The 72,089-nt window shown below is 46.0% G+C and overlaps 1 protein-coding gene across 6 annotated transcripts; it reads right to left on the bottom strand.

Moving 5' to 3' along the window:
• Positions 1 to 12,252: 12,252 nt before the first annotated feature.
• Positions 12,253 to 71,617, bottom strand: KLHL13 (kelch like family member 13). Of its 6 annotated transcripts, XM_080624864.1 has the most exons (10): positions 71,485 to 71,605; positions 62,543 to 62,645; positions 61,077 to 61,141; positions 55,017 to 55,075; positions 27,460 to 27,601; positions 26,584 to 26,716; positions 26,156 to 26,352; positions 19,573 to 20,368; positions 14,503 to 14,616; positions 12,253 to 13,793 (listed from the first exon to the last, which is right to left on the bottom strand). In XM_080624864.1, the coding sequence occupies exons 4-10, from the start codon at positions 55,034 to 55,036 to the stop codon at positions 13,306 to 13,308; spliced, it is 1,890 nt and encodes a 629-aa protein (XP_080480990.1). In that variant the 5' UTR covers positions 55,037 to 55,075; positions 61,077 to 61,141; positions 62,543 to 62,645; positions 71,485 to 71,605; the 3' UTR covers positions 12,253 to 13,305. The 6 variants fall into 6 exon arrangements, with proteins under 6 accessions (XP_080480990.1, XP_080480988.1, XP_080480989.1 ...); XM_080624862.1 differs by lacking the exon at positions 55,017 to 55,075 and having other exon boundaries at positions 71,485 to 71,599; XM_080624863.1 differs by lacking the exon at positions 62,543 to 62,645 and having other exon boundaries at positions 71,485 to 71,553.
• Positions 71,618 to 72,089: the final 472 nt, after the last annotated feature.

Below are 72,089 nucleotides of genomic sequence, written 5' to 3'. Positions count from 1 at the left end.
AGAAAACCCGCACTCCCAGAAGCTCTCCCCATGGATCGGGGTTGGACCCATTTTCATTACATCCTTTCCCACTATTGTTCTCCCCCAGATTCCCAGGCTCGTGCAGGACCAGCAGGACACGCTGCAGGGCAGGCTCATGATCCATGCGTTTACAAGGAGCTCTATTTGTAAGCCATAAGCATAAGGTCAGACCTGCACCCTCCAGGCCTCCTTCCTAAAGCATCCAATCCTCAGCAGCAGCATGGAAAGCTGAGGAATGAGTAGCACCTTGCCAAGCTTTTCAGCAGGGGCTGAGACCGGCCGGCCTGGCTCAGAAGGGACACAGAAGCACTCAAAGAAGTGGCTGGGCTTTGGCTGCAGCGCCCACAGGTTCCTGCATCCCTGTTTTTTGCACCCAAATCCAACCCACACATTGCACAGCAGGAGAGAGGGTGGGAAGCCAGCCCCAGGGAAGGGGCATCGTATGGAAGGTAACAGGGTACAGGCAGCATCCACCTAGGAGCCATTCTAGAAACATCCCACAGAGCAGATGAATGCCAAGGGAGAGCATTTCCCTTTAATGGCCCCTTCATTTCTCCTTTATTGCCTCTGAAGTATGCAATAAAAGGAGAAACATTTGAAGCCATAAACAGCCACAGAGAAGCAGCTTGGGATCCCCTGAAACACTTCAGAGCTGGACCCATGCAACTGCAGGAGGGGAGAGGCTGCTGGTACAAAAGAATGGTATCAATGGGCCTGTGCCAGGGGAAACCTCATCATCCTCCGGGATCTCCATTTGAATGAAAACCCCACCCTGGCTGCTCCTCATCACTTGTTCTGCTCCAGAACACTTGCCTGCAGGGTCCATGGTCATCAGCAGGGACCACAGTGCTACCTGGGGAAGTGGCGGTGGTGGAGAGACACTGCAGTGGGACAGGTCCCATGGGTGTACCAGGAGGAGATGATCCATGAGGAATCGAACCAGTGAAATTCCACCTCCATGAACAGATACAATGCAATAACGTCAGAGCATCCCTAACTGAGCTGCACCTCACTGGCAGAATCTGTGTCTGAAATAGCAAGGAACCCAACACCGTGTGTGGGATGCTACAGAGCCCATCAAGGATGTTAGGATACCTGCCCCAAGCAGTGCCTGGAGCAGAGCTGCAGGATGGGAGCACTCTGCTGCGGATACCACAGCACTGCTAAAGCTCAGTGGGACCAGAAAACTCCATAAGGGAAAGGTTTCAGATGAGGGTCTCAGTTTCAGGAAGGGTCAGTGCTGAGCTCAGTGGCTAATTGAAGAACCTCATTTATAGCAAAGACATGATAAGCAATCTCTCTGCCTGTACACATGGGGCACAGCTGTCTGTAGGACAAACCTGCTCTCCCCAGCTCAAGCAGATCCGCCTTCTGCATGGATCATACACACTGCAGAGCTATAAAAGGCTTTTGATGTGGGGGAAAAAACCCAGCCTGGCTGTGCCGAGCTAATGAGCAGTCACTATGTGAAGATGCTGGCATCAAAGTCAAGGGAGAGAGATCCTGGAAAGGGATGTCAGGGAGAAGCACGATTGACTTCCCTTTGGAAGGAGGGTGTCTCACTGTATGGCCTGAAAAGCAGCTGAAATGAAACAAGTTACCAGGTAGGGTAATGAGGAAGTGGCCGAGCTGGAGATAAAGCAGCTCCAACCCAGCAGTTCTGATCCCTTGGCCCAGCTCTGCCTCCAGCATGGAAGATGTTCACCGGCTGCCTCCAGCTTCACTGAGGACAGGGCTTGGGTCGGGGTGGCCCCGGTGCGCTCAGGTTGGATCTTCTGCCTGCTTTCAGCTGCTCATCTGGTCTGTGCAGGCTCTTGCTGCCACATCTTCCTCTTCCAGCAACAGGGAGATATCTGTCACCCAAAGCTCCTCCTCCCTCCTACCCTTACACCAGCAGCCAGGGAAACCGGCAGCAAGCCCAAATGGAGCTGCAGTCCCTGAGCTGCTGCTCAGGTGCTTGGGATAGGCTCCAGCTCCTACCCAAGCAAAGCAGACAAGGAGGGAAAGCAAGAGCAGGAGAGCCCTGCCTGGGTCATGGAGGCAGCAGAAGCAGTGGGAAGGGGCTGAGGAGGAGGTGGGCACCTCCGGCAGGGATGCAGGTTACAAACAGGGCTTTCTGGGAGAACCCATCCATCCGGGTTAATCCTACCAGGTTTTGCTGTTAAAAGAGCTTCAGAGATCCAAGAAGGGAGCAAACAACATAATTAGCAAGAAAATTACCCATTGCAACAAGAAGAGTGAATAGGGGAGAGGTAACTCACTGAGATGCATCTGCAGGGAAGCCTCCCGTTGTAGCAGGCAACATGAACGGCTTCTCAGCAACTCATTACATCTGCATGAGTTAGAATGGGCTTGAAAGCAGGGAAAAAAGGTAAAAGTTCACCCAATCCTAATGGACAACAAGCATCTGAGCAGCCTCAGGGCCAGTGCCATGACTACAGTGACATAAACAACGCTGGTTACCTATAAGGTGTATAGGAAGATGTTAAATAGCATCTACTGCTGGTTTTATTTAGCTGTATGCTGTGGAATAACGCCAAAGTAGGAAAAAAAGAAACAAAACAAAACTGAAAACAACCCAAAAGACCCATTTCCAGTCTCCAAGTGTCAGTAACCAAGGACACGATGGAGTTTAACAATGCTATTTAGTGTAGACATGCACTGTCCTATTGGTTGTCCAGGCAGCAACACCTCATTGAACCAAACTCATTCACTCTACATATCTAATTAGGAGGCACAGTCTCAAGGCTGTGATATAATCACTCACTCGATGTCAGGCTTTTATATGACACGGTGCTGGTGACACTCACTTGTGCATGGCAAGAAGGAATGCCAGGGCTGGAACTGCAGCTTCCCTTCCGAGCAGATATTAGTGCTTGTGACAGCCTTGATTTTCTGTCAGAAATGCACTGATCCTACTGCTGCACACAGATACCCCACACCAAATCCATCCGAAAGCAGTACCCAGTATAGCTCTTGGCAGCACCAACTCGGCGATGCCAACCAGCCAAAACAGAACAACTTGGATCATCTCTTTTGCTAATTATGCCCCAGAAGAAGATGCAAACAGGCTCCATTAGGATTATTACACATGAGTTCACGTTTGTGCACAATTCACTGATTACCTGTAATGCTCTTCTCAGGTAAATAACATTGGAACTGGAAAGCTGGCATTTTGGGCTGAAGACTATGACTTCATTTTGGCTTTCAGAGAAATTACCCTTAGATCTATGGTGTTATTGACCCATGACCCCAAAAAATGGCTGATGAGACTTGATTATCGTCCTGGTCTGATGGCTGGAAGCAGTGCTTGATCCAGATGACTCAGTGCAGAAGCGATATGGCTCTGAACTGAATCCTTAACAAAGTGGTCTGGAAAACCACCCCCAAAGGTGTACAGCCACAAGTGTCCCTGTTTTGCCCAGGAGAAAGGCTGTTTCTGGAGGATGAACATGTAGGTTATCTTCCTTTTCTGATTCAAATCCATCTCAGGCACAATGGGAATGCTAAAAGGGACAGAACTTCTGAAGGTGTTTATCCAGCAGCATTCCCAGCTCGCCCCAAGCTCACGATGCTCCTGCAGAGCCACGCAGGGAGGACAAAGAGACAGGGCTCCTGCAAGCAGCATCTCCACATCCTGGATAAACACGGCTCTGGATGCATAAAGCTGTGCCCTCTCCCTGGGGCCTTGCTCATGATGTGCATGCTGCTTTGCAATGTCATTCCCTTTCCAAAGCCCTCCATCCCCAGCATCTCTGGCTCCCTTCATGCTTGTTCGGCCTTTTCTGTTGCAAAGCGTCAGGCAGCGACTGCACTCAAATTCCCAGTGCCTTTGCACTTCTTTTACAGTGCATAATCCGATCAGGACAGACTTCTTTGTTATTAACCACATTAGTGTTTGGCTACTCTTTTCTTCTGGATTGCTAGCTAACAGGAACGCCTTTTAACCCCATGGCATGCTGCAAATTGCTTTAATTTGTACCTACCAAGCACCGGCCCACTGTTTGACTCTAGAAAGACTAAACCTGCTCTGAAGAGATTGCTGGTTTTCTGCTGTCTCTTCTGGCAGAGCTAGAAGGAAGCAAGATGAGAGCAACACAGGACAAGTACATCACCAGCTTGTACTGCCGACGGCTTCGTTGGAGCAGAGCAGTGGTCACCAGGCTCCTCCCCTTGACTGGCTTTGTACACGTGCAGGAAGCCTCAACTAACAGCCATTAGATTTGTAAATCCCCAAATAAGCTCCATGTCTCTTTAGAACAGTTCTGAAGCACTGTCGGGTTCACCAACCTTGTGGCATTCCCAGAATGATCCTGACAGTCTTTGCTTAGGAAGTGGGGTAAGAGCACCTTGTCCCAGCTTGTCTCCTGCTCTGCATGAAACTGCATCCAGACCCTAAACATGATGCTTGCCAATGGCAATGGCATCCATGTTCTCCTTGACTATGACATTCACAGCCTCTAACTACAGGTAGTTTAGAGGGATATTAATGTCTCCTGTATTATGCAAGGCAGATTAGGGTTCGTTTAATCTTGCTCATCCATCATTTATTTCACTTTGCACGCTGTCATTCAAAGCAAGTATTTGAAAATCAAAGCTCCATTAAACCTGTCCAATTACCTGTTGTTCTGGATAACCGCTATTACTGGGTGCAATAGCTTTTAATAACTGAAATAGAAGACTGTGAAAATAAAAGTATGATTGTTAACCTTGGAGCATCCCCAGGTCCTCATTTTTAAGCAGCTCAGGCCTTAATCCTACAACTTATAAATAAATGATTATTAAAAAGACTAGGAAAACCCGTATAAACAGGCAGCTCAGCAATGTCTCCCATCACTGCTTCTGCCTTTATAAGCAGGTAGGTCTTTCTTCCATGCGGCACAGAGAAAGGCTTTGATGTTTCATGTGATGCTGTCACTCAGTGAAAGGCAACTTGGAGTTCAGCGCATTCAGCCCGCATGGAGGGTCCAACCTCACAGGGAATGTTTTATAGTGAAGAGTATTAATGCAGCTTGAAAACTATGCTCAGAAGAGACACAACTGGGGTGACTCAGTCTTAATCACTTTGTAATTAGATGTGGGTTTAGTAACTTCAAAGTAAGGGGAAATATTGATCTATTTCCGTACCATTCTTACCCTATGTCATGCTTGTAAAAACTTCAAAGCATTTAAAAACCCAGTCTGATTTCATACATCATTAGTTATGGAACTGATGCTTCCAAACAGGAGCTGGAGACAATAGAACCCACTGCCTAGCATTTGGCAAGGAACAAAACAAGGCAGCAAGAATCAGCTGATAACCAGAAATCACCTCCCTGCTTTCCAGAGTGGGAAAAAAACCTTGGGATGAGACAAACCACCCGGGCTGCACATCTTTAGGCTTCTTGTTTGTGCCAGGAAGTTAGAAAGGAAATCGGATGGACTGAAACCTAGGAGATGGTCAGACATAGGGGGTGGGATTCGGAAACACATCTGAAACTTGGAGGTGTTTCCCTTCTAAGAGAAGATGCTCTCAGCCCAGCTCTCTGGAGTCCAAGGGTGCCTGGTACAGCATCACACAAACTAACGACAAGGCAAAATTGTAAGACTATGAAATTTCATGATGCTTAAACACAGCCATCAGCTTAATCCAGGCAAAGTGTTAACCCAGGCCTGCTCCTTCACATGGAACCCCAGACTGGTTTGGGTCGAAGGGACCTTAAAACTCATCCAGCTCCAATCCCCTGTCACAGGCAGGGACAGTTTCCGCTAGAGCAGCTTGTTCCAAGCCCCATCCAACCTGGTTAGTTATGAGTTATCCTTCCCTTTCCTACCACTGGCCAACACCACATCAGCCAAATAGCCCCAAGCCACTCTCCCATGGACAGCAGTGCCCGCACAGCACAGCCGACCACCACCTCAGCAGTCTCCAGTGCAAAATGGATGCAAACTCCTGTGAAGGTCTATGTTTCTCTATTGTTCCTCCATCACAATGCAGTGACAAAATCAGACCTTGAAAAGATGCACGGATGAGATCAGATGAGTTACAGGCAATATGAACAAGAAATAGGTGGGTATTGACTAACCTTCTTGCTTAAAGTAATCACTGCAGGCTGCAGCAAGGAGCTGCAGTGTCCCAAATTCCTCCAGTCATATCTCATTGGCCTCCAGCCTGCAAGAACCTTTTCAATCACACAATGCTATAAAGGCCTATTTGGTTTCATAATGGTGCTGAATCTGTCTTCTGACAAACGCTATTTGCTTGCTATGAGAAGGCCCAGCTCAGACAATGTCAGCTTTATCCATACATTTTTGAGTGGTGTGTTAATCACTCTATTGCTTTATCAATGTTCCCATATTGGGCAATTACCTCCATCTGAAGAACACTTGCTAATTGTCCCTGCTTGGGAGGCTGGGCATCTGTGATACATCTCATTAGAACAGCGTTGCAGTGGTTCTGTCAGAAGGCAATAATCAGGGGAAGGCAACAGGAGAAAACCAGGATAAAATGCTGTGTTCTCAGGTGTGGGAAATCACGCCAGACCATGGCACATCATTCCTTAGGAGAAAACCGCTGTTGGGTGGGAGAAATGCACTTGTCCTCAATTACCCAGAGCGCAGCAGTCAGTGAAATCTGCCTGCTCAGAGGTGGAGCCATGGGGAATTAGCCGCAGGAAGCAGCTCCCTGGGGATTGCCTGCAGGCCGTGCTGAAATGGGACTTCCCAGAGCAAGGATGTCCGTTATGACGATGCTGCTCACGGTGGCCATTAAGGATCCTGGTCCACAAAGCAGCTCCGACGTTCGCAGAACACACCAGGCTCAGGATCAAGGCAATCGCTGTCTGACAGAGGGAGACGTTAACATCAAACCTGTGTAAAACTGCACGCAGGACCAGGCTTTTCTTCTGTTTATTTTCCTTTACTTTCCTTCCCCTTCCTTCTTTCCTTCCCTTCCCTTTCTTCTCCTTTCCCCTCCCTTTCCTCTCCTCTCTTTTCCTTCTCTCCTTCCCTCTTGTCTTCACTTCCTTCCCTTCCTTCTCCTCCCCATCTTAACCTCCCCACACTCAGCCCAGCAGTCAGAGAGGGGTGGTGGTACCCGAGGTCCTCACCCAGCTGAGGAGCAGAGAGCTCTGGAAGGGTCTGGCTGCTCTGCTCTGCCCCAGGCCCCCGGGGAGGGCAGCCAGGAGGAAGGTGCTTCATCTCCTGAAGAATCAAGGCCTGGGGAAAGGAATGCAATCAGCGGCGCAATTTGCTTCTAATTCAGAAACTTTGGAGCTCTGCTGCTGTGAAATTGGTGATAATGAAGCAATTCCTACCCTGCGCTGAAGAGGACGGACGTGTGGGCCAGGAGCAAATCGAAAGCCACTCCAACAGAATCATCCCTCTTGAAGAGCCATCAGCACTGCTGCTCAAGTGCCTTCAGGGCATGTGAGGTACCATCCATCCATCCACCCCTGCTGCGCTGAGCCAGGAGACCCAGATGGCGTTTGAGCTCCTCTCATGCAGGACTCGGAGCGTAAGACGCTCCCATTTGCCTCCCAGGAAAGAACTCACATCTCAGTAATGAAGCAGTGGAGGGAAATGGGGTTTAGAAACCTTTAACAGGCTGAAGCTCTGTCTGCGAGGCCTCTGCCCCACAGGGAGCACCAGCAAAGGCTCAGCTGGTGCAGGGGGCGACAGCAACTCCTGCACTGAGCTCATCGCTCACCCTAATGAGTTACATCAACGAACTGCATTCATGTTAATGCTCTCCCACTTATGCCACAGTCATTGTGCTTTCACACTCCACTTACCTGATGGCGGCCACCAAGACAAACAGTGGCTTGCTATTAAAGCAGTAGCATCTCTGTACCCCCATGAACCCCAGACTGGAGGAGTAAAGCTCAGGCTGGAGCTCACTGAAGCCCAGATGCTGCACGAGGGATGCAGGGAGGGTGGACCAGTGCTTGGCTGAGCGGAGGTGATGGGTTTGCATCAAAAACATAGACTCACAGAATGATTTGGGTTGAAGGGACCTTAAAGCTCATCCAGCACTGAGGCGCTGGCACAGGGTGCCCAGAGAAGCTGTGGCTGCCCCATCCCTGGCAGTGTTCAAGGCCAGGTTGGACACAGGGGCTTGGAGCAAGCTGCTCCAGTGGAAGGGGTCCCTGCCCGTGGCAGGGGTTGGAGCTGGAGGAGCTTTGAGGTCCCTTCAACACAAATCAATCTGGGGTTCTGACGCTCAGTCCAGGACATGCCTTGAACTCACCTGCTTCTGCCAGCAGCTTCAGCTGCTCCCAGCCCGAACAGTCCTGGGAACATCAAGGAGGAGGCAGAGCAAATGTTCAAGTTTATAATAATACCAATTACACTATATGATACTAATTATAATAATACAAATACTATGATAATAATAATAATAAAGACATCATAAGGACCAGCACACTTCTGTCCCGCTGAGTGGGGGCAGTGCCTCAGCATTTGCCAGACACTTGATACCATTTTGCTTTATTACTGCAGAGAATTACCCAGGAGGTGGGCTGCAGCGCTCCGAAAGCCTTTCTACGGGTTGATATTTAAGAATCTAATCTAATTCCTTAGTAGCCTTTCCCTTCTGTTAAATTAACACTTAATTCCTTCCTTGCTGTTTGAATGAATCCGTATCTGTGGTCAGCCAGAGAAGATGAAATTGGAAGTTACCATTCTGGGGGTGTTTGCTGCACACAAGTAATGAGCAGTGTGGGGTTTCACATGCATTTTGAACGTATTAATTCCCTTTAAAACCACTTCTTGTTGTGTGTGACAACCTCATTGCAACCTGGGGTTGAGGTTCACAACCACGGCACATGCAGAGATCAGGGGCAACCAGCAGGCTCAGCTCTGCTCCCAGTTGCAGCCTGCCTGCTGTGAGCCCTCCTGAGCATCACCAGCACATGGAGCGATATCTCAGGCCATCCACACCTTCCAAAACATGACCTGGGAGCTGGTGCCGTGGCAGAGGGGCAGCAGCCAAGGCCAGATGTGTCTTTGGAGTGATGCAAAGGAGCCTTTTCTCCTGCACACCTTCCCCTCCTGCTGAGCGCTCCCTCACTCCCATCCCCGGATTCCTTGTTCCTTCCCTTCTTCAGGGCTCTCACACATCCTGCATTGTGCAGCCAGGCTCGACCTTCCCCACCGCTGCTGAGCCGGGTCCTCTCCCAGCACAGGCAGCCCTGCCCCTGCTCGCACCATCCCTCACCAGCTCCAGTCTTCTCACTTTCTGAGCCAGACCCTGTGAGGTGATGGATGAGTGACCACTGCACTGCTCCCCTGCAGACCCCACAGCCATTGCCTGCGCTGGCAGCTTGCTGGGATGGGCTTGTTTAATGTGTACCCATTCCAACCCAAACCCATTCCATGAACTCTCCTGCTCACTCACAGGTGTTATGCACTGAGATGAGTGATGGCAGCTGGAACCCCCCCCGGCATTCATTGCAGCATCTTCCCCCAGGACAGGGGCCTCAGAGGGTAAAGCTTTTCCTCCCCAGCTGTGATCCTGAGCTCCCACCCTCTGGGCAATGTGCTCCAGGGCTCCGGTGGTCCCTTTGCTGCAGGTGGGTGGCACTTGCCATTGCTCCACACTTGCACCCAGCCCTCGGGGACCATCCTGATGAAGGAGGCTGAGATGTGCTCACTTTGCTCACCAAGGCACTGAGTTCCACGCTCCCTAAATGAACAAGGCAGCCTTAATTTGGGGAAGGCAGCTTTAATCCTGCTGGAGGAGAAAACCCATCAGGAGTTCATTTAGCGCAGGTGGGCAGAGCCCTGTTAAGTCAGCTCACACGCCATCAGTGAGAGGCAGCTCCAGTTGGGAATTAACCCACTCTGCAGTTACTGCTAAGCCTCTGGGTATCAGTATTTTAAAGAAAGTATTTGAATCCTCATTCCTGGTCTTCCCGAGAGATCTCAGCCTCAAAGCAGGTTCCTTTCTACGACGGCAACTTCAGACCTTCTCTAAGGTAGGAGGGATGCAGAGCTCCAGGGGCCTCAGGCCATCCAGCTCATCAGGTATCCCAGGACCATCGGCCTCAAGGGGTTTTCTACACACAGAAACACACCTTCTGTTCTATCTCCCTCCCTCCACTAGCGCAGCTAAAGCTCATTTTCCTTTATGCCAAGCCTTTATTCCTGAACAACACTGGCCTGAGAGAGAATGGAGGAGGACTGTGGAGAGGTTTGTGTATCCTAAGGTCACAGCAGGCTTTCGCAAACAGGACTGCGGCCAGAGACAGTAAACGACATAAGAGTCTGCAGTGGTCCATTAAATATCATTTCAAAGTGATACTCACCCAGCTTGGGACGAGGACTGGATTTACAAGGGCTAATCCTTTGCAAAATCCTGTACATTAGAAAGCAATATTCAATGCAACCACACATCCTCTGGGTGACCTCATTAATCTATCCCCTTGGCTTGTCTCTGGGAATACAGTAATTCTCATCAGCAAGTCATGGTTATTCTTATCTAACACAACAGCACAGACTCATAGACATGCAAAATACATCAAAGACACTAAATGGTGGCTTTGTGCCTGAGCAGTAAAAACAGTCAAAGCAATGAGGTATTTTATGGTGAGAATGTAACAGGAAAAACCCAAAACCACCACATGCAAGAGCTACCAATGGGCCAGGGCTCGGAGCAAGCTGCTCTAGTGGAAGGTGTCCCTGCCCGTGGCAGGGGTTGGAGCTGGAGGAGCTTTAAGGTCCCTTCCAACCCAAACCAGGCTGGGATTCTATGGTTCTGAACAGCTTTCTAAGGGAAGGGGAACCACGGAACAGACCCCTGCAGCTGATCAGCTCTTCAGTGGGAATGAGGAACTTCACATAACTGGGGTTTTCCAAGGTTTTCTTCCCAACATGCTTCTCCTGTTTCAAAACACAGCAAAAGGGAAATGTTGTCCCAGGTGTCTCGAGTCACTCAGTGCTGGTTTCTTTGCATGGATACCAGCCTGGCCTATGCGGGTGGTTTATGGAAACAAGCACTGTTGGCAAGTGCTGTTTTTTATCCAGATGTTTTTCTTCTTTAGGTACCATCACTGCAGAATTCACTCAACCAGGATCTACGGAAAAAAAGGCAGCTGCTTTTCATCCTGACGCTGCTGGCTCCAGGTACTACGATGGGTTTACTCTTCAGAGAACAGCCTGAAAATGGAGGTGGAATATCTGCTATAGCACATCTACAGCTGTGGATGCAGAGATGGAAAGGGTTTCTTACGCTATGGTTGAAGATGTTAATGAGCATCAAGTCACTTCACACTGCATCACAGCAGAAGAGAGTTTGCAGGTTTGGGCCAATCTCTGATGTTTGCTTTTCACTCCTGTTGGGGAGGTGTTAACTAACGACACTGTGAACACTTTAATCCAGGGGAGGATTTAAGACAAAACCTCAAAGATGAATTTGATTGAAGCACTACATTTAATGCACTCTGCTGTGCCCAACACAACAAAAAGACATCCCAAAATCATTCTTCCACTTTAAGTATAATAGATAATGACGCACTGAACGAAATCTGCATTGTGGCCAAATGCCACCTCCTGGGCTCTTCTCAAGGCTCAGACACAGAACTTTCACATAGATTCATAGAATGGCTTTGGTTGGAAGGGACCTCAAAACTCACCCAGTTCCAACCTTCCACTAGAGCAGGTTGCTCCAAGCCCCGTCCAACACTGCCACAGATGGGGCATTCATAACTTCCTTGGGCAACATTCTGCCTTCTAACCATCTCGTAACAGTTAGAACCCACCCCAAGCTTCTGCTGAATGGGAAACACCAGTGAAGACACCCACTATTCCTTAGGGAACAGCGGAGCTCCTCTTCCCCAGCATACAAACAGTAGGTTATATTATCCAACAGGAGTTGCAACTACTTCAACTGCTTTTTGGTTTAATCAATACACCAGGAATGGATTTCAGGGGATTTACACTCAAGCAGGCTCCAAAACCTTACCTCTGAGCTGGAAAAAAATGTATTAGTAACACAGGAGACCTCAATGACTGAGACATGGTGAAACGACAGAGCAACATTTCCCATCTGGGGCTTGGCACAGCATCAGAAGAGCATCCTTAAGGAGACAATTCATATTGCCTGGGCTGCTTTAGGAGTATCCCTGTGATCACGTCTGCAGTGGTTTCCCAGCAAACCAGCCTCCCCACCCAGACATACAATGCACATCCTGGGGCCAGTGAGGCAGAGGAATCAAACCCAATGCACTAATGATGTAGCTCAGACTGAGTAGCTGCAGTTAAAAGTTTTATTGAACAAAAGAAGGTAAAACGTGGTAGTCCAAGTCCACTGAGCAAAAGCAGCTCCCGCTGAAGCTGCACCTTGTGCTAAATAACCTTATTAATGGAGACTATACAGAGGACACGTTACGCAAGTTATCTCAACAGCAAAGGAGAAAAGGTAGATTCAATTCAATCAGATGGAACGATTTGGTCAAATTCAGTGGCTTAAGTTAATGTTTCTAGCCCTTATCTACCTATATTCAGTACAGGCATACAGCAGAATATACAACTGCACTGAATTCCCATTAGTTAACAGTGTGCTCCCATGCAAGCGGAAGCCAAGTCCTGGAAAAAAATCCAAATTAAAAACCCCAAACATTTTAAATATCTTCTGTTTGAAGCATCATTCAACTGGCTCCGGAAAAACACTTGATGTATGCTATAAAAACCCCCCACCCCCTGCAAGGTCTGCCCCCTCCGTAGTGCTGATAACTTAACATCACTTTCTCTCTCCCTCTGCCTAAGAAACTTCATGGGCTGAAAGCACCCACAGCTCAGGTGGGCAAACAGATATGTCAGGATGACTCTGTGAAGAGAGGGAGGTAGCTCAGGCCCCTTGGCAACCCCCTGTCATAGTTCACATTGACGTGGGTCTACCTCCCCTTGTCACTGGCGGTCAAAACGGGAAGGAAAAAGGAGTCAACTCTGAAATTTGGTGAAAGAACGTGGTCAATACAAATTTAACTCATTGGGCTTCCAAATGTCAGCTAGAAGGTACCTCACACCCAATACACAACATTAATAACGTACCTAGTGCATACATTTTATAGACAATATCTTCTCATTTGTTAAACATTTGGCTCGGGTGAGTACATGGGGGTTTGGAACCACTGGACAAACATTCTAGGCCAAACAAACAGCACAAATAATGTCAAAGTCTTTTTGTTTTCCAGTAATCGTACGAAACGCTGTAGGCTAAGCCTAACAGAAACTACTGAAGGAAAGGAACAGACTCCAGGATGCGGTGCAGAGGTGTTACTACAACATCGTAAGTCAAGGGATGTTCTAAGGTGCTGACAGAGGAGACTCTCTGGATGGTGACCCTGTATTGTCCTCCGGGGGGAACACGGTGAGAGTGCAGGCTCGGATGCCACCGAGGGATTCCGGAAGGTCAAACACTTTATGCCACTCATCCTTCTCCGGATCGTATTTCTGAACTATTTCCACCATGCACCGATTATTCCAAGAATATCCTCCAACAACATAGATTTTATTTTCAAAGACAGCAACCCCAACATCACTTTGCCCACGCAACATGGCAGCAATTGGAGTCCACTGGTCTAGAGTCGGTGAGTAATATTCACAGCTTAGAACATCATCATAATCACTGGTGCCTCGAAAGTGATTCCCACCAATAACGTACAGCTTGTCTCCTACAGTACACATGCAGTGCAGACCTCTGACTGTGGTCATGGGAGCTTTCTGAGTCCATTTGTCTGTGTCAGGGTCAAAACACATAAGTTCCTTTTGGAAAGTATCATGGGTAATTCCACCTGGAGAAAACAAAACACATGTTAGAGCAGAGCTCATCCTCATAAACTCAGTTCTTAGAGGCCATCCCTTAACATGGGATGAACATACATAGCTCTGGATGTCTGCAGAAATCCCTGGCAGGCAGGTTGAACCTCCTTTCAAAATTGAGCAGACAGCAGGTTTTCAGAACACCTATTGCTCCAGTTTGGGAAAGGCTGGAATGAAACTATAACCTCAGTGACATTGGGACTGAGCATATTACAAATGCAAGACCAGAGCAAGTACAGACATCATTCACATATTGAGATTGAGATGAGAACTCCCCCTTTTCCATTAGCTCAATGAAAGCAGATTTTCTTCTTTAAAGTATTAATATTACCAATGCTTCCCAAAATGTTTCAAAGCGGATGTGTTCAATGGTTATCACTACATGAATGTCCATGTGTGGGGTTGCCACAGAAAAATGTGTTCTGACAGTTAAAGGGAATAATTGTTTTGGAATTCAGAGCTATCATTTACTATGTAAATGCATAATATTATCTAAAATAACTTCCTCTGACTCTGCAGTCTATCTGCTGCTTGACTGCCTTCATATGAAATTGCAGCACTGCTTAAAGCACAGCAAACCTACTGCAACCAGAGCCTAATTTCCACTGTCTCCCACTGAAATAGGAGAAGTCAGGTAAGTGCTTGTTCCAGAGAGATAATGTGATCATAGGAATTACTTACCTGAAATATACATTAATCCCCCATACACGGTTCCAGCATGTCCATAGTGGGGTTCGTTCATCTTCGCGACGTAGCTCCATTCATTCATTCTGGGATTATAACATTCCACAGTGGCTGTTTAAAACAGATGAGAATATAACGCTGTTGAAGCTGGCCTGGCAGTTTGGATTCAAGTGCAGCGGCAGTAATATATTCACAGACACAGGATGCATCAATGAGAAACACTGTTCAGCTGAGAGAGCACCAAGGGAATTATTGAGCATTATGTCGAGACATGATACAGGGAAAGCTCAAGCTTTGTCCCAGAGGAGCAAAAAGGAAGACAAAACCCTCTTGCATCTTTGCCTTCCACTTGTCTCATTCCCATTCCCAGTTGGCACAGGACTTGCCCTGTGGGACAGCAGCGGGAATGGCAGCGGAGCCAGGGGAGTTCAGCTTTTGAACCCTTGCCTTGGGTACAAGCAGTGTCTGCTGCAGAGGGAACAAACGTCAAACCTGTCACCAAGGGGATCAATTCATCTGGTAACCAGAAGAAACCCAGGTCCTCAGCAACATCCCACCCAGGCCAGGTTTCCTCCTTGGTATCACGCACGGAAATGCCCTCAAAGAGGGAAGCCACCACTGACCTCCCACTGTCCTGCACTCCCACAGCAACATACAGCTCAATATATGCAAGTCACCAATTCAAGTTCCCACATTTACACAAGGAGATCAGTCCTTCACCAAACACTTCTCCTACAATCCAGTCTCCTTGTCACCACGTTTCCCATCTCAGCCATTTGAAATGAGCTGGGAGCTGCCCTCCATCTTACACACACCTACAGGGAGAGCCAAGTCGACACAAGGAAAGGTATGAAAAGGCATTCAAGCACTCTTTTAGAATGCTACGCTTGACTTGGAATATTTCAATGTTTTTCCCACTTGACAACCTGCAGACTTTGTATGTCCACCAAGGACCTGCACAGCCACAAAGGCAGTGAATGCTGGGGACAACCTCTTGCCCAAATAAAGGTATAGGCACAAAGAATTGACTCCATAAATGACACCTAAAATTAAATCCATGAGTTGTATTTGTGTGCTGCCATCTCAACACCACAGGCAGAATCTGCCCAAAATAGTATTTCTTGTGCAAATTATTCACCCATTGCAATATTCTTTTCAGAAAAGGAAAGCTCCTTTCTACTATTCTATGATTCTACTCTGCTCTATTCAACAGGCAGAAGAAAACAAAGATGGGCAGAAATTCCAAGGACAGAGAAAACCAGATTTGATGTGCAAGTAATTATAGGTGTCCCAGCTCTCCCCTGGGAGCAGACCCTGCCAACCTGCTGCTTGCTGCACCCGAATCATCATTCTGCCTGCTTGCACCAGAACAACGGCATCCTCTGGCCCACAGTGCTTCCACTCGGTGCTGAAGTGACGAGCTTCCATGTCTAATACACTGTGAGTTCAGGAAGAGCAGAGTTATGTGCAAAGCAATGGCAAACCCAGCCACAACCAGATCAACAGGACGTTAATACTGGACAACCACTCATCTCTGCACTACAGATTGCATTTAAGAGAGAACTCCAGCCAAAGATCACTTTAGCAAGAGAAGATTAACACATGCAGACATTGGTACACACTGCTGCCATCACTATCACCACATCATGAAGACTTCAGTCGTCTGAGAGAGGATGATGTTGAGTCCAAGATCCCTCACCTTCTGACATGGCTTCAAAACTCCCTTGAACACTGCCAGTACACCTGAAGCACAGTCTGACAAAACAGGGTTGGCCAAATCCTGTTTGACAGTATTTCAGACAAACCACCTCAACTCCAATCTGAAATCTGCCCCACAGCACAGCACTGGTCACTCAAGCTGATAAAAGCCTCCTGTTCTCTTTGGTTGTTCTTGGAGCCATCTCCCTGTTCCCTTGGAAGGTCATTTCCATTGCTGCTTTGACATCTCCCTCCACACTGAAAAGGAAACAAACATTTAAATTCCAGCTGTTAAAGGTGCCCATCAATTGAAGAGAGCCATGAGGAAGGTCTATACATAACCTGCAGACAGAGCACAGCTCACAGGCACAAAAGAACTGCCACTAGACTGAACCTAAGTGTATATCCTGTATAGAATCATAGAATAGATAGAATAGTTAGGGTTGGAGTATAGTATGGCAGGAGACTGCTGGATTCATCCTCCCAACAAGCATGAATGACTCAAATCAGCTTTATTTATGTTTGACAGTGAAACACCTGATCTGTTCATTACCGTAACCCAGGGAGGACAGCCCTCATCTTAACAGAATGAAGTAACCTCAAAAAGACACAACGCTTTGGCAGTCCCAAGGGATGCTCAGCCTGCACTCGTTTTATAGTACCAGCTGTGATGCTATTCGAGGAGAACAAAGATATTTAGCACTTCTCTGTCAGTAGCTTCTAATGTGTCTTGAGGTTTCTTACAGCAGCACTTAGCAACTATGTGTGATGTCCCAAAGCCAGGTCTTCATTTTGGTCTGTTCTTTCTATAATACAGCTTGCTCCTGTAGAACTCAAAGCTGATTAGGTTAAATTAAACAGAGTCCTGAGTAGTTGTGTTCTTAACATAGCAAGGAGCCACTTCAAAATAAGGGATAATCCAGTTCCAATCCCTGGCCATGGGCAGGGACACCTTCCAATAGAGCAGGTTGCTCGAAGCCTCACCACAACTCAGTTCATCTCCAAGATCCATTCACCACACGTGTGCACGCTCACTCCTCTTTACCAATGAGCCCGAAGTTCCGCAGTGGCATGTGCTGTTCAAACAGCAGCCGTTATTGCCACCAAGACACGTCCTGCTGAGGTGGGTATTTACAAGGTTCTCAGAAGTTTAAAGATATGAACACTCTTTTGGGAAGGCTGGAGAGAGGGTCTCAAAAAAGTGTAATTGTCATTGCAGAAAATGGCAGGAGAAAAGAAAAGAAAGAAATTCATTTTAGTAACTTTAACCCTTTGTCCCTTTTCCATAGGAGCTGATCTTCCGGAAAGCTGAATTCAGGCTTGGGGAATTTTTCTTCTCTAAGAAGAGATTGAAATTAGTTTGAACCCAAGGGCAACTTCTTTAATACCTGTCCCACACATATCTGACCTTCTCTTCTCTGCAAAGCTTGAGAGTTTCTCTCATCTGAAGAGAAAGGGAAGTTGAAGCTGGTTTTCATCCTTCAGCTGTCAAGGTTTATGAAAGAAACATGAAAATGCAAAGTGACTTGCTTCACAATTAACAGGAAAACAGAAGCAGCCCCAAATCAAAGCATCAGACAGCTACAACATGTAGCATTTATAGAGTGCTCTTCCTGCAGAATGATCCAGTGACGTTTCTCAGGGTTGTGGAAAGCACTGCAGCATTTTAATGGGATCTTTATAGCAGAGTTTTAGACAGGTGATAGATTTTGTATCTTAATTAAAGCTGCAGAAGAGCTGAGGTCAGCAGAATGACACTGCTTCATCTCATTGCAGAAGAGCACTGCATTTGGAGCCTGCTGCACACACAGCACTGCCTCAGGGACACTCTTCTTTCATATTGATTTGGTCAGACTTGAAACTTTTTCACAGACACTCTAATAACCCTGCTCTGTTTCACTGGTACAGGACACAGGGGCAGCAATCTGGTTATCTGCTATCAATTCATAGCATTAGCAAATAGCTTGATGAAGGACAGGTTTTCTGATACGCAAGATAAAGATCAAGACGCATCAGTTTGTACATTTGGTATCCTGTTTGCTGTGAGGACACAGATAAAGTGACATGTAAGAAAACCTCAGGATCTGTATCACAATATGGCTGTGCAGAGAAAACAAGTTGCTGCAACACAGTTTCCCTTGGTTTTTGGAAACAGAAGGCATTTTTAAACATCCCATTTCATCAAACATTAGAATGGATTTTCAACTCCTAGCAAACCCAGCCCGGTTTGTGTAGTGGAAGCAATGCACTATGTTTCCTAAGACAGACTGCAATATGATCATGAAACAAAGTGCATGTGTGAATGACTGAGATGGATTAATTAAAATAGTCACAGATGCTGCAGCATAGATTAGGTTCTGTGTTGTTTCCATTAAACATGCACTCGAAGATCTCCATGTGTTTCTAACAAGTACAGCTCAGCAGCAAGAGCTGCTTGCCACAAAGACTTGACAAGACACAGTTAAGTACTGGGCTGAAAGCAGCAAACAAAGTTAACGTTACATCTGCTTTAGATATAATATTATGCTAAAATCCAAAGCAAGATGACTGCAACATTTCCATTTTAAAATTTACAACTGATTGTACACTCCCAGAGCTGACTGCAAATGTAACCCACTATGGCTCTGGAAAACGCAGTGCATTAATATAGACTGCAGACTTCTGTTACATTACAAGTTACCATCTATTTATTCTTTGTTTCCAACCACCTTATTTCCCCGAAATCAACATTTTGGGGGGATTTCTGGTCGAGTAAAACAAATCACCATTTGCAAGGGGGAAAGGAGGCAGCAGGACAGAGCCACAGCAACAACTCCGTAGTCTCAAAATCACAGGGAAGATATTTTCAGTAATTAAGAAGCGCAGAATGTCAGGAGCACTGAACCTCAAGGATGTGTGACTGAAACGAACCACCCAGTCACCAGCATTCCAAAATGACTACTCCAGAAAAGCTGCAGCTTTCCAAACGCACCCATCACCCAACAGTGAGTTTCAGTCAGGATTTGCTCAAGACTGAAACAAGTGGGTTTGGTTTCTTAGCTGAAGTCATGATGGGTTTTGTATGCATTTGCTAGACACACACACAGGCAGACACAATCTTACTGCACGTTTGATGCTAAACATGAAGATATTGGATATTATGCATCAATACACAAGGTACATGTATTTGGAACTTTTGTTGTGGAAGCCCTTCTGAAATTAACACTAACAGTATCCAGACACATTTCTCTCTGCATTTGCAGTATTTCCAGAAAGAAGCCGCTCAGCAACACCTTCCACTTGTGTCCTCTCCATCCATTCTCAGGGCAGCATGGTATTTCCATGCCAAAGAAGCAAGGCCAGAAGCCATGCTTCAGCAGCAGCACTCACCTAGCTCACCCGCTGCGTTTCGACCACCAACTGCGTACAAATGTCCTTTGAGGGCACTTAGGTGGAAGAAGGTGCGCTTCTCATTTAAAGATGCAACTTGCATCCACTTGTTGTAGCGAGGATCAAATCTGAAGACCGTGTCAACCGCCGTCTTCCCTTTTGTGTCGTAATTGCTCTGTCCCCCGACCACGTAAAGGAAGTTTCCAATCACGGCGATGCCATGCTGGTACCTTGGTGCATCCATGGGAGCCAAGGACTTCCATTCGTGGGCCTTCTCATCATACATTCGGAGCTCCTTGCTGACAACCAGCTGCTGCCTTAGCACCCCCCCCAAGGTCACCAGGTGAGTGCTGTCTGACCGAATGGCAGTTCTCTCCGACTGCATCACCGGCTGCATGTACGGCATCATTTGGTAATTGCTGGCTTCCAAAAGCAAGTTTACACAGGTATTGTCAGTCCTCATGAAGTCCACTGTCTGAACATAGTTAATAAGATCCTGGGGAGTCATCAGTGGAAACCTGATGTTCTTCATCAGCTTCGCAGCATACTCCATCCGGGGCTCCTCATACCGCAGCCAGCGACAAGCTGCCTTGAAGAGCTCGAGTTCAGTGCAGTGCTTAAGGCTATTACTTGAAAGCACAAAGGCAAGACGTTCAAAGGGGAGTTTCACAAATTCACCAGTACTTAATAACGCCGGGAAGTTCTTCAGGATGAAGTTATTAACATATTTATCCACTTCCGTGAGGTTGTATGTGTTGGCAATGCGTCCAACCTCCACACAGTTTTCCAAGGAAACCTATCAAGTAAACAGACAGAGGAATCAAAACACTTCCTAAATTTGGCGTCTCAATGACAATGTAGAATGTAATGAATACTATAGAATCAGCAGTATTTCAATGCTTCCAGTGATCAAGGTGACTTACACATGAGCAAATAAATATTCAGTGTGATGTGGCAATATTCATGGCTGCAAGGGGAGACCCAACCTACTCCTTCTTTTGAAGGAAGAAACAAGGCAAGTAAAAAGTAGCTGATATATATTGTGTAAAATGCATTATACAGTGCTGGTACAAAGCAATTATACAGCACTTCATCTCTGAAAAGCTCTGCAAACATCTTTGAGACAGACACATGGAAGATACAGTTAAGGGAGAGGTGATCAGCCCAAGGTTACACAGAATAAGGGAAAAACAGGTCTTGCCATGGGACGTTTTCTAACATTATTAAAAATGTATTGGCATAATGCAGCCAAAGACGTACTTCAGACAATCTATTTACAGACTTTAATCCCATGAATACATTCCTTAGAAATGACCAAAATCAGATCTTCAGTAAATCAAGATGGTGCTCTTACAGAATATGTTCAAAATTGAATACCTGCCAAAGTTAAGACAAACGCAGTGATTTTATAGAGCAGTTTTAAATAGCATTATTATTTTTAAACACTCAGCCTAGCAGGATTTCCCCTAGAAATGCCCAGCACATGAACCACTTCAGCTGTATGGCTCAACCCCTAATTCAATTCAGTAGTTGGGTGACCGTATCTTGGTGACCATCTCTCTCACACTATTGCTGCATCTACCTTTCTTACATCTTCGGCTCCTAAACTTCTAGGGTTACTTGGGCCCCAATGCAGAGGGAGGAAATCGACGGCAGGAATGGGACATAACTTTAAGCAAGTCTCCAGTGAACCCAGCCAAGTGGTTTCAGCCAGCCTGATGGTACATATGCAGGGCAAGTCCACTTTCAAATGCTTCTTGCTGATTATTACAGCCTTTTGGCATTCAATCCTTATTCTAACCCAAGCCCCATTTACAGATGTGCTTTCTAGCCTCTGTGCACATCAATCTTCCTCAAGGTCAATGACTTCCACAAGTTTGTGATTCTCATTATATCTGCAATGCCCAAAGAATTTAAGCTTCCAAATCTCATGGTTATTTTTAAAAAGATTATAATGATTGAGGACTATGACCTGATTGCAGCCTAAGAATGCAGAAACCTTCAAATGACCTTCTGGGCATGACAGAGATTACAAGATTTAAATACTGTATAACTCAATCTGATCATTGCCCTTTAATACTACACAACTTTGAGGTCTAATGAGTATGGCAACAGGAGATTTTCTTTAATTCACTAGAAACTGATCTGCATTAGGCCATCCAAAGTCTTCATTCACAGATCCTGAAATGCCTTTAGAAAGTCAAAGGTTCAAATCTTATTCTTCATCTCCAGGAACAGCAATCCTGTAATCAGGTCCTATCTATAACGAACGTGTGGCAGACTGTCAGGAGTTTTTATTACAAAAATATCTGTGCAAGATACAGATGGAAATAAGTTTTGTATTGCAAGACAGACCATATTGTTTAGATCCAAATATGATGACATCAGCCAGCAATGACCTATAAAACATTCGCTGATGCTGAAGAAGCTTTTTCACTTTAACTGTTTGAGTCTTTGTCAACCTCATTTCTGTACATTTCAGTTTAAGGTTTTTAATTTAGAGGCACAGAATGGTTTGGGTTGGAAGGGACCTTAAAGCTCATTCAGTTCCAACCCCTGCCACAGGCAGGGACACCTTCCACTAGAGCAGCTTGCTCCAAGCCTGCTGGCCTTGGTCCACGGTATTCAGGTTGCAGTGGGGTATTTAGACCTACTGCAGGACACATGGCTGTTATGAAGTGCCCAAGCACACACCTAGTTGCTGTATTATCCTAATTATGTTATACTGTAAATGTATGCCATGGAATGTAATCCTGGAATGCTTACATTTGAGAAATGTATTGACATTTTATACACCGTCAATGACTGAAGAACACGGTATCAGCAGTTTGCAGTCACCCCTAATTCTTAGAAAATTCACTTTAGATTGCCTTAATTAAGCCACTGGAATTGTACCACACTCAGGGTTGTTATTTCCACACTATGACTGCAAGTACTCCCCAAGATGCTTATGAGATTGTGCACTTTGGCTCACTAACAAACGCCAGCACTCACCTCCAATCAAGGTACCATATTAAGTATCTTCTTAAATGTTACTTTCCTTGGCAAAAGTACTCTTACTAATTTCACTGTGCTCTAACATAACAATCAATGTACCAGGCTAAATTATATTGCAAAGACTTCATAGTCATAACAACGTATACTCTAGAGATTCAAGTCCTGAGCCAAGCAATCATCTTTCAGAATGAAATCCAATAGTTACTTTGACTTAAATATTCAAAATTGGGCAGCATTCAAGGACAATAATGCTACTTAAACACTTCAATACTTCAGTTACTCAAGTGTCAATTTAAAAGCCAATAAACAAAAAAACCCAACACTTTGTCTATGCTTTGGTACCTGTGAGAGGCACGGAACGGTTCTCTATGGAAATCAGTCAATCCAGAGCTCATTGACAACCAGAAGGAACTGCTGCTTCTGGAAATCCCACTGAAGTGAATGGGAGGAGTGGAAATGTAAGCCTGGCTGTAGAGAGAATCCAGCAATTTAGCATGAATTTAGCATGAGCTAAATGCTGTAACTGGTCAAACAGCTCAGCAGCTTCAGAGAAATGAAGGATTTTACATGAACCTGATTTGATTTCGGCTTTGCTAAGCAGAGTTGCTCAGTCACACTGCCCTCTGGAACTGCTCACTACAGAGCAGAAGCTAAAGCTCCAGAAAACACTAATAACCTTTCACAAAAGGAGAGGTGAAGCCCAGCACAGCGTTACTGCAGCCTGAGAACCCAAGTGCAAAAGCCACTGTGAGAAAGCAGATGACTTCGTTGCAATTTGAAGCCATCAATTCCCAAGCTCTGCTAAAACTCAACTGCCTACAACATGCTACAAAACTGGCCACAGAGCAAAATGAGAACCTTGGAGAACTTGAATAAATGACAGGCACAGAAAATCAAGCCCTCAAGACCACTGAGGTGTCTAACCATCTGCTTCAATGACTTTTAGACACCGGAGCACTTCAGATGGTGCTTCAGGAGGTCTAAGTTTAAAAAAGCTTGTATTTCCTTGAAATCCTCAATTCTTCTGTGGGCTCCCTTAAAGGAAGTCCAGAAATAACACAGAAACCTGACCAGCTCCAGAAACAGCATCAATCGTACCCTCACATCAGCTGGTGGCTGGCAGAGCCTTGATGCTGCACCCCACACTCCCACAAAACTGAGACCATTTTGCTTCACCCTCATTCACCAAGTTCCTGTGACAAGACAGGACTTCCAAATATTGACACCTGAATATTGGACAATTTGCTAGTTATCATAGAAAGGTCTTCTGGTTGGAAGGCACCTTAAAGCCCATCCAGTTCCAACTCCCTGCCCCGGGCAGGGACATCTTCCATTAGACCAGGTTGTCCCAAGCCCCATCAATGATCAGAGCAATGGCTTATTTGACAGGAGGGGTGCAAATGTCAACTAATGTTGTAACAAATGTTACAAGTCAACTACAACATACACCATTCTCTGGAGGTCTCACTATGGTTTACATAAATTAAGCTGTTACCTTAAGCATATGTTTTCCTTTGTAAGTATTTCCAATCTCCTCTTCTGAAGTAACACAGTTATATGATGTTTAACACAAACCGACTTCTATAATCTCTTTAATAATGGACTCCCAGGACAATTAAGCACGTGTCTGCAATGGTCACATCAGCTTTCGGATGCTAATTTCAGCAGAAATAAGCTCAAGACTCACTCTGAAAACTCATTTAAATTACAGAAATGCTTCAAAAATGGCATGAAACCAGTCAAACAGGGAATAATCTCTGTCAAACTCAGACACGGTAATTAAAATGACAAAGACCCAACCATTTGCTCACCAACTCTTGTTCCTGTTCCAACAAATTAAAAAGCACAGTCAAAACTTTCTTACATGAGGATGCTGAGAACACAACCGCGCTCACAGCACAAACTTTGCTTTGCACTTCCTCTACAGTTATACAGTGGACGAGATTGTGTCCCCTTAGACACTGGTATAAATCAAAGTATTTCAAAGAGAATCCATAAAATTAAGAGAATGATCTTAATGATCCTTCCCAATACATAGTGTCAAACCAGACACTTCTTACTTGAACCAAACCAGTGAATGAGTCAGCATCAGAAGTGAAAGAAACTTCAGAACACAAGGCTTTCTTAAGCAACGAAAAAAATCCCAAATCACACTGTTTAAGAGGAAAGAAGCTCTTTCCCTGAGAAAGCAAAATCAAGAAGGAGCTGCCCTACCCAGAAAGAGGAAGGGGCAACGCAGTGTCCCTGGGGCTCACTCAGTCCAGGGGGAGCCTGCTCCAAACCCCCAGTTCAAAACACCACTGAGACTCTATTCCAAGTTGGCATTTATGCAGATGCATCTTCTGGCAAGGCAAAAGTACACCCACATAGAAGCAGCAACGGCAATACCTGCTGCTTTATTTCTCGTTACAGACTAGCAGAAAGCTGAATTCCAAATATTATTATAATTTACATCGAGCACACCAGTTTCCCTGTTCCAGGGAAGGTAAGATTCCCGGTGAGGTATATAAGCAATTAACATCTGCAAACATCCAGGAAGCATTAGCAATAATGCCAAAGTGTTTCTCTAGGCAGAAGTGCTTTGACAGCAGAGCAGAGCTCTTACATAAAGTCATACAACCACTTGGGCTGGAGAAGACCTTTAAGTTCATCCAGTTAAACTCTTCCCCAGCAGTGCCAAGGCCACCACTAACCCATGGCACTGAGGGCCTCGGCTACACAGTGTGTGAACACTTGAAGGGACGGTGACTCCCTGACCCACAATCCCTATAACAAACAAAAATGAACAGGGCAACTCTAAACCATAGACTGGACTACATTGGAACTACAGGAAACAGCCTTGCAGGGCAAGCTTTTTATTTGCTCCTATTGCACAAAAGCAACCATGCTATGTACGTATTATTCCTTTGACTACCCATTACTGGTAGAGGGAGAAGGAGAGGAGCTACTTTGGGGTGATTCCCTGCTTACAAAAGCACTTGTTTTGGTGATTGTGAAACAATATTTCCCAGTAGGCATTCAAAGGCATTTTTAGTTCTAGCAAAATACGGCAATCAACATAAACCCCTTACAGATCCTTCTCTCATATAACCAATGTTTTTGTAACATCCCTATAGAGGATACATCATTGTAAAGGACCGTAAGCAAGCTCACTGGTTTACAAAGATGACGTAAAGATCATCACAGAGACCATTACAACTGAGGGCTTCATCCCTCAAAGCAAAAAGGTTTCAAGAAGTGCATTAACAGAGAACAATAGCATCTTACTCTCCTATTATTTTTATTGTTGTTTAGTTTAACTCACTGAGTAGTTTTCTTATGGAAGGATCTGAAGTGTGAGTGCATCTAGTAATGAATCTGGGAGCTATGAGGATCCTCACTGCAATCATACATAGGAATTGGAAGATTTTTAATGGGATATAATTTATATCAAACTCAAACCGTAAATGCTACTCAGGAGAAAAGCTACAAAGCTTGTTCTCTGTGAATCCAAATGGTGAATTATGGCAAGTTTTAGATTTCACTTGAACTGTTAAAAACCATACTGAGGCTTTAACCATTATAAATGTGAAACAAGGCATCTTACCCCAGAGATAAGAAACACTTTACAGAAGTCCAAAACAGGTAAAATCTGCAAAAAACTGGCAGCTTCCAGGGTGTCCTGAAGGTTGTCCATGTTAAGGGAAAGTTTTGCAGTATAAATGAAGTCAATGATCTTCTTTAGGCCTATTTTATTCACACCATGAAGCTTAATGCACATTAAATCCTGTTCCTTCATTCCTCCTGAAAAAGACATGGAGGTAGTAGGTTGATCTGATCATTTTGATTGAGTTCATCAACTTAGATAAAATCCAAATAGAACTTTCAAGTTCAATTTAGAAGCCCAGGTGCCACCCAACCACACAGAGCTGTCTGCAGGCCTGGGCCGATTCACACAACCCTTAACACGTCTCAGTGCCATTGCTGGGACAATTTGGGGGGAGCAGCATATGGTACTTCCAACAAAAACCCCACCTGTGAACATGGCCTTGAAGTAGTCACTGGCAGAAGCCATCATTGCTCTGTGGACAGGGAACACTTCATCGCCATCCCCCGGGACAAGCGTCACATCACAAAGCAAACCTTCCACCCGCAGCTGGTCAAAACCCTGCAAGAAAAGCACAATGCAAAGACCCACCTGATCTGGAAGGAGAGTAGGAATCTCCTTTGTCTTCCTTATGGAAATCCTTATTTACTCTAATGCACAGATGCACTGTATTTCCAAAAAGTGACTTAGGAAATACTGTCACCTTACAACCATAATCTCTAATATATTCAATAATTAATTATTCACTGGAAAACAAGCAATGGTTTGGGTTGGAAGGAACCTTAAAGCTCATCCAGTTCCAACCCCTGCCACGGGCAGGGACACCTTCCACTGGAGCAGCTTGCTCCAAGCCCCTGTGTCCAACCTGGCCTTGAACACTGCCAGGGATGGGGCAGCCACAGCTTCTCTGGGCACCCTGTGCCAGCGCCTCAGCACCCTCACAGGGAAGAGCTTCTGCCTTATATCTAACCTGAACTTTCCCTGTTTCAGTTTAAACCCATCACCCCTTGTCCTAAATAAAAATATAAAGTAGAATAATTGTTATTATTTTCTAGACATGGCTGGGGAACACAAAGCACACTGGCCCTGAGGAAACAGCTTCATTCTCCAAGCTGCTGGTAAAAGTCAACCCTTTAACTCCAGGAGAAGCTCCAGGACATGCCTGCCTGTGGGCACTGCCAGCACAGCCTAATGTGCATTTTTTGTGAGGCTTTTTAGGAATTACTGGTCTATTGAGCAGAGGCTTTGTTTGGAGCAGCCCAAATTCTGCTGCAGACCACAGTGACACAAGAGTATTTACGTACCTGTAGTACCACGGAACTGTGAGTGTTGCTGGTGAAAAACCGTGTGGTCCCTGTCTTCGAAGACTGTAGATGGGCAGAGACGCCCATATCGCTGCTGCCAAGAGACACTTTCATATGAGGATCCTCCTCTTCCACCAGAGATCTAAGGAGATCAGAACAAAGAAGCCGTAAGCCCAAACTCATTGTCATTCAGTGCTCTTGTGTACTAAACCCACAGTCTTCTGGATTGGACTTGATGATCTTAAAGGTCTTTTCCAACCTAGCTGATTCCCTGAAGCATACATAACAGCACAGGCCAAACATCAGCAGATGATAGACTCAGTCCATAGTGGTCCCCCCTTCAGCTGATCTAGGAAAGTGAAGCATTAACAGCATTAAATTAGCATTAACAGCTAATTAAATTAGCTGAAATGATATCCACCCCATGCACATCATTTCATTTCTACATGTGCTTCCGCTATTGTAGGATTCTTGCAGGGTTTTCATCCAGAAAAATCCCAGATTGCCAAGGAAAGCTAAAAGATTGAAATTCTCATTGTAGTATCAAAGTTCAGTAATTTCACTCTCAATGGCTTGTGTTATCTTGCTCAAGTATGAACATAATACACATAGAGGAGTTTCAAGCTGTAACAACTCTCAGCTATCCCACTATCCCACAACAACTCCTTCCTTAGGACACCCAGTACCCTGCTCCTGCAGGCAACCACTTCAGCATTTTTAAGTTAAAACGTGTTAGTGTGAAGTCAACACTTCTGGTTTTCAGGCCAAGCAATTCCTGTCCCCATCTAGATGGGAAGGGCTAATTTTAGGTAGAACTGTTCTGGAATTGCTGCACTATTCTTAGCCTTCAATTTTAATCTTGAGATGGAAATGAGATTTGTATAAAGAGATCTGCATATCAGAGTCCAGCTCCCCTACACCGTCACTATTATAAAATGTAAATAGCGATCATCTCCAGAAATATTAATGATAATCACTTCCTGTCACTGCCGTGATCTAATGCACTGTTAGCATTGCATTGTGGTATAATGCACATACACACAAACATTAGCAAACAGAAGCTGTTCATCCACAGATGAGGGCAGCTTCATTACTCAGAAAGACTCCACATGTCACAGACGATTCACGCCACTTTGATATAATTGCTGCAAATCTCAGATTGTCAAGTTTGCCACGATTTAAATGTGCAGGTTCAGACACTGGCCTCCAAGGCGGTTTCAGAGATTACTGTCAATAAATGGCAAGAATGTGCTAAAACTCCCCCAGCCCAATTTATTTAAGGTCAAATTGGGAATTTGAGGATGAAAAGTATATTTCATATTCCCAAGCCCCAAACAGGTTCTGTTTGTACAGAAAACATGCACCCCCCCCCTTCTTTGGGAACATGGACTACACAGAACAGCTTCTGAAACCCACATTCCCCTGACAGCACTGATGTGCTTTGTTCAAACCCACAAGGACATAAGGTCAGCTACGTAATGTGTTCAGAACAAATTCACCATCCAACAGCGCACACGGGTTTGGAGCAGGAAGATTTTATGCACACAGACATAACAACAGACTGCAGGAATGAGTCCAAAGAGCTTTGACTTTGAACGTAGCAACCCCGTGCTCACACATCTGAAAGGAATTCATAAATGTGGGTGTACTGCAGCATGCAAGAACCACGTCCTTTTGGAAACAGAATTATCTACTTTAGAAAGCAAATCCATAGTGTAATTGAAACACTGTTTTACAGGCTGCACCTGAGCTCTCCAAACTACCTTTGGTATCCCACAAATGCAGCCAAGGATGGAGCCCCGCAGCAAAGCAGTTGCTGGCTCTGTTCACTTTGTTCTGGGGTGGTTTGGGGATTTTTGTTGTTTATTTGTTTCAGTTTTAATCCAATCACATCAAGGAAAGAGCATGACATAACTTCAAAGGATACCCAGGCTCTAAATCTGTACATGTCTTTCTGAGGAGAAACAGAAGATAACATGGGGAGACTTGTGAGTGTGGGTGGGAAGGAACCGCAGCTCCAACTAGCCTGGACCTGACTGTGTGCTTCTGAAATGTCAGGTCAGATCACCATTACACCGAGGGGCTTTTCAAACACTGTTTCTGAACTCAGAAGGAAACAGAAGATGTACACATAGGTTAAAATCATTAGGAAAATAACCATACAAGTAAACCGACCCCCTCGCTGTTTGAAGTGGGGTTTTTACCATGCTTGCCCATGCCCCATGCTGCTTCAGCTCCTGACAGCCAGCAGACTTCCTAACTTGTGCAAATGAAGGCAAAGCCCTTCACCAGGATTCATCTGGTCCAAGAAGAGCAGTGAGAATGGAAGCATTGTACTCAACAGGCCACATTGCTCAAAACCTCCCAAGCTTTGTCCTCAGTGGTCTCCTACAGCACGAGACAACAGAGAGAGCACCACAGATTTCAAAGGACTCGCAATACTTGTCAGTACACCCTCGACATGTTAGGTGTGCCTACAACATGGTACTTCCCTGCCTCATTTTCAGTCCATCCCCAGTAGTTGTCTTACGTGCACAGCACACACGTGAGCTCAGCAGCTCCCACCTTGATGCTCTTCCGCAGAAGAGACTGTCACAGAATCCCAGACTGGTTTGGGCTGGAAGGGACCTTAAAGTTCCTCCAGCTCCAGCCCCCTGCCACAGGCAGGGACACCTTCCACTAGAGCAGGTTGATCAGAGCCTTACAGCTTCCCCATTTGGGAAGGCCAAGCTTCCTCTTCTACCAAGGGCATTATTCGCACTAAGAGCTGGCGAGAGTGGACGGATCCTGGGATCCAGCCTTGGGACACTCACTGGGGGTGACCAGCAGTGACCAGTTTGTCAGAGGCTTTGTTCATCTTTCAGCATTTATCTTCACACAAGCAGAGAACCCATCTTTGTAAGACACAGTGAAAACACGGCAGTTCCTCCACACACAAAGCAAAGGCAACACCGGAGCACTGCATCACACACAAGAGTAACCCAGAGCTCTGTATTCCAGGAGGATGCCAGTGAGCAATTGGAGAACACACAGATTGACTCAAGTATTTATAGGACTTGTGTCATTCACTGCTTCCAGTTCTGCAACTACCTCTGCAGATTGCCTGCAGTGAAGTGTGGAAACTGTGAACTGACTTTAAAGGAGAAACTGCAGCATGTACCCAGCAGGAGAGCCACTAACCCAGTGACTGGGATGGGACATGAGACCCAGAATGTCAATCTTCCTCCCCCTACCCTTCACTGTAGCTTCCCCCGTCTCTTGTGGAACTGCGATTTGTACCTTCCTGCAAAGGCTGTTGGAAGTACTGGAACCTTCCAGCACATACTGACAAGTATTTGTTAACTGGCTGGAGTCACAATGTGATTCAGAGGCAAACTGCTTTCTAAAGCACTAAGCAAATACTAACCTGTTAAAACGGTCCATAGGCACCCAGGTGAGCCATGAGGAGCAGGGGTCTCTGGAAACTAAGACAAGTTTTCCTCTCAGCTATAAGATTCAAATTATGTTGTTGCCATTTTGGATGGAGTTCAGTGGATGAATGGAATAAAACAATGTTCAGTGATGATGCTTTCTTCAGAAGTAGCTGAACTCATTCTGATGCAACAGGAACAAGGTGACTGTGAATATTATTAGGAGTTGGTTCATTTACATGGGGAAAGCATTGATCTGTTTGTCAGATCATAATGCAGCCTTTGAAAGCAAAGGAAGGAGATCAGCCTACAGCTAGGGCTATTTCAGAGTGCGTGTTCTCTGATTTATTTAAAACCCACAGACTTTACATAACTCAGTAAAAGCCTGCCAAAGCCATATTGGCTACACAGTGAATTCTTCATTTGGTGAAGCTCAATAGCTTGTTTTTGAAAGGATTATAACCTTATTTTCTCTGTCAAATTACTGTTCAATGAACCATGACTGCAAGTGCTCTGGTCACTGGTAAACAGCATCTTCAGCAATCACGCCTGGCATGTGCCACTACTTTGGAATTTATCAGCAAACAAAGAACCACATTTCAAGTTCATATGAAGATATTCTTATTACAAGACAAATCTTTCTTATTTTAGGCTCTATCAAAAATGCTGGTGTATTACAGGGCTTTCCTATACACACAACTATGCATGGATTTTGCTAATGAACCTACTACTGAAAAGGCCAGTGAAATACAATGAAACTTCCATTTACTATTAGATATACAGTAATTCCTTACTTTGCATGCATAACCTGCAAAAAAGTACCATAGTATGCTTAGTCTGCCAAAAAAATAATGAAAGTATTGATTATTTTACAGTCTTCCCAGTAGGAACAGATGTTAAGCTTGGTGAGTAATGAATTTAGGAATTCCCCAACAAATTACATGGCCACCCAGGAACTCAATAAGCACAACTGATGTAGCAGCACCATATAAAAGAAAATCCTATGATGCTTATATTAAGAAATTTAGGTATTAATATAATGTAGATGAACAAATTAGACAATCACAGTATTTCACATTGCTTTCATTCCAAACCTTCAACCCATACAATTGCTGGAAATCCTTGTTATCACAGAGTCACAGAATCTCAAACTGGTCTGGGTTGGGAGCCAACTTGTGCCAGCGCCTCAGCACCCTCACAGGGAAGAACTGCTGCCTATGAGCTCATCTCAGTCTCCCCTCGGGCAGGTTAAAGCCATTCCCCTTGGCCTGTCACTATCTGCCCTTGTAAGAAGTGTTTCTATATACATTTTCAGCCCCTAGTTCATCCATTAAAAACTGCCTTTAAACACACTTCAGAAAACCCAGTGACACCTGAAGCTGCTCGCATGACACTAGTGCTCATAATAAGAAGGAAAAGCATGATTCCTCTTCCTGATCCTTTGTGTGCATCCCATGGTGATTCAGCTCCTGCCTTCGAGTGATGCTCTTTCCTTCATCCTCCTTTGAGGTCTCCAGCAGCAGCCTGTGCCAGGACCTGGATGCCCCCAAAACGAGGACTATTTTTTTGCTGAACATGTTGCTTGGTCTGTTTAGGGAGGAGCTGACTTGATCAGAATAAAAATGATCTTTCGTCTTTGTGTTCTCTTTTAGCAGAGTCATGCATCAATTTTAAAATGAGAACTTGCATTCCCTATAGGAACTTTTCCTGTGATTTTTTTACAAGGAACCATTAACAAATTATAAAATCGGGTAGTTTTCTTGGTTACTGTTAACAGAAGGGAAGTTACAAACTCCTGTTAAAAAAGGTAACTTGTTTTTCAGAGGGTGCTGAGGCGCTGGCACAGGGTGCCCAGAGAAGCTGTGGCTGCCCCATCCCTGGCAGTGTTCAAGGCCAGGTTGGACACAGGGGCTTGGAGCAAGCTGCTCCAGTGGAAGGGGTCCCTGCCCGTGGCAGGGGTTGGAACTGGAGGAGCTTTAAGGCCCCTTCAACACAAACCAGGCTGTGGTTCTGTGACACAGAACCTTGTCCAACCAGAGCCAAGCTCAAGGTAACGTACTTAAGCTATTCTAGAAGCCAAGTTCTCAAGACCAGTGCAGAACTGCCAAGCTTTTAACCTTTCTTTTTAATCTTTTATTACTTTTAACACAGCCAAGCACTTCAGCCACAACCACCTTGACAAAAAGTCTCTGCTCAAGTATGCAAACCCACGATGCCATGAATGCAACTAGAAACACGCAGATGATTGAAGGTATGATCACTGTTCCAAACACCAACAGAGCTGGGTGGAGAGGAGGACGACACAGAAATAAGCCTATTCCCAGCATCACTTGACCCTTTCTGTATCACTCCCTAACAAGGCCACCCTGTGACCGAAGCCAGCACAAAAACCAAGTCCCACAAAGCTGGCAGTGGAGGACTGAGCAACATCACCAACCGTTTCATAGGATTTCCCAAGGGTGAGCACACAGGAAACACTCTCCTCAAAATTCCTTCTTAAACAACTGAACTATCAGAGGTCTCAAGCTGTTTGCAGCATAATTACAGCCTGCTGGTTAATTCAAATTTGTTTTCTCCAGAAACAAAGCAATATTTGGCTCAGTCATTGCTATAAAGCTTTTGTTCCTAACAGTATTCGGTCTCTCTGGGAGCCTTAGTCTCACATCCACATTTATCTGGTTGACAAAGGGTTTACATTCATTGAGCCATTTGTAGCTCGACTTTGCAGACTCAGATTGTTTAATAATGCTAAATTAGAAACAGTTCTCTAATGACTTGTTGCCAAAGTTGGTGTTAGTCTATTGATTCCTACGATCCAAACCAGGAAAAGCAAAGCCAAGCCACATGCTCTGTAGCTTCTACACAAGAAGCAAAGCTACTTCATTACCTTGACATTCAGAAAGGTAAAATCCAACAGTCTTTGGGGGTTCCCCGGGTCAGGCTGGACTGACACTGCACATCCCACTCTCTGCCCTTCATAGTCAGTCTTTGGCACTCAAAAGGCAAGTCATCATTTTAGCTTAATACTGCGGGTGCCTTACAGAACAGTTCAGAACGCTCTGAATGCACCAGTGGATCACATTCTACCTGATGGGTCTTTACTGGTGACAAACTGGCAAAGCTGACACTGACAGAACAGGCTGAGGCACTAATTCAAGACAGCTCTATGAAGTTGCTTTAGCATGTCATGACATGAAGTCAATATCACAACACTGTGCTACGTAAGAGAAGGTAATTCTTAGGCACTGCGAGCCCCAGCATCCCCTCTGAAGGGCTGCCCAGAGAAACCACCAGCATTGGGAAGCTTCACGATAATGAGTTTGGGGTTTCCCTTGGTTTTGCCAGTTTATTACTGCTGTGGAATTTCTCTTCGAACAACAAACTGAAATACCTATTATTTAAAAAGCAAAAGTCACATCAACAGGCACAAATGAGAATTATATATACAAAATCACTGGGATTAAAAGCAGCCTCCTATTTATAAGATACAAGCCTCTTCTATTCCCCACCCACCCATTGATCTGGTTTTGTGCATTGTCAGATTAGTTGATAGAATAGCTGGGGTGACCTGCACATTGAGGTTGCAGATTTCAACATGTTCACATCTAGGAAGTAACTGCTTAAAATGGGAATGCTGCCGAGAGTCTGGGCTGAGGTCAGTGCTTGAGAGCCCAACAAAAGGGGTGATTGACTAAAACGGACCAGTGAAGACAGTAGAAGCACAGAGGGTGGTCCCACAGAAAAGCACTAATAGGGCTGGTCTGATGAATCCTGCATACACATCTCCTCCCATTTAAGTACATATCATTGTACAGCATAAACTCAAAGAGCTCGTAGTGGAGCAAATCAGAGATTTGCAAGAAGACACAAAAGCATTAACCTATATAACCTATCTAAGCAGCTAATGCTAACACTGATTACTCCAGAGTATTAAGAATTTCTTCTACTTCTCTGCACAGCGACCGATTTCCATCACTGCCAGGCAGTTCCCATTAGATAAATTTCACAACCACGGTTCAGGACAGTGTTACAAACCCTTTGATAGCAGGACTGGAATATTGCATTTGTCTCCTAATGTTAGTTATTTATGACAACACACGCAAAGGATAGTTTCCACTGAAAATATCAACACACTATTCCATGTCAAAGGAGAGAAGGCACTGACTTCACAGACAGATTATTCTGCATTAAGGATTTTACTTCTTTTTAACAGAGGCATGCTGGAGGCTGAAGCCACTTCACGTGAACAAGCCTATGTCTGAGGAACTTTGAAAACAGCATTTTTGCAAGCAATGTTTTTGCACTATAGAGCTTTCTGCAGATGTCCATCACTGCACTTTAACCCCCAGAGCTCCCACAAACATCATTTCCATCCTTGTCCATAGAAAATGTGCTCAGCTTTGGAAAACCACACAGAGGACATCGCTGCTGTCAATAACAAAGAATTCTCTTTGGTCTGAAGAGTGTGAGATGATGTGACCCATGCACAGTAATTGAGATGATTAAACAATAATTGGGACCCATAGACAGTAATTAAGAAGGAGGTGTTCCTTCACACCTCCAAGCTGTGCACACAGCCAAATGCCGATCCGTTCCTCACCCTTTCTCAAGCAGGGTGTCTGTTCTTAGCCTCTGCTCATGCCAGGCACTGGGGTTTTTGTTTTAAACATGTGGCTCTCAATACACAGCTATGATGCCAAGGAATAGTACTTCTGCAGCTCGGTATTATTAGTCCTGGCTTTGAGCAGCCTGCTCTAGTGGAAGGTGTCCCTGCCTGTGGCACGGGGCTGGAACTGGATGAGCTTTAGGGTCCCTTCCAACCCAAAGCACTCTGTGATTGTATGATTCTATCACCTAGGTCTGTCCCCACATGGCTGACACAACCACAACTTCACCAGCAGAGCATAAACTTGCTGCGACAGCTTTCACACTCATTTTGACAAGAGGAATATAGCTTCTAAACCCCAATGCCGCAAGTGTCATGAAACCCACTGGAAAGCAGCTTGACAAAGGCACATACAGCACATTCCCAACTTGTGCACTGAGCCAGGCTGCATTACACCTACACATGCTGGTTACACGCCAGTGCTTCAGTCCTAACATGATCTCATTTTCCCTATGCAAAGTCACAATCTGCCATCAACTTGGGCAGAAAGCTCAAGATGCTCTGGACCAGTTCTCCCAGAAGCCAGGGTACATCTGTTCCATCAGAGGAACCCTTCGCCCTTCATCTAATGTGAAGAGTTACCTCCTGCAGCCAGGATATCCCAAAGTTATCCCTAACAAATAACTGGAGGTGAACAAAACCACCAGCCAAGAGGCAGCGATTCAGAACTGCTCCTTCCCGCTGCCAGGAAAGAAAAAACCAGACCCAGCAACACCAGCACTAACAGAACCACGTCCTCACTGCAAAGCCATCAGCTCAGCTGCAGCAGGTCCTTCCTTTCACATCCTACCCGGCCACAGGTTTCCTGCAGCAGAGAACTCTCTAGGACCAGCTCCTTGAACACCTTTCCCTGCCTCAGGAACTACCACAACCCTCCTCCCAGCTGCACAGCCTGAGGACAGTTACCTGCTCTCCAGTGGTACTTTGTACCTGCTTCATCCCAGCAGCCAAACATGTCTGGAACCACCAGTTTTGGCCTTTCCATACAAGGAAACTAAGGCAGAGCTCAGGTATTGGCTACAAGCACCAAATCAAACACTAATCAAACCTGTGTATCCTGACAAGCAGTTTAACTTTCAGGTAAGGTACTTGTAAATCAGAAGTAGGATGAAGCTTGTAAAGTTAAGTGGAACTTTACTAGAAAAACAGGAATTTCGTTTTAGGTACATCCCAAAACCCCCAACCCTTTAAGACCTCCCTATGTTACATTTAAAATTATACTACAAACCGATTCTACAAGATTAAGATGTCAATTATTAAAGCGATCAAAAGCTCAGTTCTACCTTTCTCTATCCTAGATCCAACATACCAAGTACAGAGGTGTTCATCTGTGAATTCAGTTTTATGGTCGTTTATTTCACATCAATACACATCCTGTTTCACACGCCACTTATTCCTGAATCTTTCACCTAAAACATAAGCCTTTTGCCAGTGTGCAGAGTACTACTTCAGAAAGAAAAGTCATGAATATGAATGTGAAAAGCATCGGATCACATAAAACAGTAGCAAATTTACTGTGATCTCTGCAATGAACATAATTAATTCCATCACCTGCTTTACTGGTCAACCTAAATTAGATGGGGTGGGTTATTAGTCCATATATATACTGCCTAATCAAATAGGTGCCATTTTGTAACGTTCCTCATTCTTTATAATAAAGTGTACGAATGATTTTCATATTAGCTTTCAGAGTCCTGCTAAGGTCTGGGTTGCGTGCCAGGGAAGCAATATCTCCATAAGCACTGGGATACATGGACTCATTATAAAAAGGTTCTTAGGGCTGTTGATCACATATTTCTGATGCTCCAGATAAGCACAGCATCGTATAGTTCAGCATGATCACTAAACCTGTCCCCACACTCTGAACACACCGAGATAATCAGCTACATGATCCCAATCAGAAAAGCCGGAGCACACACAGTGCTGGATGAGCAATTTAAAGCGACACAAAAGCAATGCTCAGTGTCAGCAGCAGACTGAGCAGACCAGGCTCCTTATGACCTTTCTTGCATCTAATAAGTATAGTTTAAAAGCCAAAAGCGTAATGTACAACCCTGAAGACACTGCTTCCCTGAAATAGGTTTAAAAGCCTCACAACTCCCATAACAACGCTTCCTTTGTATGTAGCCAATATTTTGTGAAAACTCAGAGTAAGGAGCAATTGACTGGAAATGGCTCATCTTCTGGCAGCCTTAAGCATACGTGATGCACTCGGTGTGAGGAAAGGCTGAAATGAAGACTCATCTCAAACAGGTTAGCTGTCAAAGCCCAGCCCTTCCCAGCGAGGACAAGAGGGACCCCGCAGCCGCATCAGGCTGTTCCGGCCCCGCTGCTTATCCAGGCGATGCACAGCAGCAGCCGAACACCACGACATGCAGAGAACCCCTAAAACCCCCTTTTTACAGCCACATCCTTACAGGAGCTGAAGCAAAAACCTATCTGCAAGATGACAATACAAGCTTAAAAGTACTAAGTAGGTATTGGGCTGGAATATTATTGGAAAGTAATAGTCTTTATAGTCATTTCCAGATGGGGAAATCATCTACACAGCTACTTGTGCATTTTAGAGCAGTTCTGCCCCATTTTGAAAGAGCTGCTTTCTTAAGGAAAGGCAGAAGCAATTCAACACCCTATGCTTAGTTTGATTGCACAGAGGGGAAAAAAGCCACCTGTGTGTGCTAACCCAGAGCTGGCAGCAGCAAAAGGTGAACAAAAGCTCCACCAAGGTTTGGCAAGACAAAGGCACATTGTTTCTGGGTGTATTAAAATGCTTTTTTCAGTGAAGCTACTTTATACGGACAAATTGCAGCACCAGAAGTACTTGGATCTGGATGACTGATACTTGTGGTTTAAGCTTTTATTGTAACTTTATCACAAGACATTCAAGCTGTATTAAGGCTAAGACTTTGCAGACTAAAAGACGACGAAAGCAGGTGATTTCTTCCATACAAGATCTGACACGAACAGAAGTGCAGTACAATACAGCAGGTGATTGCATGTTTAATTTCCAAGTGCAATAGTCAGGAGGAGGAAATGTTAGCACATACACTAGAATGAAAGCCTGCTTCAGAGCTTTCCCTGTCAATTCAAGATCTACAGATTAACAGCAACACGAACTTTTCAAATGAACATATATTATTACAAGTATAGTTTAATCTGCACAATTTCTCTCTGTTTCAACAAAGAGGGAAAGACTTAACACAACATCCACCATGAGACATCCAGGATAAAGTCGGGGGGGGTCTACACAGAAAACAAGGTAAGATTCTGAGTGCCAATGCCATTTAACACATAACAGGGTATTTTGCCACAGGGTAGTCTCACAAAAGCAATCCCACCTTATTATCCTCATTTCTCTCACTTACATGTACGCTGGAGAAAGTGGCGATGACCTGGATGTTTTAAGCACAGGAACTGGGAATTTCCAGATAGCAGGAGAGCTCGTTTTCCATTTCAATGGCATGTTGTCACCACGGTACTACAATAACAGCAAACAGCGTTTCCATAACAGGCTACCAACTAGGACTTCCATTCCACACACACCACTGACACAGCAGTGCCTGCTGCTAGGAACAAGGAGCTGCTTCTGCCAGTGCCCTTAAATCGGTGCTCCCGAGCTGTAAAGCGAGGCTGCCAGCCATCTCCTTTTAAATCCTGCTGTCCCCTAAAGCGATGTGATGATTCTATCCTTCAACTCCACAATAGTGCCACCTCGTCAGGGAAGCGCTGACTGCAGTAGATGCTTAAACCCCCCCCAGACAGACGGACTGCACTGTGCACACCAGCACAATGCAGCTTTGGTTCAGGAAAGCAGCTAATTTTTACAGAGCTGTGTCGGATGCTATTGTTCTACCTGAACAGGGACACTGCAGCAGTGCACTCTATTCTCTTCCTATTAACCTCCTTTCTGACCAATGGAAGCAGGAACAGAAAAAATGGGTTTCATATGAAAACGAAACAACATACCTACTCAGAATACACTTGTCATCCTCTGAACATTCTTCTTTTGAGCTGCAACAATACAAATGGGATATAAATCTCAGCATAGCCTTAGGCCACGGCTAAGAGAAATCAGTGACTAAATTCAGCAGCCTGTTTTCCTCCTGTGCAAGCTCTGACCAAACAATACGAGAATGCCATTATGGAAAAAGCCCATTGCAAAAATCAGTCCTTCTAATCCATAGCTAGGAAGACAAAATAAAGCCCAAATCACTGCAGGTTTCTGCATGCTCTTCTAACAGCTTCTGCTTCAGGATGCTCTCATTTTCCTATTCCCACTTCCAAGGAGGATGAGCAAAATCTCATGCATTTTACAACACGCTATGGGAACACAAATACCACTGTCTCCTGCAGCAGAGAAGCAGAGAGGAGCACGCTGTTATCGCAGGCTTTGGAGGGATGCTATCAACAGCCTCATGCTCAACATCCCCCCCAGCAGCTCAGACATCTCCTGGAGAACTGACGAAGCAGATGGGCACATCGGTGGCCATCAGGGACCACCCCACACCTCCAGGCTCTGCCTGGGGACCTCCCGGAGCTGGTGACTGCAGGGAGCATGGGAGGGAACATTGTGCATAGGCAGAGCAGGTTTTTAGGGAGAAGGCGGCAGAGCTTCAACTGTGCTGACTCCCTTACAGGGGCAAAACTGAAACAAACCACTGTTAATGCACTGCCACGGAAGACAACTCAACACAAGGGTGTTTAATCTTGAGATGTCAGAACAGTCTCTGTACAGCTCGGTGATTCTTCTGTTCATCAGGACAGCTCAATCCTGTCACAAAAAAGCCAACACCCTGTCACGCTGCTCCGCAATAAAGGACAGAACCAGGAGCAGAATTCCTATAAACTGGAACATTTAATGGCATTTAATAGCACTCCGATCGGGTTTTGTAATGGTGAAACCTACGCTGCTCAGTTTATTTTGGGGATGAAATCACCAGGGAATAATTGCTGCTTCTGATCATTATTATTGCAAACGTTTGCCCAAAATAGTTTTGGGCACTGGAAGCTGTTACCATAACCACAGGCGAGGAGCTGCAGTAACGCAGGGTGGTGGGAGCTGAGGACTGATTCAAACCCAGATGCACTCAGACAAACAGCTCAGGAGCACTCTCCCACTTCTCTGAAGTTCCAAATTACACAGGAGCAGCATTCATGCAGGCAACAAATTCCACACAAACTGCTCCAGGAACGCAGAGCAGACCTTTGCTGTGCAGGACAACAGAGCACATATGCTATAAACACCATCCTACAGAGAGCAAGTACATGGGTTTAGGCCAAAGAAGTCTTACTTTCAGTAAAAGAATTCATGTATTCATATGCAAACAGCCATGCCTGTCTGCATACCCTGTAAATATTACCTGCAACAGTCTCATACATACATATATATATACACACACATATAAAAACCACCAGACTGTTAGACCTTGCCTTCTCTGCACTGAAGGAAGTGCAGGATGTAACAAATTTAACCCAAAGGGAAATCTGAAAGAGATGTCAGACAGCAGCTACTATAAGCACAAAGAAAACCATCACTGTTTTAAATTCATACATTCAATCTTGCTGTTGCATTTGCCATCATACAAAAGCTGTCTTTAAATCTAAACAGCAAATGCTGTTACTGCCTCCCTCGCATCCAGTGCAACCAAATGGGAACTGCTCTTACCATCTGCACCTCCTGCTCTGCTGACCCCAAGGAGCTGATGACACAGTTTGTGTATTGACAGCAGCATTACCAATATAAAAGAATGAGGTTTAGGGCAATCCATGGGCCACTTTTCCAAAAGTGGCTCTTGAGCAGTAAACTAAAAACCAGCTAAAGCCACAGAGCCATTCCCAAGCACTGACTGGTATTGAAGTCAATCAGCACACACCCAGGAATCAGTTACTTCTCACTTCTGACCCCAACAAGATCATTCATCCCATGGAACAACAACAGTCCTCAAACACCTACTCTCCTCTGGAGGCTCCTGTTTCCATTCATTTTTCCATTTAGCTCACAAGCAACCGAACTAAAACCTTTACAGAAAACACACGAACAGTAACCGGTTGAAATCCATGAATTCAGCTTCACCTCCTCCACATGTCCCACACACTCTGCTTGATAAAAGAGCCATTGTACAAGATGCAGAACTGAAGGAAGCAGCAATGCCAGGTACTCCAGAAATGCTTTTCACTTGCAGAAGCACCACATGAGCAGTGAGTCACCTATCTCGAACACAAAGAGGAAAACAAGAAATCAAATTCCATTCTTTTCCTGACAGCCACAAGTGGCTTGTGTATTCCCAGGGAAAACACTAGTGAGATGTATTCTGTGCTTTACATAAATAATCCTAAAACAACAGAAAATCACAGTATATTATTCTGGTATTTTAATTCAGACTCCAAAACAACAGTTTAATTACACATTTTAAAACACAGGGTTAAAAATAGCTATCTCCTGGAGCACGCTGCACCCATCCAACAGACATTTCTGTTCTCCTATCACATTCCTGTTCACATTCCTTTGCCACTCATCCCCAGACTGAGCTCAACTCCTGGTTTCAGTCCTTACACTGCTAAAAAACAAAGCTGGAAAATAATTGCTCAGTGAAGTGATGTGCTGTGGTTAAAAGATCTGCTGTTCAGCTCTACCCAGCTGCTCACCTCTCTGCTTTTATCCATCTCCTGAGGATCAGAGGAACTGAAACGCTAGGTGGAAACAGGGTGATGCCATATGGAAATGTGCTCAAGTCTTACAAACCCTTTCTAGTGTGACCCGAAAAGTCTCCTGCACTTCCAGAACCCCCGGCTTCCTTGAGCTGTACCGGAAGAAACACGTTCAAAGTTACAGGGCCGGTGTGAGTTACATCCCCCATTTCCCCTAGAAAGACAGACAACAGAAAGGTCTAAACCACAGAATCCCAGACTGGTTTGGAAGGGACCTTAAGGCTTCTCCAGCTCCAACCCCTGCCACGGGCAGGGACCCCTTCCACTGGAGCAGCTTGCTCCAAGCCCCTGTGTCCAACCTGGCCTTGAACACTGCCAGGGATGGGGCAGCCACAGCTTCTCTGGGCACCCTGTGCCAGCGCCTCAGCACCCTCACAGGGAAGAGCTTCTGCCTAAGAGCTCATCTCAGTCTCCCCTCTGGCAGGTTAAAGCCATTCCCCTTGGCCTGTCCCTACAGGCCCTTGGTCCAAAGCCCCTCTCCAGGTTTCCTGCAGCCCCTTTAGGCACTGGAGCTGCTCTCAGGTCTCCCCTTCAGGAGCCTTCTCTTCTCCAGGCTGCCCCAGCCCAGCTCTCTCAGCCTGGCTCCAGAGCAGAGCTGCTCCAGCCCTCGCAGCAGCTCCATAGCCCTTTATTATAAACCTTTGTTACATAAAGATTCAAACATCTGATACACAACAAAAACCAAAGTTCAGTGCTTTCAGAAATGGCCATGCAGCATCTTCCACAGGTCCCGCGAGACCTCATCACTGCTGAGCCCTTTTACCAGCACTACTGCACACTCAGGGGAGTTTTCAACATCTTTATAGTGCTGTACACGTTGTTGTACACAGGCATCACTTCACTTTGGAAAACCAAATTGTTGTAATTCAGGTCTTTGCCTGCCAGAGAGAGCTGAAGGAAAGACAAAATCCCCCTCTGTCTCCTTGCTTCACAAGTTTGGGGTCTGTCCCACACCAACTCATTTAACTATTCAAACCAGATAAGGGTTTGATGCAAGAACAACCCCAGCTGTGTCTGGCACAGGGCACCACCACCTCACCCCACACAGGGCAGCCCTGCCCCAGCACCCTGCTAAGACCAGTCATGCCCAATACACCGGCTCTTATGAGGACCCCTAGAAATTGAAACAAACCTTCTTTTAAGGTATATTTAAATACTTTTTGATCTACACCATCATAGAGATGACTGCCCCACAGACAGGCTTCTCTAAGAAAGAAAGCATCCCACGAGATGGTATCTAAAAACCTTATTACATCAACTTGTCATTAAATACTTGGCAACGCTGCACAAAGATCAAGTTTCCAGATTGCTAGAACGAAACAGATCTTATGCTGAAAACAGTATTTAAATGCTTATTGGTGGTTTTTGCACACTGTTTCCATTGACTGCTTCTAACCCTTAGCACTGGCACACCTATAAGCGGTTACAACTATAAAACTATACATTACCGTGTTGGTAATTTATACTTGCACAGCACCAGCTAACCTGAAGAGCTCATATCAGACAGGAACTGGTCTTATTCTGCAAACTGGTTAAGCAAAATACATGTTCATGGGAAACTGGGATGATGTGGAACAGCTCAGGGAACAATTCCACTGCACACAGGAAGGACCCCTTCCTTCCATCCTGCACTTCAGTCAAATTACTTCCAATTTCATAAGCTTTAGAGATATAAAAGCCAGCATGAAAACCAAAGTTTTCACGTTTTGATCAATCACGATGAGTGTACCTTTAAATGGCTCCCTTAAACGTTAAGGGCTAAGGTGATCCAACTTTCCTTCGACCAAAATTCAACCAACAGCTTTAAAATCAGCCTAGCAGCATCCTGTGTAGTTCCTGCAATCAAAACACTCTTAGGAAAATCAGTGATGCCACCTCCTGGCACTCATCAGAACTGCTGCACAAGACTAATGCTGGTTTTCCCAAATTCCCATTTTTCGGGGGGAAGCACACCCAGAAAACTCAATTTCTATCGGACACTGGTGCAAAATGTGACCTTTTTTAAGCTTCAATATAAAACCGTGTCTAAATGTCAAACTTCCACCAGCAATTTCTCAAGCAGAAAAAGATCATCAGTGAAGGAAGAAAGGCGACACAGAATTAGATATGAAACAACAGTAATGACCTATGTTGATAACTGACTCCAGATGTGCCAATTCTGATGCTCCACTGCTCCTCACAAGACAAACACTTGGTGACTCCCCAATCTTCACCCACCAAGTTGGTATTTCTGGCTATAATTTTCCACTCTGAACTATACAAGTTTAATTACACGAATCTAAAATGGAATTAGTGAGTTTGGGGTGCAGGTATCAGACAAGCCTACTGCCTCCTCAGGTACTTGTACATAAGCAGCAGAACCAACATAAGGCACAACTGAAGCATAAGGACATCTATGTGAATCCCCATTTGCCCATCACACCTTCCCCACAAGCCTCTGCATATTTCTTCAGCCCCCTGCAGCATATACTCCATTGTATAATCATTGTCTGCCTCTCCAAACAAAGCAGTACTTCTGTTAAGCAAAGCTTTGCTCTAACATGTTGGCACAGTTAAAGGGGTTTATTCATTCTTAGGTTCAGCAGTTTGGTTTCTGAGATGCTGTGATTATCATTTTGCCCACAATGATCACACACAGAAGGCTGCACGCACATCACAGACCATGACTTTCAGCACAACCACCACCAGCAGACATGCAGCAGCACCACTGCATTTGCCTGAACCTCAGAAATAACTAACATAGCACCAAAGTTGCACAATAATACTTCAGAAAAGTCATTACCGCAACTCAGACCAGGCCTAACGTGACTGTGGCCACTGACCTAAGTCTTGCTGCATACTGCGCTAAATGTGGCCTGGAAAATGCAGTGCTATAATCCCACATAATGAAGGGTTAAAGTAACCAAATGTACAAAAAATAAAGTCAAGCACTGGCACCAGTCATGACTGAGCTGCTCCTGTACTTATAGCCATTTATAATTGCCACCAAAGAGACTTCTGCAGCCTAAGCAAAGCATTTCTTCACTCACTTGGAAGACTGATTCTACACTGCAACCCTCGAACGGACAGCCGTGTTGGGGTATAGTGATTCAGAGGCAGTCTCAGATTAACCCAGTACATTTATAACGCTGAAATCCTTGAAAGCTGAAGTTTTTGAGGGCTTTGAATAGCACGTACTAGAAACGTGGAAATGAGACAAAACTAATTGTGGGGGCACCTAGGAAATCCTATGAAAAGCTCTTTCCCTGAACTACAGATGCCAGCAGACTCCAGACACCTTCCTGCATGCAGAAAGCAGCTGCTGGGGACATTCTTTCTTTAAATAAGACAAAATTTGCTGGGTCCTGAAATGTGCTACCAGGGCTATAGGGGGACCAGTGGCAATGCTCGATTTCAGCCCAAAACGCTGCTTTGTTAAAAAGATCTCTTTGAAGACAACTGGGCATGTTCTAAACAGTTACATTCGTTAAACAGGTAGGAAGTTGTTCAGGATCCTCAGCCATTGCATCAAACACCTCAATGTAAAATACCCATACCTAGTATTTGCAGACAAGGAGCCTATTTCTGATTATCTGTTATCAGCAAAACAGCAGTGCCCAAGGCACAATGTAACTGAGCTTTTCCTTCAGAGCTGTAATCTGCTGAAAGCAGACAGAAGGCAAAGGGCAGGAGTCTAATTAAAAGTATTGAGCCTCAGCTCTCTGCTGTTGAATGCACGTAACATGCACTCAAGGGGGAATGCTTTCAAGCACTGCATTGTGTTCAGGGGTTGAACGCACTCAAGGGGGAATGGCTTGAACCTGCCAGAGGGGAGATTGAGATGAGCTCTTAGGCAGAAGCTCTTCCCTGTGAGGGTGCTGAGGCGCTGGCACAGGGTGCCCAGAGAAGCTGTGGCTGCCCCATCCCTGGCAGTGTTCAAGGCCAGGTTGGACACAGGGGCTTGGAGCAAGCTGCTCTAGTGGAAGGGGTCCCTGCCCGTGGCAGGGGTTGGGACTGGATAAGCTTTAAGGTCCCTTCCAACACAAACCAGGCTGGGATTCTCTAAATTCTTTGTAATGACAAATTCTAGTAATATGATTCAGCTCATTTACCCTTTTTCTCCCTCCCTTTGCTCCCAAGTTCTGCATTGTAAATGGTCTTACAAGCGAGTACATTAACTGCTCAGAGAACAAGGCCTTTCCTGTTCTTAAGCAGCACTCCTCATTCCTCCTAAGCCATGCATAGCAGAGAGGTGGCTTATGCTGCCTTCAGCTCCAGCCACATCACATAATTACTCCTCACCCACCACCATCTGTGTCACCATGGAAGAGCAGCAATGACAAGGATTTCCGGCTGACAATGACAGCCCTGTGACGTCCTGGCAAAGCCCCCAAGCAAAACCCCGGATGGATACTCTGTGCTTTATGGGCCCAGCTCTAATTATGTGAGAACAGAACTGAACACAGTCGCATTGGTGCTCTAATTACTGTGGAGACAGAGCAACAGAGCAAAGAGGAGCCCAGGCAACAGCCAAAGATGCTGCTCTAGCCAGGAGAGATCAGCTTTGCAGGCTCATCTGCTTCAGTTCTCATGTGCCACTTTACTCCCACATTGCTCTGACTCACCCAAGTCATGTCAATCCACATCTAAACAACTGCAGCTTCAGCTCTGCTATCCTTGTCCAGCCGGGGTACTATGGAACCTGCTGACTTGTTGATACATGACCTCTGTGCTCTTCGGGACAACAGAAGCAAATTGACACCCTATGGAAGGGCAACAGATTCACTTCAAATTAAGCCTGCTTTCAAGGTCCTTGGCTGATCCACCTCCACCTCCTTGGCTGTCAGCTTTGATTCAACTGGCCTCCACCACCAGGTGAGCTGGAGCAGCAGAATGAAACTAGAAGTCTGGAATTTGGAACAGGGCACTTACACGCTGAAAACGTCTAGAATGCAACACGATGGAGCGGGATGTGCTAACACAGCTTGGGAAGAAGCAAGGAGATTAGCAAGATGCTCAGGTTTCAGAAATGTCATAGCAAGGTCAGGCATAAATATACAGAGAGCATCGCCACAAGCCAGAGCAGCAGCAGCTACAGCTGAGGGATTTCTGTGACAGACACAATTCTAGTGCAAATATAACCCAGTAGTTCTCATTCTCACAGCACAACAGCAAGCCTGAAGCGCAGCCCATGAACCACATCAGTTCTAGATGCAAAACCTACTGACCTCCCCACACAGTGAAACCAGCAAACTGAGTGTCCTGTTTGTCCAGCACAGCCTCCACCACTGCACAGTTATCTAAGAGAGGCCTGATTTTACATCCAGGTGAACTAAAACCTGACAAACACATCCCAGCTGCTCAAGCACAAGGGAACCATCAGAAACACATTCCAAAGCTGCACACACCTCCAGCATGGAAAACTGGAACATACAAGTGGGGTTGTGGCTTGGTTGGGTTTTGTAACACAAGGTTTTTTGGTGTTCAGGTGTGGGGATTTCTTCCCCTTCAAGTAAGGCACAAATACACACATCCTTCAGTCATTTGGGGTTTTCTGTTCGTTGGTTTCCAACTGTAGGAAGTACCGAACGATTTAGCACCCACAAAGGTACACTTCCCTTTCCACAACTTGCTAGCTTCTTTCCTTAGCAGCAAAATGAAATAAACCCAATCAGAGGCACCACCACCAAGTTTTATGGGTTTTCTCCTTCCCTTTATGAATAAAGAACAATGTGATTCTCCCCCAGTTGACTAGATGGGAGGACACTGATTATAGATGAACATTAGCACCACAAGTATTGTCTGGGAGTAAGGGATTTAGAGACAGCAAGATGAAAACTTGTACTTCCAGAGTGCTTATTTAAATGCTCAGCTGCTGGCTAAGGCAGATTCAACTGCCTATTCAAGTGATTCCTTTTGAAACAATAGCAGTGAAGTTCTGGTGTGTTCTGTGCATTATCAGTTTCAGAAGCATGCCAGACTGTATCCGCAGGGATATGCCCAATGGAAATACATGGTCACAACAGATAAATTATGTGCAGAAAAACAAATCCCATACTCCCTCAAAGGCAGAATGCTGTACACACTCAGTAGATTAGTTTAGATTTAGGACTCTAAAGCACATTACTATAAGCATAAAGTCGCTTTGGATAAAGTCTCTCTTGAACTTGATGCACTGAAGCAAACCCCAAAGTGAGCAGGGAAACAGGCACGTGTGACACTGCAACCACCACCTGACACCAAGAGAACAGCTACAGCCAACACAGGAGACAGATACAGAACTGAAAGGGAAAGAGACTCTCAGCATGAGCTGACATTGCACTGTCAACGACATGGCCCCGCGTTGTCTCTGGTTTAGAGAGTTGACATCTTATGCAGAGGACCTGTTCTTGCTGACAACCCTATTTTGCCTGACCCTGGGAGAACAATCCAGGGTCAACCTTCCCAACAACTGCTCACCAGGGAGCTGAGCAGGGGTTGGAACTGGATTATGTTTTGGTTTACCTCTGTACACCAGTATTGCTGGTCAGGTCAGTATTTAAACAACATCATCTAAGGAGAGTTTCTGCCAGCCCAACACTGAGCTTACTTCTCACAGCACGAAGTAAGAGCGGAGCATCTTTAAATGCCAAAGAATAGAAGATCCAAACTTGTCACAGAGTGCGTCGTTCACATGGATGGAGTAACAAAGAGATCTGCTTCATCAGGAAGCACATCAATTTCTTCAATATGTTGGTTTGGGTTTAATTTCATTTTACCTAACACAAAGCCCTTTCCCTGCAGAAGGCAGTGCCCAGAGCCCCTCAGCAAGAGCCAGGAGCTGACAGAGCCCAGGTCAGAATTATAAGCACAAGCTGTTAATGAACTATTAACAATTAGAAGCAGCAGTTGTTACGGCAGGTACTTTGCTCCTGCAATCCCCGTACAAAAAGTTGATTCTGATCAAAAGCCACCAAAACTGAACACGACAAGAACTGAGCACTCTGCCAGCACCATCACAGCAGAGGCTCAGGCCTGCCTCATCCAGCTGCAAACACCCTGTGCAACATCTGTTGAGCCAGGGCTGCTTAGGAGCAAGCGTTCAAGAGGGCACCATAGAACCAGAGAAATACTGCCCACAGAGTTTTCTCTTTGAACAGATTACACCAATGTTCCTCCCTACATCACAAAACCCAACATACTCTGTGCAAAGCTGTTCCGTTTTGGGTCCTTGAAGCAAACAAGTGCTCATCATTAAAACCAGAAAGCTGTGTGAAACTGTCCAAAGTCTAACATTTCAGGAAGCTTTCACACTAAAAACCCAACACCCCCCATGCTGCACCCAGGAGCTGGTCAACATTCAACAGCAGGTACGTGCAGGCTCACTCCAGAGCTCCTGCAATGCCCTGTTACCAGCACTGTAATTCCAGGTGAGCCACATGCAGTGAGAAGGAATGAGACCGTGTAACAGAACAGGACCCACTACACTGATCCCTGTAACACTAACCTAGATTTAAACTCAGTGCAAGCAATTCTTGCTTTATGTAAATCATTCTACAGCAGCTCTAGCTTGTGCAACAAAGAGCACTATCAACATGACAAACATCTGGCTTGGGAAAAACATACTCTTAATATGCAGGATGAAGCTGGCAAAGGAATCATTCCCGATGTGTGGAGTGTAAAGCTCCAAGAGATCAAGTGCTTTGCCCTTATCACAGAATCCCAGCCTGGTTTGTGTTGAAAGGAACCTTAAAGCTCCTCCAGCTCCAACCCCTGTCACGGGCAGGGACACCTTCCACTGGAGCAGCTTGCTCCAAGCCCCTGTGTCCAACCTGGCCTTGAACACTGCCAGGGATGGGGCAGCCACAGCTTCTCTGGGCACCCTGTGCCAGTGCCTCAGCACCCTCAGCATCCTAAAACATGTCCCATAATGGTCCAGGACACATGCACCAAATCAGAATACAAAGTGTTTCACTGCAGAGCCACAGCAACCTTCAGTAAGACAATGAGCAGAGGGCAGAATAAACCTCTAGAGCCATCACAGGGGGAGAGAACCACCCTTACACAGTCTGAGTGCAACCAAACCTATAATCTCAAAACCATGCAGCAACTCCAACCTCTGCAGAACATTTGCAGGAACACAATTGTGCTTCTGTGCTCCAGAGCTAAACCAGGATTACTTCATGGCCTAAGTACCCCGGCATCTGTGCCTGACGGAGCTTGGCTCCCAAGTCAATCCCTGCTTTGGCAGTTTCAGGCTTCCCAGTTGAACTCCAAGAGCAACGGGTCTGACAATAACAGACTCGCTATTGCACTGCAAAGTGAACATACATGAAACTTGATGTAACTAACACCTAAAACCAGCCCTGTCTGCTCAACACCAAGTGACATGTAGGACAATACCTCATCCACATCCGCACGGGGCACCAGGTCAGGGCACTGGGCAAGGCCAGCTTCAACCCACTGCCCTGAGAGAGCTGGGCAGTGGAAAGCAGAGTTTCTGCAACACTGACATGTTGTAGCAGAACACTTGTAAATGAAGTATTACTTTGAACAGCAAGTCAGCTGATCACTGCCTGGATTTGCACAATGAACCAAATGTGAATTCTCACACATTTACAGCTAGACAGATCAAAATATGATGCAGGTTATTAGATGGCCAAAAAACTTCTCATCAATTTGATGTGTTCTTAGAATGTTTGAGTCCTTACAGAATTACCACACCTTCAGTGTTCTGAGGACTTCCATGTCACCTGCATGTGCCACCCTTCATCAACCCAAGTCACCTATGGCTACAACTTCAGCATATTCCAGCTCATTCATCACCACCAATACTAAATACATTCACACTGGTGAAATAGACTCCACTGAGAAAAGATTGATTAGGTAAGCACTGCATGTAAAAAACCCAGCACACAGAAGCAATCCAGCAGTGAAACACCTGTACTGTCTCCAGGAATACAACAGGACGTGCAACATCTGGATCCCATCTCCTCCTCACTAGCAGAGAGAAAACCCAGGTAAGAAACCAGCTGCTGACTGACAGCTCTTTTCAGAGGACCAAGCTTTATGTCAGGGAAAGCAAGCAGAACATATTAGCCCAATCAGAAGGAAACTGAATAGCTGAGATACAGTGTCCCTTCGGTGTCCAGCTTGTCACATACACCCCTCATGTGCTGATTACCCAGGACACAGCTCAAGTGCCCATTGCTATGGTACAAATTAGACTCACTCAGACTTGAGCAGATGTCAAGTAGAACAAGTCACCATCATTCAGCCTGTCAGGAAGAAAATGGCACAGGGGGTGGGTGTGCATCCCTGCTTTGGGCCAAGTACTTAATTTCCACAATTCTAAGTTCAATGTTATCCAGCATACTTCGGAATTCATGTTGTTTGAAGTTTATGAATGCAGGAGACAATACTACTACTAAATGGGAAAAGTTTCATTGTACATTCTCACTTTACTAGCAAAGCCACTTTTTAACTAAGTAGACTAAGTTGCATTTTAAGCCCTTTAAATCTTCTGCATGAGCATTCAAAAGGTAAACCATTTTTCCACTTCTATCCAGAAACACCACACAAGCAGAAGTGCACAGTAATAACCATGATAAGAACAGCAACAGGTAATAGCAATTTCACCCCATAAACTGTATATAACTGCATAAATACCCTTCACAGAAACAGATATTACAGCACAGAGGTTAAAGCCAAGGTTATGATCATGTAGAAGTGAGAAAGCAGTTCCTGCACCTCCACCAAGGAGTAAACTCTATTCAAACTACCCATATTCACTCTTGCAACAGCCCCAGGAGAACTCATGAGACCAGGCAGACATTACCTGTTACTGCAGCTACTAAGGCTGACGCAGAGGAGCCTTAATGTAGGCAAATCCAGAAGCACTCTTCAGGGGGTGTCAGTGGCCATAAGCCTTATCTGCTCCCTTAACCGTCAGAGCACAACCTGCCCCAGCCATATGCTGAAGCCTGTGAAGAGCTGACTGCTGTGCAACTGGAAGGTCCTCAGCAGCAGCCATCTGTACAACTCCAATGCCAGCCCCACAAGATAAGGCGGGTCTATTTTATAGAGCCTGTTCTGAAAATTACCACATAGAGTTAACATCTGTAAAAGCACTCAAATCTGTTCTGTCTGATCAGTAACTCTGGCATCACTACGGAAATATTTCAGGTATGAGGGTGATACTTGGAACATTTATACCTAAACTCTATTTCTTGTTAAAAATAAATAATTAAGAAGGAGATCAATCAAGTTCTAATTTCATGAAGCTGATAATCACAGCTAATCCTGGAATAGTTTGGGTTGGAAGGGACCTTAGAGCTCATCCAGCTCCAACCCCTGCCACAGGCAGGGACCCCTTCCACTGGAGCAGCTTGCTCCAAGCCCCTGTGTCCAACCCGGCCTTGAACACTGCCAGGGATGGGGCAATAACAAAGATACCTTATTAAAAAAATACAGGTAAAAGGAAGTTATTTCTCACCTGCAAGTTCTTCCAAGCTCTGCAGAGTGACACCCAGCTAGCACATAAACATGTACCCATCTAACACACTGGAGCTGTCAAAGTACAGCAAACTTCTGCAAGCCTGCACAGATCAAGCCACATAACCTGTAGTTCCTTCCTCCCCCCTTACACCTTCTAGAAAGCTACAGCAAGAGCTTGAAGAACTGTTTTTCTGGGCTATTAAAAAGCTCCTTTGTCCTACGGAAGCAGCTTAGGAAGTTGAAACAAAAGCAGCTGAAGCAAACCAAGCCTTTGGTCCCATCCCCTCACTGCTAACAGCAGAAATCTCTGCTGGTGAGTCTGGACAATTTAAACACAGACTCTTATGAGAATAGTGTCATCCACTAGGAAGCAGCCCCCTGAGCAAGTCCTGCCTGACTTACTGCCAAAACAAGCCTTTCATTAGGGACAGACCAGAGGAGCTGCAGAAGGAAGCTCTGCCCAGGAGATGATGCAGGGATTCTGCTTGAGCCCTGACCAGAATCTGAAAACAAAGAGAACAATGCATGCCATGACCAAGGAATCCACTAATGCACTGCTCTGCTTACTCACAACAGGTATCACAGAACCTGATTTTATCACAAATAGGAATCATTATTCCTAGAAGTTACATTATTAAATAATATTCCCCATTATCGCTGCTACTCAGCCAATGGTGGCAAAGTCTTCCTGCACTTCAACCACCAGACATCTCTGGGTCAGAGTGAATTAAATGTCTCCTGGCTAAGTCAGTTGGACCAGCACAAGGATTTCTCCTGCTGCTTCATAAAGAACCCAGCACCTGGCCAGGACACAGTTAGGAAGAAATCCTCCCACAGCCTTCCTGAACTGGCAAGCAGAGCTTGGAGGGAGCCAAGGGAAAGAGGAGTACAAGCCAATATTGTCTGGAAGCAGATTTTCCTCCTGACTGAAAGGAAGACAAACTACCAGCCCCTATTTGCACATGCAGAACCTCATCCCACAATGAGGAAATTCATCATTATGGATGATTTTTTGCACGTACTTACTAAATCATAAAACCATCTCTATGCAAAGGGCTCCAGGATGAGGGAAGCCTAAAAACCACTTAAACCCCTTCACCTTAGATCTAGGTCACAAAAAAGGCAAACTCCATGTTAAAAACCCAAACTGGTTCCTACCTAGGAGTTCAAGCAGCTATTAACTAAACAATTAGTAGTCTATTATAAAAAAATGTCTATTTTTCATTTAAAACCACCATCATTTTCATGGTGTAGGATTAATACTACAAATGCAAACTAAAATCAGAAGTGGAAGAGCCCAAGGTAACAGCAGCTCTTTAACTCGAGCTCTTCAGTGCCAAGAAAAGCACTTTGAAAAGCTGCCCACAAAGGCACCATTATCCTGGATACAAAGCAGTAGCTCCAGAGTATCAAAGCTTACGGTTAAAAAGAAAGCACTTGAGACTGTGTTACTTGTATTATACTTAAAAAATGAAATAAGCATGAAGACTATCACAGAAAATCCTAAAATAACATACTGCTTTAAATCCCAACTGTTCCTGCTCTGTGCACTGGGACAAACTGCCCCAGAGGAGAGAGCTGGCTGATGATGAGGCTGCAGCACTAGAACCAGCCTATTTATGGAGTCCATCTGACAACTAAGACATTGCATCATCTAATTGCGATCATAAAAATGACCTTGTTTCCACAGAAGTAAATCCTTTAAGTACTCCTTTAGCTACAGTTATGTTCTGCCATAGAGGTTCTTCCTTTCCTGCAGTATTTTGGGAATGCAGTTTAAGTGTGTGCTCCCAGAATAACTTTGTGTTCCAACGGAGAGGAAAGCTGCTATTGAGTGCTATTTCCATCTCTTTTTAGAGTAAATATATCAGACTTCCAATCAAAATTAAACAAGGACAAGAAAGTGCCAATAACCTGCTATGTAGAACAGGCAGCACCTTTAACTTGACAGAGGAGCTCCCATAAGTAACAAGTCAACCCTAGTACAGGTTCCCCATCTACCCAGTGTCAGGGGGTTTACTGTGTCTAGAACACATTGAGCAGTCAACAGCAAAAGCCTTTGGAGGACAGATCACTCCAGCATCACAGTTAACCAGTTCTGAAACCATTCACATTCTAGTGCTCTGCCTTCCAGCTCTTCCTGGAAACCACAGACAGACCTGACTGCTGAAATAAAGGGCTCCATATTCACAGCTTTCTAAACCGAAATGAAACCGCTGGACAACCTGCACAGTTATTCTAAGTTAGGCGGAAAAAAAGAATGGTCATACCCACACAGGCATTTAGGGCTTTTCAGAAAGCCCCCATCAGATACTCACAAAGTGTCTCTCCACATCATCTCTGGTACGTGGAAATACCTCCTCTGCTCCTCATGCACCTGCGGTCAAACAGAAAAGAACTGAGGCAGAGTCACAGCCAGCCTGACACAGCCTCTGCCTCTCAGACCCCATGGATCCTCTCCAAAGGAGCCAAGATCCATTCTAAGCATTCACACGCAACATGGCTTTTCCCCCTCTTCACTTTGGCCAGTAAAATGACAAGAGATAAAGGAGCACAGAAGAAAGGAAACTGCTTGTTTGCATGTATCCCACTGCTCCTGCTGCGGGATCAGGGCTGAGTTATGAAAAGCAATCAAAGGAACAGGGAGCACATGCCCTAGATTCTTCAAATAATCTCCTGGTTTAACCCAGTTGCTCCTGAGCCCGTCTATCCCATGGACAGTTCACTGAAATGGAAGCTCTGGCTCATTCAAGCCACCTTTACGGCTCATTATTTATGTGCAAGATGTAACCACATTCATCTGTGCAGAAGAGGCCAAAATGTTAATGAGTTCCATTTCAAGATCTAATGGAATTGATAGAATAAAGACTTGTTCCATTTTTTTGTGCCTCAAGAGTGTGAGATCTCACAGCCATTACCCAAACCAAATGACTACACACTGTATCCCAGTTTGTGAACTCGTACTTCCACTTATGGGACAGCAAGAAAGCTGTCACCAAATTGAAATGTTACATCATTAACAGCAAGTGCTGCAAGACACGATCATAGAACCCCAGACTGGTTTGGGTTGGAAGGGACCTTAAAGCTCCTCCAGCTCCAACCCCTGCCCTGAGCAGGGACCCCTTCCACTGGAGCAGCTTGCTCCAAGCCCCTGTGTCCAACCTGGCCTTGAACACTGCCAGGGATGGGGCAGCCACAGCTTCTCTGGGCACCCTGTGCCAGCGCCTCAGCACCCTCACAGGGAAGAGCTTCTGCCTAAGAGCTCATCTCAGTCTCCCCTCTGGCAGGTTAAAGCCATTCCCCCTCATCCTGTCACTAACACTACATAAGTGTTAGTAGATCCCAGTAAATTTGTGCTGTGCCCAGCGAAACCAGACCTGAATTCCCGAATAGATCAGTTTCATCCTCTTCCAGAGACTGCTGAACACATCAGACTGGCCAAACTATTCACATACAGTCAGGACTACCTCTAACAACTTTAATCCTGCTGCCTAGTTCCAAAACAGAAGCTGACACACTGAAAACCTTTCTACCTGTGTGTGGCCTCCCTCCCCTGAAGGTTGCTTTGAGATGAGGTTTTAGCAGAATAGCTTCTGTTACCTGCTCACGTTATTCTGCTCAGGAGAGAAAGCTGAGCCAGATACACTGCAAGGTGAAAGCCAAATATGTCGTCTTTTGGGGCATTTGTTTAAAACCCACTGCTGGTGAGGCAAAGAAACAGCTTCTCTCTGGAGCCACGTGGCTGGGCTGCAGCACAAAATCATGAGCAATGCCACAAGCATGCTTGCTTTCTCTTGTCCACAGGAGACCAAAGATAGGACAGGACAGACAAGCTGGTGTGCCCAAAGACAGGACAGGATGGACAAACTGATGCGCCCAAAGACAGGACAGGATAGATAAGCTAATGTGCCCAAAGATAGGACAGGATGGACAAACTGATGCGCCCAAAGACAGGACAGGATGGACAAGCTGATGCACCCAAAGACAGGACAGGATGGACAAGCTGATGCGCCCAAAGACAGGACAGGATGGACAAGATGATGCTCCCAAGTTCTACAACTGACAACTGATGGATTTTCTTCCAATAAAGTACAAAATTCAGCAAGAGCATGAGGAATATTTACCAGGTCTCCCTACCACCAAAATCCAGACAGTTCAAATTCCATGGCAGACATCAAATTTTCATTCTCTGAAGAGCTGTGTTAACGGTTAACTTTCACCTTTAACATCCTCCCCACTGGTTCTACATGCCCAGCGCCCAGATAGGAGACACTCACACCTTTGCTTACAACTGCACAGCTACTTACTACATCCACAGACAGGACACATCTGATCACCAGCACTGACCTGCCTCCCCCTGCCAAGAGCTGGGAGATGGGTTTCTCATTGCTCTGCAAGTTCCTCAGGTCCTTGGCTCGTGGTGTTGCTCTTGTTGCTGCTGTTACAACACTGGTACAAGGTGCCCAGAGAAGCTGTGGCTGCCCCATCCCTGGCAGTGTTCAAGGCCAGGTTGGACACAGGGGCTTGGAGCAAGCTGCTCTAGCGGAAGGTGTCCCTGCCTGTGGCAGGGGTTGGAGCTGGATGAGCTTTAAGGTCCCTTCCAACACAAACCAGGCTGGGATTCTACAATAATCTGTCTCTAAATACAGAGAAGTACATGCCTAAGAAGGCATTTTTATCTTACAAGTAGGGTGTAGAATACCCTGATGCATGCAGTTGTCAGCCTGAACTTTGGACGTGTTTCCGGAAGTTAGCATGGCCTCAAGGCTTTTATAACAGACAGAGTTGCATTGCACAAGAGCAGCATTAACATATATCAAATATCACCTGATAATGAATAATTAACAAGGAAAACTATTACTATTCTCCACCCTCAAATTAAAAGTATATAAATACTTCAACATTTTCAATAAACATCAAGTCCCCACACAAACTAAACCCCTCGTCTTAGACTGCAGAAGACCCAGTTGAAGCTACCACTTTGCTTCAGTCAACCAAGCTCCTGCACTGTGAAAAACTCAGTGTCATAAAGGAAGTCAATAAACTGTTGAAATACAACTCCAGGTAGCAGAACAGATCTTATCCTAATGGAGATTTAGTGACTGTATTAAGTGAAGAAGTTTTGCCCATGAAAAAGCAATGCTCCCCTGCTCGCGAACTGCGATTACATCATGGCCTTTGTTAATGTACTTCCAAAATATGCTCAATAAAAATTACTCAACCTATTTTAGGAGCACAATAAAAATGCTTCAGTATGTTCATACAGGCTTAGGAGTCTTCAGTAACGTTTCGCATATAAAACACAAGCTCCTCAGTATAGTATTTCACTCACAGAGCAGGGGAAAGTTCCCTGAGGAAGCCTGAAGCATTAATATGCTGCTTATACATCACACCAAGGAAAACACCTGCAGTTTGGAGGGACCACAGGCAGCAGGGAAAGGTTGAGCCACAGTGGCTGCCCCTAGATGATGCTCTTAACACTGGGAGCTTCCACAATAATGGAACAGCAAACCCCAGCCTCAGGGGAGGAACAGACAAGAGCAGCTCCACACACAGCAATCCCAGCCTGGACCAAAGGAAAGGGAGATAGGAGGAAGCACACTGAAGCCAGGTCATGGGGAGCTTTCTCCTCACCCAGCACCCCAAGTCCTTCTCCTCAAGGTGGCTCCATCCCATCTCCCCCAGCCTGTGTCTGTGCTGGGGATTGCCCTGACCCACTGCAGGACCTTGCACTTGGCTTTATTGAACTCCATGAGGTTCACGTGGTCTCACCTCTCCAGCCTGTCCATGTCCAGACTATAACACAAGCATCCTCCATGCCACTCCTCTATCAAAGGCACTGTGGGCTTCTGCCTCTGTGCTTATGACCACATGAAGGTTTTTAATCATGATTTCTCAAGAACACTAAAAGTATAGAGTTACAACTCATAGCATACATGGATTACTCCTGGGAAGTATACGCCACAGATTGAGAGGCATCAACTAAATGCTGCTCTGGAAGGGTTAATGAAAAGCCTGAAAACATCACAGCAGGAGGTGAAATCTTGCAAAGCTTCCTAGTAAAATAACATACACTCCAGTAAACTGAATGTTCCAGTGTTCAGAAGTGACTTTTGGGTAGCTAGCTTACACTACCTAACAGTAACAGCAAAGAAGCTCACAACATTAAAGCCCACTTTCCCATTTTCTGCTGTAAAACCTTCTGGTGCCCCTCTCCTATATCACCACCTGCTTCACCAAGAAACTAAATCCATGGTATTTCCTTAAGCTAGCATTCAAGTATCCATGTGACAAGGCACCTTGGAATCACTTTCCACTGAACTCTGAACCTTCTTACCTGCTGTTACTTTCATCAGCCATATCCTTTACCTGCAGGCTTCATCTAAACCACTTCCTTGGGAAAAAAGATCTACATATGCAAACAGAGGCCCAGGAAAAATGCTTCTGGATCAGGTTAGTCAGCACGATCCCAAACACCCATCACTGTCAGCAAGTTACTGGCTCTGGAGTGCTGTTAGCAGGTGAAGGTGGAAGCTCAGGGAACACCAGGCTGCAGATCAACTCAAAAGGCATCACTTCTCCTTTGCTTCCTAACAGCTATCTTGAGCATAACTTAAGAGGACACAGCCACTGAACCGATAATGCAGGAGACACCAGGTCATGAGGCTGTGCAGAGCCCACCATTGCACACACTGCTCACTGGCCTACCATGACATGAGAGCTGAGTAAAGTGTATTTCACATGTTTGTGATTTAGCTTACTACTTGGTAGCATGCGGACATGTTCTAACACTACAGGATTAACAGCCAAGATGAAATTTGGATTTCTAATGCTACTTGTCCTAGAAACGGACATTAAGGACCTCCCAAACACGAGGACCTTGAACATCAGTACAAGAGCAGCCCAGCTCTTCTGGCTCCAGTAACCACATCAAAAAAAGGAGCCAAAAGCCACACAACTTTTAGATAACTGATTGGCAAGAAGCAAAAAACCCAAGATCATTCTGGATGTCCCGACTTGTACCAGGAATCATTTCCACCCTTAAAATTCCTCTCCACCACACCGCACATGCACAGTTAATCTCTGATGTTACATTTGTTCTTGACTCCACAAGAATCACAAGGATTTGTCAGGGCAAACCTGTGAGCAGCCAAGTTCCCTCCCTGCCTTTCAAAGGATGAAGGCTGCTAAACAGGATACTTTCAAAGGAATGAATGCACAGTTTGAATTGTCAGCTCAGTCTATCCAGGCTCAGGAAAAGTCAACTGAAGCTTTAGCTGCACTTTGCTAAGATTTCAAAGCCACTCAACAATCTACAAATACATACATTTACCTTCTCAGCTAATCTGGACAAGCTCCTCAAGAAACCGAAAGCCTTAGCAGGATCTCCTTGTGTTCCGTACACTAGTGTGTACACAGAACTGAACAGCTTCCTGGGCCTTTATCAATTGTTCTAACAACTGACCCGAGGCCACACAATTTGCTCCCCAGCAATTTAACAATTAGAGTATTTCATCAAAGGAGAGGGCTCAGATTTTCAAGCCATGAACAGTGCAAGGCAGGCAGGCAGCCCTGGGAAGAATTCAATGACACGGTCAAAGACGCAATCTTTCTCATCTGAACATTTGCATGTTAAGCATTAAACTGCTGTGTAGATAAAAGAGTTCCCAAGAGCTGTTCATTTCCAATTGCCTATTTCCAAATCACGATATTTAACAAAACAAAAACCTTCTCATTTCTGTTCTAGCCAAGGCTGACAAACAGCATCAACAGCATCTGCTGAACATTTGCACTTTACTAGCACACTACTCTCCCACACAGGCTCTCTTAAGTCATCTATTTTGTACTGGGAAAATTCATCAGAATAATTTTCAATGCCTCAATTGATGTAAGGATGCCTCCTGCAACATCTGCAAAGGGCTATATAAAGAATACAGAGCATGCACATACAGAAAATATTTATGTATCCTTCAAACTAGAAAGTTTCATGCTACCAACACCTTGTTAAAGGTGGCTGCTTTCTTGATACATGAACCACTTAATCAACATCTACTGAATCCAAAGTTTCATAGAAGGACAAAAGACCTACTCAGCCAGGCTTCCTGTCGAACAGCAGCTGATCCAGGAGCAGCAGGAACAGGACAACACTGCACCATAGCAGCCTTCCCCCCTCAAAAGCCTTCCCAGTATTGCTTCCCAAACAGCACTCCCTTTACTGATGCACTGCCTCTTTCCTCCATGAAAAGCTGGGACCACATCCACATTCAGCTACAGAAATTGTTGCCCAGTTACATTAATGGAACAGGAACAGTTACACCAGGGTTCAGCCATTAGAAAACATTATTATTTGCATACACAAAGCATCTCAACTTTCTTACTGTTCATGGCAGGATCCCAGGGCTATGTTTCGCCATTCCCAAGTGGTCCAGGTTAATTTTGACATCTAGAACAAGGTTCAGGAAAAGAAAAAACATTGTCACACACATTTGCACACTGTTATTCACTGTAGATGTTATTGTAAAGAACTGCAGGGTACAGCATCTCCCATAGAGTTAACTATTGGCTTCTGCAGTTCTTTGAGCTCCATCTCTACTGTGAGTGGAAAACTGGATAGCCCCACTTCTTGCCTAGAGGGAAAGTTCACATAACTCACTGCAGAGCTGTGGCACCCTGCTCTTTTCCATGTATATACCGAGTGTTTCAGACCCAATTCTGCAAGACCACAGCTTCAAATAAAAAGGAGTTTTAACAATAGTGCAGAAGAAAAACTCAGAGCTCATTTCTGCTTTCAGGCTACCCAGTCTGTATCTCAGAAGTAGAGCCACCACTTCATGCAAGTCACTGTATACACACAAGTCACAGGAGGGACACAAGTCCTAACAAAAGCAACACCATCATGACATTAAGCCAAGCTTTCAGAAATTCACCCCCGCTGCACTCGCACTGGAAGCCGTTGGCTGAGCTTGCAGGAAGAGCACCAGGCACAATGGGCTTGCAATGGCACTGAGCTGCAGGATCTGGGAGGAGACACTGCTCTGCTTTTTAAGGGCAGGAAGACAGCATGTCCCATTGACAAGAGAAAAAGCAGGCAGTTACCCCAACATGCAGGGAGCGAGTAGCTGCACTGTTACCTGCAATGGCTGTCATGTGTTCAACTGTTCTAACGTAAAGCAGAGTGAGGAAACACTGGTGACAACACCATTGCTTCTGCTTCCTCTGCACTTCCGCTCCAGAAAGAAGGAAGTTGTTCAGTCTGGAGAAGAGAAGGCTCGGGGGGACCTTATCACACCCCCCAACTACCTAAAAGAAGGATGTAGTGAGGTGGGACCAGTCTCTTCTCCCAAGGAACAAGTGATGGAACAAGAGGAAACGGCCTCAAGCTGCACCAGGGCAGGTTTAGATGGAGCTGAGGAACAATTCCTGCCCCAGAGGGTGCTCAGGCATTGGAACAGGCTGCCCAGGGCAGGGCTGCAGGCACCGTCCCTGCAAGGGTTCACACACCGTGGAGACGAGGCCTCAGTGCCATGGGTTAGTGGTGGCCTTGGCAGGGCTGGGGAGCAGTTGAACTGGATGAGCTTAAAGAGCTTTTCCAATCTGGTTGACTCCAGGATTATACAGTTCTAAGCTGAAGCATCCCATCTGCTCATGTTCAGGCAGCACCAGCAAATAAGGGTCGCTGCTGGAATAACTCAATGAACAAACTTTCCTCAGTGTCAAGCCCTTGCCAAATGATAAAGCATCAGTAACAGCAGTATCACACAGGAAACCACAGGTTAACCAACAGTAACAGATAAAAAGCACTATAGGACGTTCAAGCCTCCGAGGCAAAACCAAAAGGAGTTACCTTCAGATTTGCGAGGCTATTGCAGCCTATTTCATGAAGCTTTCTTCCTTTTACGCTCCTCCTTGAAATGTGTCTGATTATTTGGCTGTTTGCATATGCCCACCTATGCATAAAACCATCAGAAAGACCCGTGCTTCAGAATTCAAGTATTAAGGTGTCAGGAATGACACACACAGAAGCCTCTTACCCAGAAGCAAACCAGAGACACAAGAAGTTAGGAAGTTGTTTCTGATAGCAAGAAGCCCTCTAAACCCAGGAGGAGGTCCCAGGCTTCCCCCATCCCCTGGCAGGGCACTCTGCAGAACCTGCATCCCTGCAGTGCCGGCCAGGCTGCTCCAGTGACGCATGCAGCACCACACTGGAGGGCTTGTGAGAGGCTCCGGGTGCTGGAAACCTCACACAATGTCAGGCTTGTTCCACACATCTGGGATGGCCCTGACACAGTGAAGTCAATACAAAGACAGCGTTTTTTCCTCCAGCCCACTCTTTTTTCCTCCTCCCCCCATTTCTTTTTCCACCATTATTTATCCCTGACTCCCGGTTAGAACTGTGAAGTGTTGCCATGCAACCTCTGCTCTGGCACATTCACACTTCCCAGCCAAACCCCCTCTTACTGTTAATTTTCCTAATGAATAAACAACCTGAACTAATAATGGGAGCTGGTGATAACCACAGCCCAGGCTTCTCCATGGGGAAGACAGGCCGCTTCCCCAGCAACCCCACAACACGTCCCACAGCACTCGTCAGCACTGCTGGAAGAGCACTGGCACAACTGCCATCCCCATAAACCATGTCAAAACCTAACCACTTCTTCATTCACTCCGCGCCAGCGGATCACTACAGCCTAAGCAGGAAAGCCACTCATTCCCTAGGAGGATCATGAACTGGGATGCTCTGTCTTCACCCATCCTCGCAGAAGCCACATTTCTGCCTTTTGAGAAGCATTTCAGGCTGTGACCCTCTGCCCTGGGTTTGGATCTTCTCCAGGAACATCTGTGCCATGGACAGCTCAGCACCTTCAGCTGTTTGTCCCTGCTCCGTGGCACAAGGCTGCCAGCAGACCTGCTCCCAGGGACCTTCTAACCTAGCTAGGCAGGATCAGCTGACACAAAGAATGATTCTTTAGGCTGTTTACACCATTCCATCTTATTTGGGTTGGCATTGTGCAGAAGAGCTCACATAAGTGTCTAAGCTGCCAGAGGCAAGGTTTACAGCCCCCTTACAGAAACATTTCCTCCTTCTACACACCAGGAATGATGGCCAGCAGCAAAATCAGACAAAAAGGCCCTGGCAGCATCCCGAAAGAAACAAGGGCCGTTGGCACACTGTGTCACCCATGGAATGAATTCTAAGAGGAGGACAAGTCTTGCCTGCATCTGCTCAGCCTGTTCCAGGGCAGTCATTTCACCCAGCTCCCAGAGGCCTCGCTCAGAGCATCTCATGCTGGGACAGCCACATGAGCACCTGTGGTCACACTGTGTGCAAGCCTCTGCCCTTGCAGGAAGGCAAGAGATGCTGGTGCCATCCATCGTGTTGTCCTAAGGCTACAAGTTCTGCAAGATCAAAATGCCACCACCAAAGGCTGGAGTCAGACTATGTGCTTACTGAGCTGGGCTGTATTACTGCACCCACCCCACCCACAAACCCCAGGAAAACAAAATGCGAAGGAAGATTACAGCAGTGTTAACAAGATTTGGGAACAGAAACCACCTTTTTCTTCTGTGCACGCGAAGCAGCATCACACCAAGGTCTCAGTCCATGACTGCAGCTCTTAAACACCACCAGGTATACAGATCAGCAAGAGGATTAAGGACAAAAATGAAACTTAAGGAAAACAAAACCTCAGGGTCTCCATCTCCAAGGTGCATTTAGAGCCTCACATCAAACTCCTCCACATATCCAACCTTCCATTAAGATAAGCTCCTAAACCAGTCCTGAAAAGCATTAGCTTACTTGCAGAGAGAGGAGCCAGGCTCTGTCAGCACATGACACGACCACCACCACCACGGTGGAGTTAATGCCTCTTCCACCAATACCAGGATAGCTGATATCATGGTTCTCTCTCACTACTGCTCCCCTCTAAAGTCTCTGTTTGGGCATTAAGGACAAAACTGTCAGATTCAGGGATAAATGTGGGGCCAGGTTTCGGAGGTGCAGAGCCACCAACGGAGCAGTGTGCAGCAACTCAAGCCACCAAGTAAATCCAGACTCAGGATTGCTGCATTATACAGATTAACCCTTCGATTCTTTTGTAGCTCAAGTGTTTAATTCCTATATTTCCAGTTTGAATGTGTAAGTTTGCCAAGTCTTTAATTTATATAAAATATCTCATAGAGCACATACCCCAATGGAAATATTTTCATTCCACTGTATAGCAACATGCTTAGAGCAGCAAACACAAGAGCCCTGCTTAAATTGCTAGATATATCATCACTGCTGAATTACAAATTCAACATGAAAGAGAACAAAACTGGTTACGTTCTGTTCCTGTTAAAAGCCTCCCACATAAACAGGCAATAAAATACAGTTGTTAAGAGGCAGCAATACAACCACGTATGTGTTTTTTAACTTGTAGCTGCCACTACTTCAAACGTTACCCACCATCAGTGAGCAGAAAGATGATCAGGGAGGGGGATAAGCTATTAATACAAGTCTTCTACAACTCTGGCACCACAGTGGATAATCAGCTTCTAAAAAAACATATAGCTACAGAAGAGATGCCAAGGTCTGTAGGATTCCAGTGTCATGGCTTTAAATAACAGATGTGCTACTCACTTCCTCTGCTCTATTCCAAACCTGTGGGCAGCCATAAACTTGCCCAGAAGCATGCCCATTTCCTAACACTGAAGCTACTCGAGTCAAGCACTGAGCAGCCAAAAGTATTCAAGGCAGAAGAGCAACCCACTTTTCCTGCACAGCCTCCTTCAAGAGCCAGGCAGCATCTGCCAACATTCCAAGTCCTCCAGAGGTGAGACAAAAAGCTTTCCCCTCCCCTTTCTGCTGTGCACAAGTCATGCTTTCATGTAAAGATTTCACTGAAAGCACGAATTTACATGGATCATTCAGCTTCTGCACACGTGAAAAGCGAGCTGGAGAAGAGGAGCATCTCTTTAAAAGCATCTGGAAACTTGGGAGCTCTGCCCTGGTCCTGCTGCGTTGTGTTCAATGCATCATAGAATCCCAGCCTGGTTTGTGTTGGAAGGGACCTCCAGCTCCAACCCCTGCCACGGGCAGGGACACCTTCCACTGGAGCAGCTTGCTCCAAGCCCCTGTGTCCAACCTGGCCTTGAACACTGCCAGGGATGGGGCAGCCACAGCTTCTCTGGGCACCCTGGGCCAGCGCCTCAGCACCCTCACAGGGAAGAGCTTCTGCCTAAGAGCTCATCTCAGCCTCCCCTGTTTAAGTTTAAAGCCATCGCCCCTTGTCCTATCACTACAGTCACATCCTCAACCTGCTGGGAGAAGCAGTCCTGCTTTCCCTCCACTCACCTCCAGCCACGGCATTCCTGCTTCCACCTGCATGAGCAACAGCAAGGTGTAGCCACGGGGTGAGTTCGCAGCCTGATCTGAACGTTACTGAGTGGGTTAGTTTCCCATGAGATAAGAGCATAAAAGAAATCACCCTGCAATCACAGCAGCTCTGCCAAGGGAGCTGAGCAGGAGATCAGGTACCAGGCAGGACCACCCAGAGATGCAGCAGATTAGGTTCCTGCAGCACCAAATCGCCTCCAGAGCCCCTGACATCAGATTCTGCCCTCCAAGTGTGAATCTTCTGCTTCATTTTCCATCTATACCAGGTTATGAAGAAGTTTCAAATTTAAAAGAAATTCTTTGCATTTATTTCTTACAGAATTATTTGAACACATAGAAAACGTGCTACAAGAATGTGTAACAGAAACAGAGCTTCAGCTTCAGAGAGCTGGGGTTTGTGCCACTCCAGTAACAACCTGCTGGGTATTTCAGATCATCATCTTAACACACTGCTGGGTATTTCACATTAGCATTATCAGATAAGGTCAGTATTCAGAAGAATCAAAGTTCCCACGATGGTAAATGAAGCACGTGGAACAGATTCAACTCGAAACTAGCACAGACCACTTGCATGGAGATCCCAAAAGCAGGCAGGAAGCAGGAACTGGGTCAAAACTCACGTGCTTATCCTTGCTTTCTTCAGCCTACAGGAGTCTCTAATCATCACCACTCATACACCTCAAATTGTGATCTATTCTTTTCAGGACATGGATCCTTACCTTCCTCATAACAACAGTTTGCACAGGACCAGATGCAGGTGTAACTAAGCTGGTTTACAATGTACCACAGTTTTCACTTGTTGTGCTGCTAAATCCTGGTCTGCAATTTCTGAATGATACAGATTGTTAAATCTGCCCCTTTCTGGTTGTTTTCCTCCCCAAGAATAAAGGAAACAAGGTTCTCCCTCACTTCCCTGCAAAGATGGAAATTCACATTCAGAACACACAGAGGTGCTGAGCACTGCAATACCTGTTAAAGCAGTTAAAGAACTCAGAGCCAAGACAGGCACTCCAACCATCCCCTCCCTGGTTTAACCACGCAACCTCCACAACACAATCCCACATGCTTTAGTGGTTTTCCTCTCACAAGGTGAAACAGCTTAGGCAGGACCTCTGTTCTAAAGCAGCTTATACCTCCCACCTCCAGGCAAGCAGACTCAGAGAGGCAGGACAAGCAAGTACACAACCAGCAAGCAGGAGCTGCAGGTGTCTGACATGGTGGGTAATAGTCCTGCTGCTGACAACTGGTACCACTGCTGGGCCCAGCCACATGTACAAAATATTGGTGGTTTAGGGATGGGATTCAGAGGGACCTGGACAGGTTGGAGAGGTGGGACCATGTGCGCTGGGCTGCACCCCCAGGGTGTGAGCTCAGGAGGGGGATTCTCCCCCTCTGCAGTCCTGATCCAGCTCTGGGGCAGCAGCACAAGAGGGATGTGGCAGAGGTTGGGACTGGATGAGCTTTAAGGTCCCTTCCAACCTAAACCAGGCTGTGATTCCATGTGCATCACCGGCTGGGCACCCCCAGAGCAAGTGCCCATGGAAAGGAACAGCACAATGCAAGACCTGACAGGGCACTGGGTAACGCTGATGCTCTTGAAGATTGAAATGGGAAAAGGTTTTAAGTTTTCCCCCAAATCTCAGCAACTACGCTTTGGGGCAAAAGCTCCAAGAACTTCTTTGAAAGCAAAATTTCTGTTCATGATCTGTTTTCATTTTGACTTTCACCTGTACAAGCAGATATTCCATATGAAAGAAACCAAGCAGAACAGTGTTGGCATTGCCAAACATCTCTCACATTACGCAACTATAACACACCACCAAGCAGCTGCATCAGTCACAAAGAAGAAGATAGAACAAAAGCCTCAAGAAATCATATGACCAGAGCCATTAGTATTTGCAAGGAAGCACTGTTCTCACAAAGGAAACCAAATGACAGATTCCCCACAGCAAGCTGAAAGCAAAACCATTGAGAATACACATCAGTAGCTGGTGCTCTCTTCAAAAGATGAGTACACCTGATTCACTCCAAAAGAGCTGCTTGAAACACACATGGAAATCATCAAATTTATTGTAGGACATGGGAAATCATTTGTATTCCCTTACTGTTGCTATTCTGAAACACACAGGCTGATTAAAGGAGTCAGACTTGCACTTGCAAGCTCCTCTTGGGTTCCAGCAGATCCCTTCCTACTTCAGCAGCCAAAAAGTATCTTCAAGAAACCCCCTTCTGAAACACTCCTGTCACCAGTTCCAGGTCACACACAGCAATTCCCTGTATCTCAGTGCACTTACAGCTTGGTTTCCTCCTCGGATCCTGCCCACACAGGACTCAGGCTATCCACACTAGCAAGTTCCTCAATCACCCTGAATGCCCACTGAACACATGCCTTGTCTTCAAGAGACTACAACCCAACACGGCTTCGTTACTTCCTAGTTTTTCCAAGACACTTTGCTTCGGGAGAGAAAATACACCAAGAGAAATTTCCTCCACACTGTTGCTTTCGAGTTCTCCATAAAGCTCTGATTTCCCAAGTTTAAGAAACCTTTTGCATCACAAAGAGTTAAAAACATAAAGATGTTTCCCTCCAGTGCTCTGACAACACAAGACACTGGGAATACAAGAACCTGAGGGCAGAGAATCTGGAAAGGAAAGCAGAATGCATGCTGCCCCATGCAGTAATGATTTTACCTCCCACTCACACTGGCATCTACACATACTGCAACAGATCTGTGATAGAGACATCCATCCCTGTGAAACCAGCCCTGGGCCACCAAAGTCAACTTTCATAAGCTGTAAGAGTCACTAGTAAAGTGTTTTACTGTTGACAGTGAAACAGCCAAATAGGGAGCACTCTGAGGCTGAGAGCTCTTAAATAAATCCCTGGCTGGTGTGGGTTGAAGGGACCTTAAAGCTCATCCAGCTCCAACCCCTGCCACAGGCAGGGACCCCTTCCACTGGAGCAGCTTGCTCCAAGCCCCTGTGTCCAACCTGGCCTTGAACACTGCCAGGGATGGGGCAGCCACAGCTTCTCTGGGCACCCTGTGCCAGCGCCTCAGCACCCTCACAGGGAAGAGCTTCTGCCTAAGAGCTCATCTCAGTCTCCCCTCGGGCAGGTTAAAGCCATTCCCCTTGGCCTGTCCCTACAGGCCCTCGTCCAAAGCCCCTCTCCAGGTTTCCTGCAGCCCCTTTAGGCCCTGGAAGGCCACAGTAAATGCTTCACTATTGGGCATTTTTTGCCACAGTAAGTTTTGCCAGCATGGACAGATCATCCAAAAAAGACACAAAAAGCAGGTTTTACACATCACAGGTGCCTCAGCAATGGGACAACCATGCAAAAGCAGAGCATTTTTGACAGCTTTGCTTGTGGACGTGATACAGTAGAGCTCACAGAAACAATCCCTGCAGTACACATTGCACATTCAGAGCCTCCACCAACATGTTTCTTTGTAGTGTGGACTAATTAACCCTTCCTAATAGCTGGACCACACTATGAACACACAGCACTTGAGGTCACAACATTGGTACTTTGAATTCAGACAGCAGAGGTGATGCCTTTAGATCCAGACATCCCGGGCTTCATCACCACTGCCAAGGAAACACAGACAAGTACTATGTTATACTGAATACACTCAACCAGTTTGTTGATTTGGGGGTTATTTTAAGGGGCTCCAACATTTTCTCAGCTTCTTGCAAACCAAAAGACAACCCACACATTTAAGGTTACTGGAATTCCAGGGGGAAGCAAGGCTTCACTTTGTATGCTCAACCCCATGTGCTTCTCTGCAGCTCATGTGCCAGAACAAGAGCCCTGTCTGCAGCAGTTTCATTTCACTTCCCCTCTGAGCCCTCTTAGAGCTCACTGAAGGATCCATCACCAACCTCACACGCTGCCTCTGCAGTGGTACGAGCTGAACACACTCTCTTCTCTGTGACAGCCAAATCCTGACAGGCTGGTTGAGATGGTCCCAGTGCCCATCATCTCCCCATGGACATGCTCTGCTCTTACTGTGGGAACACGCCAGGTCAGGGAGCCTGTGCATGGCCCTGTTTTCTGGCTGGGCAGGTTCAGCGATCTGCTTCATTCCCGGCATCACCACCATTGCCAGTGGTACCACAAAGCACACAAGTCCCCGAGCCAGTATCACTGCTGCAGAGTAGGTACAGGTGAGCTGCAGCCTCAGGTGACTTCAGCCCAGTGAATCTTCCACAGAAGGGCAGAAGAAACCTTTTCAAATGATAATAAATAACTGCTGGCTGGGGCAAAGCCTCCTGAATTCATGTCGGAGCCCTGGTGCCAAGCCAAGGCTCACTAGAACTCTTGGTGCTTTGAAGCAGAGCAGCATGCTAATTCGTGCTGGGAGCTCACTGCGATGGGTCTGAACTTCAGATGGGAAGGAAAATGTTTAGAAGCACGATCCCAGCCCCACAGGGATCACAGAGGTGCATTCCGGGTGGCATTTCACCCCAGCTACTACCCATGCTTATGACACTTTTTTACTATCACCTCTCTGCAGCGTGTTTTGGTATTAAAGGGGACTGCAGAACAGGCTTTGCATGGAAGCAGAGCAGTGGGGAGTGCCTTGAAGGTTCTTCATTAGTATTATCTCTGTCTGCAGCTCACTGGGGAAAGAATAAGGAAACTCCTCCGTGGCGTTCTATTCAAATGTATGAGACACAGTTAAAGGAGAGACATTTCTAACGCAGCCTTCACAGCAGGGCCAAGCCAGCATCAGTTTCACTGACACCCCGAACATCCGAGCTAAAGAGCCCTTTGCCACACGGAACTGGAAGCGATGTTCCCCGCACCTCCTGACCGGCAGCCAGGACCCGAGCCACGGCTCCCAGCGCTCCCGAGTTAACACCGCGCTCCTCATAGGCACAAAGTCCTGAGCCGTGAGTCCCGAGTAAAACACAGCTTGGCCTAACTCTGATGCGAACAGGGAGAAGAGGCAACCATCAAGTTAATTACACCCTGCATTACATCCCTATTTCTAATGGCTGCACCTCAGAACTAAGCCCCTAAACTCCAGACCTCGACCAGCCAAACTGCGACCGGGAACAATGAACAGCGGCAGCAGACGGGGCCGCGGGACGGAGAACGCGGCTGCAGGGCTCCGGGACAATGCCTGAAAGACCGGAGCTGGAGGGGCTGCTCCGCGGCACAAAGCCCGCTCCGGAGCACGCTGGGACCCGCGGCCCTGCCCGCGCTCACCCCCTCCCCGGCGGCACTCCCCTCGGTTCTCTCCCTCACTAACCGGGTATCCGCACGGCAGCACTCACCGCCCCGCTCACACACACCGGCCCCGCGACCCCCGGCAGCACAGGCCCCGCAAGACACAATGGTCCCCGGCCCCACCGTGCCCTCAAACCGCGGCACAGCCGCAAGGTGCCCACCACCCCGCTCTCACCTGCGGGCTGCGGCCGCCCGGCCCCGCCGAGGGCCCCGCTGCGGAGCGTCCCCAAAGTCCCGAGCGCGGCCGCGCGCCCGGTACCGCCCCCCGGCACAGCGCGTCACCGACCGCGCCAACATGGCGGGCAGGCGGCGCGCATGCGCACGTGGCTTGGCGACGCGCGGCGAGAAGAGGCGGAGCGGGTGGACGGGGAATGGGCGGGGTTAACGGTGAAGGGGCGGGGCTATGGGAAAGGGGGCGGGGCTATGTGAAAGGGGGCGTGGTCCTAGAGCGCCGGAGGCGATGGATGGATGGATGGATGGATGGATGGATGGATGGATGGATGGATGGATGGATGGATGGATGGATGGATGGATGGATGGATGGATGGATGGATGGATGGATGGATGGATGGATGGATGGATGGATTAAGTAACTGTCTAACCCCAGCTTGATTCCAGCCATAGACTGGGCATTTCTGAAGCCCACTGACTACCCCGGTCGCCACTAATGCACAGCAAATCCCACAGAGCTGTTTTTTCCAAGTAATTGTAATAACTTGGAGTAAAAACTAACATCTGCTGAGCGCAGACAGCCTGTTCATGGCTGTTCCCACAGGCTGG

The sequence above is a fragment of the Psittacula echo genome, assembly GCF_963264785.1.
Source record: "Psittacula echo genome assembly, chromosome: 8".
In the NCBI taxonomy this organism is placed as follows: Eukaryota; Metazoa; Chordata; class Aves; order Psittaciformes; family Psittacidae; genus Psittacula; species Psittacula echo.
The sequence above is the reverse complement of the archived record's forward strand: the minus strand, read 5'-3'. Positions and strand labels throughout refer to the sequence as shown.

Bases quoted from the DNA above. Each gene is read 5' to 3' on its own strand.
- KLHL13 (XM_080624861.1), bottom strand. From the start codon at position 61,141: ATGTCAAAATTAACCTGGACCACTTGGGAATGGCGAAACATAGCCCTG. The intron at 20,369-26,155 runs GTAAGATGCCTT...TTTACTTGATAG, and splicing joins AAGTGTTTCTTATCTCTGGG to GTTTCCTTGGAAAACTGTGT. The intron at 14,617-19,572 runs GTGAGTGCTGCT...TGTTTTAAACAG, and splicing joins AAACGCAGCGGGTGAGCTAG to CCACTGTGGAATGTTATAAT.